The following is a 68,706-nucleotide window of genomic DNA, read 5'->3' as shown; positions in this document are numbered from 1 at the left end:
GGGGAGCACCCAGTACTTCTGGAAGTGAGGTCACACGCATCGTACCAGGGCAACACTTTCCAGGAGAAGTTCCCCAAACCGGTGGGAAGGGAAAGAGTCAAAAGAGGTGCAGAGTCTGCTATAAGAGGGGGATAAGGAAGGACACAATATACCAATGCGGCACGTGTCCCGAAAAACCAGGGCCCTGTATAAAAGATTGTTTTAAAATTTACCATACATCCCTTGATTTTTAATTTACCCTGATGCACTCCGCACAGCTTATCCCACTTATCTTTCCCTTCTGAGCCCTGCCATGTGCCCAAGCAGCAAATATCAGCCAAATGTACGGTATTGCCGTACCCAGGAGAACCCACATTACAATTTATGGCGTGTATGTCTCCGGTGGCACATGCTGGGCAAAATATATCTGACATTCTAGTTCTTAAAATGGGGTCACTTCTCGGGGGTTTCAACTGTACTGGTACCTCAGGGGTTCTGCATATATGACTTAGCACCAAAAAAGCTCCAGTAGGCTAAATGGGGGTCCTTCCCTTCTGAGCCCTGCCGTGTGTCCAGGCAGCAGAAAACAGCCACATGTAGGGTATTTCCGTACCCGGGAGAACCCACATTACAATTTATGGGGTGTATGTCTCCGGTGGCACATGCTGGGCACAACATATCGGACACTGAAATGGCATATATGTATAGGAAATTGCAAATCTCACTCTGCACCATCTGCTGCGCATTAACTTTTACACAATAACTGTGGTGTCAAAATGATCACTACACCTCTAGATGAATGCCTTAAGGGGTGTAGTTCTTAAAATGGGGTCACTTCTCGGGGGTTTCAACTGTACTGGTACCTCAGGGGTTCTGCATACATGACTTAGCACCAGAAAAGCTCCAGTAGGCTAAATGGTGGTCCTTCCCTTCTGAGCCCTGCCGTGTGTCCAGGCAGCAGAAAACAGCCACATATAGGGTATTGCCATACCTGGGAGAACCCACGTTACAATTTATGGGGGGTATATCTCCGGTGGCACATGCTGGGCACAATATATCGGACACTGAAATGGCATATATGTATAGGAAATTGCAAATCTCACTCTGCACCATCTGCTGCGCATTAACTTTTACACAATAACTGTGGGGTCAAAATGCTCACAACACCTCTAGATGAATGCCTTAAGGGGTGTAGTTCTTAAAATGGGGTCACTTCTCAGGAGTTTCAACTGTACTGGTACCTCAGGGGGTCTCCATACATGACTTAGCACCAGAAAAGCTCCATTGGACCAAATGGTGGTCCTTCCCTTTTGAGTCCTCCCATGGGCCCAAACGGCAGTTTATCACCACAAATGGGGTATTGCCGCATTCAGGAGAAATTGGGCAACAAAATGAGGCATTTTGTTACCTGTGAAACTAAGAAATTTTGGTCAAAAATGACATCTTATTGAAACAAATGTAAATTTTTTAATTTCACAGCCCAATTCAAATATGAGCTGTGAAAAAACTGTGGGATCAAAATGGTAACAACAACCATAAATTAATTCCTTGAGGGGTGTAGTTTCCAAAATGGGGTCACTTCTTGTGGGTTTCTATTGCTCCGATACCTCTGGGGCTCTGCAAATGCGACATGGCACCCGAAAACCAATCCAGCAAAATCTGCACTCCAAAGAACACAAAGCGCTCCTTCCCTTCTGAGGCCTCCCATAGGCCCAAACGGCAGTTTATCACCACAAATGGGGTATTGCCGCACTCAGGAGAAATTGGGCAACAAAATTTAGCATTTTGTTCCCTGTGAAAATAAGACATTTTGGTAAAAAATGACATCTTATTGAAACAAATGTCATTTTTTTAATTTCACAGCCCAATTCAAATATGTGCTGTGAAAAAACTGTGGGGTCAAAATGGTGTCGTTTCCAAAATGGGATGTAGTTTCCAAAATGAGTCAATTTTGGGGGATTCCTACTGTTTTGGCACCACAACACCTCTTCAAAAGAGGCCGCAAAATGCACTAGGTCCTTCTTTGCTTCTGAGGCTTGTATTTTAGTCCACGAGCACACTAGAGACACATGTGGGACATTTCTAAAAACAGCAGAATCTGGACAATACATATTTATTAGTGTTTATCTGGTAAAACCTTCTGTGTTACAGAAATAAATGGAATGAAATTTAATTTCTGCAAGAAAAATGAAATTTGCACATTTCACCTCCACATTGCTTTAATTCCTGTGAAATGTCTAAAGGGTTAATAAACTTTCTAAATGCTGTTTTGAATACTTTGAGGGGTCTAGTTTTTAAAATGGGGTGTTTTATGGGGGTTTCTAATACATAAGCCCCTCAAAGCCACTTCAGAACTGTACAGGTACCTAAAAAAATAGCTTTTGAAATTTTATAAAAAATATGAGAAATTGCTGTTTATGTTCTAAGCCTTGTAACGTCCAAGAAAAATAAAAGAATGTTCAAAAAACGATGTCAATCTAAAGTAGACATATAGGAAATGTTAATTAGTAACTATTTTGTGTGGTATAACGATCTGCCTTACAAGCAGATGCATTTAAATTCAGAAAAGTGCTATTTTTTTAAAATTTTCTCTAAATTTTGCTATTTTTCACAAATAAATACTGAATATATCGACCAAATTTTACTACTAACATAAAGCCCAATGTCTCACGAGAAAACAATCTCAGAATCGCTTGGATAGGTTTAAGCATTCCGAAGTTATTACCACATATAGTGAAATATGTCAGATTTGAAAAATAGGCTCTGAGCCTTAAGGCCCAAATTAGGCTGCGTCCTTAAGGGGTTAAGAAAGTAATAATGAATTTTCTTCAATTTGCTTAGTAAATCTCCCCAATAAGTCCCAAGGAATTGCTACAATTGCAATTTCCTGATATAATCAAAGTAAGTCTATGGGTCCTGATATACACAAGAATCCTTTAAATCTAAGGGTATGTTCACACGCCCTATTTACGGACGTAATTCGGGCATTTTACGCCTCGAATTACGTCCGAAAATACATCTCCAAACATCTGCCCATTGTAATAAATGGGGATACGATGTTCTGTGCACACATGCTTTTTTTTTACGCACCCCTGTCAAAAGACGGCGCGTAAAAAGACGCCCGCATCAAAGAAATGCATGTCACTTCTTGAGACGTAATTGGCGCCGTTTTTCATTGACTAAATTGAAAGACAGCTCCAATTACATCCGTAATTGACTCCGCGAAAAATGCGAGTACGAACAATTACGTCTGAAATTCAGGAGCTGTTTTCGCCTGAAAACAGCTCCGTAATTTCAGGCGTATTGGACACTGCCTTGTGAACATACCCTAAAAAATACCACACGCACCATTTTTAGAAAACAGCTGTGCCATTTTTGAGACTATTAGGCCAGGATCACACACACAGTTTTGATGCAGTTTTTGGTTCTGTTTTTTGAGCCAGACACCGAAGTGAACACAAAAGAAAGGAGATGCATCAGTCTTTTCTTTATACCTTTCGTTCTTTTTGGATCAACTCTGGCTTTGGTTTTAAAAAACTGAGCCAGAAACTGCCACAAAAATTCCATCAAAAGTACGCGCGTGTGATCCTGCCCTTAGGGCTCCTTCACACACACAGAAATTTTCTGACAATTTAAACTGCATCAAAAATGCTTAAAAAAACACTATCAGTTTTCAAACGTATCATGCTTTTTTTTTTTAAGGCTTTTTTTGTGGCTTATTTGGTAATATTTTGTACATGCTATTTTTTCTGGCGTTTTTGAAGTCCTATAGAGAAGCCTATGGGGAAAAACACCTGAAAAATGCCATACCCAGAGCATGCCGCGTTTGGAAAAAAATGCCTCTGACCACAAAATTGCCTCAAAAACTCCACAAACCAAAATGTGGTTGTTTGTAGTGCATTTAATATTTTGCTATAGACTTTAATCTGGCTACATTCTGAACTGCATGAAAAAATGCCGCAAAAAACGCCATTAAATATGCCATTAAAATCAGTGTTAATCCAGCCTTAGGGTATGTTCACACAGAGTTTTTTTGCAGGCAGAAAAATCTGCCCTTAAAATTCCTTCAGGAATTTTGAGGCAGATATTGCCCTGCCTGCACTTTCTGTGCTACATTGTTTGCGGCGTTTTTTTGGCCGCAGCCATTGAGCGCCACGGCCAAAAAACACCATGAAAAACGATTTCTCTGCCTCCCATTGATTTCAATGGGAGGTCAGAGACGGAACTGCAGGAAGAAAGAGCAGGTCTCCTTTTTTTCCCACAAGCGTTTTTTTTCCCGCTCGCGGTAAAAAAAACACTTCCGTCTCCCATTGAAATCAATGGGAGGTGATTTCAGCAGTTTTTTTTAGTGCAGTTTCCTATGTGGTTTCCGCATCAAAAACCTCATCAAAAACTGTGATATTCTCCCCTTGATTAGGCAACGTAGCAATTCCATAATATAGTGTCAATATCAGACTTCATGCTTTAGTTTCTGATGAAAAGGCCTTCCGAAAAGTTTAGATTAATTTCACCTGTGAATTTGTTAGCAGACTCAGCATACTGCTGGTTATGTCAAACGACTACGGTATTGATTCTGTCAAAATGACGGAACACCTGCACAACTGACACAAACAGAAACCATTGGCACCGCAACCGTCACCTTTGAAATCAAAGTATATTTTATAAATAATTCCTGCCAATACTTGTGCGGTTGCAAATATAAGTAGAGCCTACAAGTATATAAATATTCTCCAGTGCTTAGTGTCGTTTCCTGAGGTTAGAGGATCGGGTTAATGTTTTCCGTTCTCGTACAGAAATAAATTCCAGACAGTGGGTGCAGTTGTAAGAATTCCTGCAGCATGATGAAGCTTAGCGGGTGAGGAGTAAAATGTGGAAAGGCATCTGTAATGAGTAGAACCTTGGAAGAGTAAAATGTTATGTTAAGGTGACAGGATTTTTTTTTAGACCAAACTAAAATGTTCCTTGGAGAATTAAGATGTCAGGCTAGGGCTACTCTGAAACTTTTCATAATAAGGGTATGTTCACACGGAGTGTTTTCAGACGTTTTTCGTGCCGTGAACGTCCTGAAAAACGGCTGAAAAATCGGAAGCAGAACGCCTCCAAACATCTGCCCATTGATTTCAATGGGAAAAACAGGGTTCTGTTCCTACAAGCTGTTTTTTTCGCGGCCGAAAAAGAAGTGCTTGTCACTTCTTCAGCCGTTTTTGGAGCCGTTTTTCATAGACTCTATAGAAAACCAGTTCCAAAAAAACGGCCGTAAAAAACGCAGCAAAAATCGCGCGTGGCTTAAAAAAAGTCTGAAAATCAGGAGCTGTTTTCCCTTGAAAACAGCTCCATATTTTCTGAAGTTTTTGAGTTTGTGTGTGCACATACCCTTAGCCTTTTATTCCCACACAATTCAAAGGTTGTCAAACCTGTTCTTGATGACTTCTTCTTGGGTTGTATAAAGTCAGCAAAATAAACAGTGTCCCCTGCAACCGAAATTTCTCATAACTTTACTATATTAGAATAAGATTTTTTTTTATTTTACATGCTCTTGACCGATTACTTTACATTTTTTTTATTAAACTGGTTTCAAATTTGTACTAGTTTATGGAAGTATTTATTCAGTCATTCCTTTGTAGGTAAACATATGCATGGCAAACTGGATATGTCTAGAGGCTTAGGCTGGATTCACTCGAGCATGTTCGGTCCGTAAAGGACGGTACGTATTTCGGCCGCATGTCCCGGACCGAACACACTGCAGGGATCCGGGCTCCTAGCATCATAGTTATGTATGACGCTAGGAGTCCCTGCCTCTCCGTGGAACTACTGTCCCGTACTGAAAACATGATTACAGTACGGGACAGTTGTCCCGCAGCGAGGCAGGGACTCCTAGCATCGTACATAACGAGGCGGCGCTTTAGAATGAGATTGCGCTGCAAGCAGCACGGATATCTCCAAACCTCAGCTGTTGGCTTGGAGACAACGTCAGGGGACCCTCTGATAGGAGGAGGTGATTGCTGTGAACACTCTATCACAGCGATCACCACCCGCTGAATGTAAACAGCGGGCTCTCTCCTCTGCTCTCCACCTCTCTTCTCAGTTGTGGTTTTGTGAGAGGAGAGACCTGTGAAATAGATAGAAACAAATCGTTACAGTGAAAAATACATTACATTATATTGTAACAACCCACCCCTGTTTTTTTTAGTTAGTGTTTATTTAAATGTTTATTGTAAAGCTCATAAAAATAAAAAATAAATAATAATTATAATTATAAAAAAATAAATACAATTTAGTTACAAAACAACTGTTATTAGGAGAGGAAACATATCAGAATGGCGCGCAAACTTTACAGCGCAGAGACACAGGAACCGCTTCAGAAGCGGAGATATGCTATGATGAAACTACAAGTACTGCTTTGAACGCTTCCGCAACAACTCCCCCTATAGAAGATGGCGCTGTTGCCGAAGCCACTGGCGCAACTGCGGGAACTAGTAATCCCATAGTACTGCAAATTTTTGGGGATCCTGCAGCAAACTTTATCCCTCAGGTGCCCCAATTTATGTAAACTCCGGGCATAAACATTGACACCACAAATTTTGCCCCACACAATTTTTTTTATGGATGAGCTTTTGCAATTAATTGTGGACCAGACGAACCTTTTTGCGAGGCAATTTTTGACGGGAAAGCCTGCATGTGGTTATGCAAAGGTCTGGTTTCCTACCGATGTCCGTGAGATAAAAAAAAAAATTTAGGGCTCATTCTGAATATGGGCATTGTAAAAAAAACGTCCACCCGTTCTTACTGGGCAGCAAGTCCTATTCATGTAACCCCAGTTTTTTCATCAATAATGTCCCGGAGCAGGTATGAGGCATTAATGCGTTTCCTGCATTTTAGTAATAATTTAGAAAGCCTGCCAAGAAGTGATCCTGGGCACGATCGCCTTCACAAGCCGAGGCCCCTTATTACTGCGCTAAAAGAGTCATTTCTAAAATCCTACACTCCTGACGTGGACTTGAGTGTGGATGAATCCCTTGTAAATTTTAAGGGGCGATTGTGTTTCAGGCAGTACATACCATCCCGCACGTACTGAAAACATGATTACAGTACGGGACAGTTGTCCGGCAGCGAGGCAGGGACTCCTAGCGTCGTACATAACTATGATGCTAGGAGCCCGGCTCCCTGCACTGAGTTCGGTCCGGAACTTGCGGCCGAAATACGTCCGTCAATTACGGACGTAAATAGTGTGTGTGCACATACCCTTAGTTTGAGGCCTTGCCAAGTGCCCGTGAGATAACATACACCAACATATTTGGTATCCTAGCAATCAGAACAAATTCAGAAATAAATGGCATGGAAAAGTAAAAACATTATTTATTTAAAAACTTTTACACAACAAATTGAAGAAAACTGATTTATTTGTCCAAATTTTTTTGCATTTTTGTAAAATCTGGAAAAAAAACAAAAAAGAAAACCTATAGTATATACCACCAAAAGAAAGCCCTGTTTCTGCTGAAAAAAAAATATACCAAATTTGTAGGGATACATTAGATTCCTACAACGTTATAATCAATTAAATAAAGACCTAGTGAAACTGCTAATTTTGCTTTGGTCATTAAGGCCCAGACTGCATGCAGGGGGAAGGGGTTAATGACCAGCTACATTTTTCCGTTTTTACCTCTCTGCATTTCAGCAGCCATAACTTTTTTATTTTTGCTTTGACGTGGCCGTATGAGGCCTTGTTTTATGCGGGAGAAATTGTATTATTTATTTTCACAACTTGGAGGTAGAAAAAAAATTTACGCCATGAATAAAGGAAAAAGAGATTCTCTACATAGTTTTCTTGTTTATTTTTCATCCCGTTCACGTTTCACGCTAAATAACCCGTTAGATTAATTCTTAAGGTTATTACGGTCGTTTAGATACTGAATATGTGGAGGTTTTTTTCTTTTAGTGTAGGGGCAATAAAATATATTTTATTCAAAAGAATGACTTTTTTTTTATTTATTTATTTTTTTTAGTACTTTTTTTAATCCCATTAGGGGATAACTTTATTTATAACTTTATTTTTTACTTGTAATGTATTAGCATACTCCTGTATGCTAATACATTACACTGTGTCACCATGACACAGGCTGTTGTTAGGGCAGCATAGTGTAACCCTAACAGCAGGCAAACTGAGCAGACAGCCCTGGGGTCCTTTATTGGTCCCCAGAGCTGACTGCAGAGAGATTCCCTGCTCTTTTATCACATCACCAGGTTTCCAGTGACGCGAGCAAAGAGGGAAGTTCCCTTTTATCTTGCCGCGATCACGGACCGCAGCAATCAAAGGGTTAAACAGCTGGGGTCCGAATATTTTCCTACCCCAGCTGTATTCAGCAGGCTTCCCTCAGATCAGGAGCCGTTAGTTACAGCTCCTGCTTAGAGGATGAGCGCTCATCAGCCTCTTCTACAGCGACGCCAAAAGACGTCACTGTAGACTAAGCACCTGCACCACCTGCCGTCAAAAGACGGTGGGCGGTCGTTAAGGGGTTAATATATATAGATGCACATAAATATAGATATATATGTGCATTTATTGTATTAAACATGCACTATATATTTATATGTTTAATCTGCTGCAATTTTACTTTGTTTCACATTGCTATGATAACACTGAACACAGTTATATGATATGCATGTATGGCATTTTGATATTTATATGTATTTTGTATTTATTATGAGTAATTGATTGTTACCCAACATTCCCTATAAGGGTATGATCACACGGCTTATTTTCAGCCCTTTTTCAAGCCGTAAACAGCCGAAAAACGGGCAAAAAATCGGAAGCAGAACGCCTCAAAAAATATGTCCATTGATTTCAATGGGAAAAAATCTGTTCCGACGGGGCGTTTTTTACACGGCCGCTTTGAAAAATTATTATTAGAGCAGTTTTATATTAAAGTTAGTAATAACATTTACTAATATGTAGATATTTTCAAGAATGACATTTCGGCAGTGAAAAAGGAGGGTTCCAAAGCAAAATCAAAATAGGCCCAACTTTTTGGTGCAGGCCCAGATTCAGCAGCACCTGTTAGCTCCCAAGGAAATGCTTTCCAGTATTCATCTTCATCTGTTTGAGCATTATACATGGTTAGCTGTGACAGAAGGAGGTGGTGACTTGAGAATTAAACATAACACAATTTCCAAATTCAAATAAAAAATCCATACCTGGATGAGGAATGGATCATAGCTGCCCCCACCCTTTCTCACCTACTGGGACCCCATGAGACCAAGTTGTAGAGAAAAAAAGATATATTAGAACACATAGAAAGCTTTGGTGCCAGAAATGCCTTCAAAGAACAATGAAGATAGCTGCTCCCCAGACTAAAATGGCTAATAATTGAGAATACTTGTACAAAAATGTATGATGTTTTTGTTTTGCGGGACTTGATTTTATGACACATTGTTAGGCCATGTGCGGAGAAGCTATTGAGTTCTTCTGACAACCCGAAAAATCCATACCAACAAAGCTTGGCCAATTTTTTCATTTCCTGCCATTAAATGAAGATGTAGCACCAAGCATAAAGAAAAATACAGGATCCACCGGGCGCCACCAAATTGAAAAGGACTGGAGTAAAAGCTCAAAAGAACGATTTAATGAACGTACAACGCGTTTCAAGGTTGGTCTGACAAAAGCTCAAAAGAATGATTTAATGAACGTACCGACCTTGAAGCGCGTTGTACGTTCATTAAATCATTATTTTACTCCAGTCCTTCTCATTTTGGTGGGGCCCGGTGGATCCTGCATTTTTCTTTTTGCTTGGTGTTATATCGTTTAAGATCTTGGGTTTGAGGTCTGCAGGCGGAGCAGCAACCATGCTGATCGGAGGGCAGAGAATATTCCATACACGCATCCCATAGTTGTGCCTCCGGTTTTGCACAACTCTGTCTGATGAGTGCCGGTCCGCCCAGTTGATTTTCTTACCCTTCTCTGTTTACTGCACCATGGAGCACTTTGTGTGTTAATTTTTTAAATGAAGATGAGTTCAAAATCTCAATGTTAACCATAATGTCTTAAATTTGTGCATTCATGTCAATATTTATCCAGTTTGTTCTCTTTCCAATGTCATTTCTTCCTCTGTTTAATATTCACGAGTTAAGCGGAAGAACTGGGGCAATATCATTGACTTCTTCTTCTTGCAAAAAAGGATCTTCCATGATCATATCTGGAAAGATGAGAAAAATTATTTTAGCACATTGACAGTGGCAGACTTTGACTAAAAGTACATATATTCACAAAGGTGTATTTATAGATCTCTCCAGTTTATGACTTCCTGTATTGGTGACCACACTGTCTATATACGTAAGGGTCAGTTCACATGGAGTTTTGTGATGCGGAAACCGCATCGGAAAAAGCGCAAAAAACGTCCAAAAATGCCTTCCATTGATTTCAATGGGAGGCGGAGGCGTTTTTTTCCCGCGAGCGTAAAAACCGTCTCGCGGGAAAAAGAAGCGACATGCTCTATCTTTGGGCGTTTACGTCTCTGACCTCCCATTGACATCAGTGGGAGGAAGAGAAAGCGTATTTCGCTGCATTTTTGCCCGTGGTGCTCAATGGGCGCAAGCGAAAAACGCTGTGAAAACGCCTCGAAAAATGCGGCAAACGGCGTGCAGGCAGAATTTTCTGCCTGCAAAAACTCAATGTGAACATATCCTAAGAGGCACAATATCGGTGGTCACCAATAACGGCCGTTGTAATATTTACTATATAAACTCCTGGGTGTTATCATATTGTCGTGGTGCGATGCAGTTGACAGTTGTAGTATTCTGTATAGTGACACCCATGTGGCTCTGTACAGCACAGCTCCCGTCTTCAACTGAGGCCTAGTAGAGAATAGCAGTGGATCTACAGAATGCTGACATTCAGGAAAATGAAATATTGGGGACAAGTAGAGGTCGAGAAGTTTATCATTTTAAAAATGTTTGCCTGGAGTTACAACATATTTACTCAAAAATTAAAGCCTTCTTCTGCCAGAATCATTTCTTGTTTTATCACTCTGTACCACATGTTCTCCTTATGCTCCTGACTTCTTGTTCTTCCTTCAGTCCTGGGTTAAAGCACCCATTTTTAGCAGCTACCGAGCTATCATTTTGTCACAGAGTCACCCGGGCTTCAAAGAATTTCAAAGTCTCAACTCTGTTCCCTCACACTACCTCCCTTGTCTTAGTAGCTCCTCGTTAGGTATTTATACTGAATTCAATGTGGTACTACTTGACAGCAGGACAATTGTTTTGAATAAAGTACATTCTGGGTATGAAGTTTATATTTACATCTGGAATTCCTAATGTTCCTAGTCTTGAAAGTTTTCTTACAAGCCTATGACACTTTCTTGGTTCCTAAACACTACTCAAAAAAACACATACTAAGGCCCCATGCACTAGACAGTAGAATTAGTCCGTAATTGCGGTACGCAATTATGGACCCATTCATTTCTATTGACCACGGACACCTTCCCGTATATTTACGGGAAGGTGTCCGGGCTGTAGAAAGCTGCCGCAAAAGACAGGACATGTCCTATCTTATGTCTTTTTACTGACCGTGTTCCCATACTTTGTATGGGAGCACGGGACGAAATTGCGGGTGAATTTCAGCGGCCAGCCGGGCCCACAATCACAAGCATTGAGGCCTAAAGGTATGGGCTGAAATACTGTGTTAGGGCTATTATGCAATGACTTTCATGACTACATGTGCATGGCCTTGAAAGTAAAGTATATGGACCCTCTTAAAATTTATCTTTTCTCCTATGGTGGAGATTAATAGAAATTTAAACACAAGCACAGTGTGAGAGGTAAAGTCCATTTCATATTGCTATGTTGTGTCCCATTATCTTTAAAGGGGAATTCACAACTTAAACATTTATGGCATATTAACAGGGCCAAAAGTATATTAACGCCCCTGGACATTTGCTAGATGTGCCCCAGTCAACTTGTAGGTGCTATTATTGTGTAGTGGAAGAGCCTAGGAGTAACAACAGCTCAGTGACGAAGCAGTAGACCACGCAAGCTAAGAGAGAGATTTGATTTTCCAGCAGGACTTGGCACCTGCCCACACTGCCAAAAGTACCAATACCTGGTTTAATAACCACAGTATCACTGCGCTTGATTGGCCAGCAAACTCCCCTGACCTAAACCCCATAGAGAATCTATGGGGTATTGTCAAGAGGAAGATGAGAGACACCAGACCCAACAATGCAGACGAGCTGAAGGCCGCTATCAAAGCAATCTGGGCTTCCATAACACCTCAGCAGTGCCACAGGCTGATCGCCACCTTGCCACGCCACATTGATGCAGTAATTCATGCAAAAGGAGCCCTGTCCAACTATTGAGGGCATATACTGGACATACTTTTCAGTAGGCCAACATTTCGGTATTAAAATTCTTTTTGAATTTGGGATTATATAAAATTCTAATTTTCTGAGACACAAAATTTTGGATTTTCATTTACTGTTGCCATAATCATCGACATTAAAATAAAAAAAATGCTGGAAATAGATCACTCTGTTTGTAATGAATCTATATAATATATGAGTTTCACTTTTTGAATTGGATTACTGAAATAAATAAACTTTTTGATGATATTCTAATTCATTGAGAAGGACTAGTAGTTCTATAAGGGAGTTAACATAACAATAAATAAAGAGGTCAGTGCCCGACTAAAACATATTGTATAACTGAGGCTAATGAGACTATATGATGACATAATGAACAGCCTTCTCTTGTAGCTAGTGCCACACACAGCCCCTTGTAGATTGTGCCACGCACCTCCCCTTGCAGATAGTGCCACACAGCCCCCTTTAGATATCACACAGCTCCCCTGTAGATAGTGCCACACAGCCCCCCTGTAGATAGTGCCACACAGCCCCCTGTAGATAGTGCCACACAGCCCCCTGTAGATAGTGCCACACAGCCCCCTGTAGATAGTGCCACACAGCCCCCCTGTAGATAGTGCCACACAGCCCCCCTGTAGATAGTGCCACACAGCCCCCCTGTAGATAGTGCCACACAGCCCCCCTGTAGATAGTGCCACACAGCCCCCCTGTAGATAGTGCCACAGTGCCCCATATAGATAGTCACCCCCCCCTTGTAGATAGTGCCACACATCACCCCTTGGAGATTGTGCCATACTGCCCCCTGTAGATAGTGCCACACACACCCCCCCTTGGAGATCGTGCCACAAACATCCCCCCTTGGAGATCGTGCCACAAAGCCCCCTTGTAGATAGTGCCACACAGCTGCCTGGGAATAGTGCCACACACCCCCCCTGTAAATTGTGCCACACACACCCTCCTGTAGATGGCACTACACCCCACCTCCCTGTACATAGCGCCATTGGGTCTCCCTAGAGGAGCTTCTGATGTCACTGTCCATATACGGTTAATGACGTCAGGGGCTTCTCCAGGAGCGGAATCCTCAGGAAGATTGTCTGCAACGATTTGGCCGGGGATTCCTCCATATCTCCTAACTTTAAAGTATCACAAAGATGGACAACCGATGCGGCACACATAGCAACACAGTATAATGCCCTCTAGCTGCCACCATACAGTATAATGACCCCATACCTGTTACCATACAGTATAATGCCCCCATAGATTCACCCATACAGTATAAAGCCCACACAGATGCCCCCATACAGTATAATGCCCACACAGATGCCCAATCAAATTCCCCCATACAGCATAATGCCCCTATAGCTGCTCCCATACAGCATAATGCCCCTATAGCTGCCCATACAGCATAGTGCCCCTATAGTTTCCCCCATACAGTATAATGCCCCCCTATCTGCCCCATACAGTATAATGCCCCATAGTTGCCCTCATACAGTATAGTGCCCTATAGTTGCCCCCATACTGTAGAATGCCTCCACAGCTGCCCCATACAGTATAACGCCCTATAGCTACCCCCATACAGAATATTTCCCCATAGCTGCCCCCATACAGTATAATGCCTCTTCAGATGCCCCTAGTATCAGTGCCCACGTAGATAGTGCCACAGTGCTCATGTAGAGTGTCAGTCTCCCCTGTAGATAGTGCCCCTATATAGTGCCATATTTCCCATGTATAGTGCCACACCCCCATGAAGATAGCACCACCGTCCCTGTAGATAGCCGTACCCCCTCCCCCTGTAGATAGTGCCATTGAGACTCCCTCTAGGAGCGGAATCCCCAGCCACAGCATAAGCTGAGAATTCCACTCCTAGATACTACTGATCATTTATGGACATTGACGTCACTGTCCATACAGTAAAAAAAAGTGTGCCGCACAGCAGAACAAGACCTCCAGGGTCAAAACGGGTGCCAGCTTCCAGGCATCTGACTGATGGATGCCCACAATGTAGATGCAAAAAGGAAAAGGAAGCAGCACTTCAGCAAAGATTTCAAGAATCCAGATTTATTCTCCAATATGTGAAACAGAGATGATGCAACGTTTCAGCTGCTCAATGCAGCCTTTGTCAAGCAGCTGCTTTGCTGGAGTGCTGCTTCATTTCCCTGGTTACTGTCCATACAGTGACGTCAGTGGCTCCTCTGAAGCGGAATCTCCGTTGCCGACGCTATGGCAGGGGATTCCTCCTCAGGAGTAGTGACGTCAGTGGCTCCTCTGAAGCGGATTCCTCATTGCCGACGCTATGGCAGGGGATTCCGCTCCACGAATAGACCCGGACGTTGCTGTCCTGGAGTGGAATGCTCATGCCATAGCGTCGGCAACGGGGATTCCGCTTCAGAGGAGCCACTGACGTCACTGTGACTGTCCATATATGGAGTAACGTCAGGAGCTACTCCTGGATCGGAATCCCCTAGTATAGCATCATCAACGGGGATTCCGCTTCAGAGGAGCCACTGACGTCACTGTCCATATATCTTACCTGTTCCTTGCTTCCGCATTAAGTTCAACTGTATAGTTGACTGCGGGACAGGCCGCCCGGGAAGGATGGGAGGCATGATTCCTCTTCTGGAGGAGGAGCCCCTGACGTCATTGTCCATATATGGATAGTGACGTCAGGGGGATTCCGCTCCAGGAGGAGTAGTCAATTGTACCTGCGCCCAGCCCCGCCTGCCCTCCCCCCGCCCCTAGCTATGCCCCTGCACCCCGCGCATCCCCCTTGCTAAGCCCCCGCCACCCCCTAGCTACGCTTCTGCCTCCCCCTAGCTACGCCCCTGCTTATACCACCTCTTTTTTTGGCCTATGATAGGCGATCAATTTAATATGACTAGACAATCCCTATAAGTACATATTCTTCTTTCATTATCAGACTCTAACCATTAATTTCCTTCTAGTATTTCACTCATCTTACCTAGGGAGAATACACTCGGTCTCCGATCAAAGTCCAAGCTGCTGCCCATTCGGATTAATGGATTGGTCATTTTTGACAGGAACAATTTAACTCTTTCTTTCCTGCTATTGTTTGTACAGTACAAGTTCAGAATCTTCCCGTTCATATCACAATTTTTCTTGCTCAGACCAAACAAGTAGAAGAAATCCACAAAGACGTCGAGTTTGAAAGTGTATGAAAAATTCAGGTTGTCTTCTGTCAGTTCAAAGTTTTGTTTCTGAAGATATTCTCTTACATTATTGTGAAAAGTAAACTAGTGGGAAAAAGAAAAAACAATCATGGCAGTCTTCCAAAATTCTATGACCAGTCAATCAGTAGTGTATAAGGTACCATCGGATGTGTAAATCTGTCAAAACATAATATATACTGTAGTCCCACTTTGCCTTAGTGTAAAGAAAATTACTTATACAGCAATTCCCTATGCAATAATTACAGAAAAAGTGTCATTCTGAAAACCAATTCGTATATCAATGTTAAAGGGGTTGCGGCATGCGAGCTGCTGCTCTATTCAAAGTTTATGGGTATAACGGTAACGGCCAAGTACAGTGCTCGGCTATTTCCATTTAATCTCCTCATCACTGCGAAAGCACAGTGAGAAGAAACTGGGGGCTTCGGGACTCCTGTTATTGCGATCGGTGGTGTTCCCAGCAGTGGTGTCTCCAGCAGTCAGACATTTATCACCTATCCTGTGGATGGGTTATAAATGTAGATTCTGGTACAACCGCTTTAATTCAGGTGAATTTCAAAATTCCCATTATCCATCACCATAATTTTTGGGCATCTTAAAAAAAAACGGCAGTAAGCAAATCAGCAAAAGATGTACTGAACATACACGGACATAGGAGCTGCTGGGAGATGCGAGATTAGTTACTTGTAATGTGCACTATCATGGTTTTTAGTGACATTATCTGCACCATGTAAATCTGAATCATTGGAAACTTATTTTGCTTTGCTTAGTTATTTGGCTTAAAAATAAAATGACATAACACTTTCTCTGGGACCCGCACCTATATCTAGAACGGGGCCCCCTAAACTCTGTTGTGCCACTCAGTGTTACGGCAGAAGCGGGTGAATTTCCGACCATGAATTAGGAAACAGCATAGCTCGCTGAGCTACGCTGTTTCCGTAACTCCCATAGAACTGGATAGTAGTTACGGAAACAACAAAGCTTGCATGCTACGCAGCTTCCGTAACTGCCATTTACTACTATGGGAGTTACGGAAACAGCGTAACTCCCGACCATATAGTCAGGAAGTGGCCGGGGAGGCAGAGGGAGCAGAAAAGGGTTTAGGGGGCCCCGTTCTAGAGATAGGTGCGGGTCCTAGAGGTGGGACCCGCATCTATCTAACATTTATGACATATCCTGTGTATATGCATAAATGTCTCTAATGGGAAAGCCCCTTTAAAGTAATACCTAGCAAGGTTAATGTCACATGTGTGCAGGTAATCTGCAGAATGTGAAGCCAATGGAGCAAAGAAAGACCACATATAACATGTTTATAAGAAATTAGAAACTGTGTTAGGGAAAGGAGTCAATAAACCATGGAAGTAGAATACAATATCTCCAGTAGAATGTATTTCACATGCGTATTCTGGATTATTTATTTTGGCTGCTTCATCACAGTAAGGGTAAGTTTACACGGGGCGGATACACTGCATAAAAGGTACACAGTCTATCCGCCCCGGTGGCCGCAGGAAATTCTGGGCGAAAAACCGCACCTAATTGTGGTGCAGTTTTTCGGCAGGAATGTCTGATGCATAAAACTGCAGCATTAGCCGACTTGCAGGCAGGCCGGCCTCTTGGGATGATGATTCATCCCTGAAGACCACTGCCTGTGATTGACTGCAGCGGTGGTCACATGGGATGAAACGTCATCCCAGGAGGCCAACCCTCTGACGTCATCCAGTTCGGCCTCCTAGGATGATGTTTCATCCCATATGCCCGCCACTACAGCCTGTGATTGGCTACAGCGGTCACATGGGATGAAACGTCAGAGGTAAGTATAAGGTGATTCCGCCGCTAAAGTCGCAGCACTTGACTATTTGTTGCAGGTTTTAAATCGCCATTGAATTCAATGGGGAAAACGCACAACAAAATACTGGGGATTCCGCAACCACAATGACATGCTGCAGCTTAAAAAAACTGCACCGCAGGTCAATTTGTGTGCGGAATATCTGCATATCACGTACATGTACGCAAATCTCATCCACTCTTTCTTCTGTATTATGCTAAGGATTTTCCGCAACAAAATACATTGTGGAAAATCCGCAGTATTTACGCCACATGTGGACTAGTCCTTACAGTGCTTAGTGTACAGTGTTAGGCTGGGTTCACACGAGCATATTACATCCGTAAAGGACGGAACGTATTTCGGCCGCAAGTCCCGGACCGAACACACTGCAGGGAGCCGGGCTCCTAGCATCATAGTTATGTACGATGCTAGGAGTCCCTGCCTCGCTGCCGGACAACTGTCCCATACTGTAATCATGTTTTCAGTACGGAACAGTAGTTCCTTGGAGAGGCAGGGACTCCTAGCGTCGTACATAACTATGATGCTAGGAGCCCTTCTCGCTGCAGTGTGTTCGGTCCGGGACTTGCGGCCCAAATACGTTCTGTCCTTTACGGACGTAACATGCTCGTGTGAACCCAGCCGAAGAATCAAAATCCACTTCCTTTCTAATTATTTTAGCATTTAATCTTTTTGCTCTTCTGCTGCCTTTGTCACTCCCCTATGCTTTGCACTGCAGCTTCGCTTATTTGCATTTGTTGCTATGTATAAGCACAGACTCAACACCTACCACAACCTCACTAACAAGTCAGTGCATGGAACTATCACCGGTACAAAAAAAAATGGAGGCAATTGAGTTTCAATAAGAAAGAGTCCTGGAGGGCCTCTCTAATAGCATAATATGGGCTGCAGTGTCATTAAAACGGGGAATAATGCAATAATAAAAGATATTTAAAGGGACACTCCGGCCAAAACTAAACTTTCCGACGTGCACTATTATGGTCTTCCATGTGTCAGTCTCTCACTTGTTATTTTTCTTGCTGCTTCTATCTCTATATCTCAAACTGGGATGCTTGCTTAGCAGCAGTGTGAATATGGCTCGGTGACTCGCTTTCTCTACTGGAGTCTATGGAGATCCATGTGTCAACCATCACAGGCTTCAGCAGTTCCTGTACCACACTAGTTTTGCACAGGGGGGGCAGGACAGAAACTTCTATCATCAGCTACCACTGATACTTAGACAGATTCCGGTCACACCGGTATAATGTAGAAGAATATAGTACAGCCTCCCTGTCTTATACTTATGGGTTCTCAGCTTATTTAGGAGAATATAGAGAGAATGATAATCACAGTGTCCCCCAGCATGCAGAAATGGTGTGGTCTTTAGCTGGTCATGTGATGTTGTGCTGAAGCATCACAGGATTGATCACCAAGCAGAGAGGAAGAGAAAGCTGGAGAAATCTAAGAATCAAGATGTAGACTTTTTTAAAGCCCACAAGGCAGAAGTTCAAAAAGTAAGTACAGTATACATAAAAGAAGTGTAGAGTGTGGTATACAATTAGATGGGGAATGCAGACATGGAAAGTTGTGTTACCACTGGAGGTCTTTTTTAAGTTATAATAAAGACAAATCTGAAGTTTCTCACCTGTAATTGATAGTTTTCTCCCATAACAGAGGATATTGCACTGTTCATACCACCCTCCAACTTGTCTCTGATCTGTGGATGTCGTGTATTTACAATGATGGCAAATGTTTTAGCTGGGGAAAAAAAGGTATTTTAAAACACAGCATCCGATACTTGCTGCAAAATAAAAATAAAATGTAATTTATGCCTTATTTTATAGTTACATCAAAATAGAAAACACTAAATAAATAAAGGCATTGTGGATATCAAGTATAAATGTCCCTTAGTCTGGCACCTTTGGTTTGGAAAAATTAGTCCCACACAATTACCTAAGGGTCTAAAATTCCAGGGTCCAAATATGTCAAAGACCGGCAGTCTTGAGTTAGAGGCATTAGGCATCAGAAATTATTTAAAAAGGTAGTCTCATGATGACAACCCCTTCCCTATTAGGCCATAAGGATGTCATAGAAAGGGCTCCACTATTCAGGAACCCCATCCATGAACCAGACAAAAGAGCTGCTCCGGTGGAACGAACGTTACAAAGTTAGGCCCCATGCACACAACTATTTTTATTCCATAATTACGGACCGTAATTATGGACCCATTCATTTCTATGGGCTACGGAACCTTTCCGTATTTTTACAGATGGGTGTCCATTTAGTAGAAATGATCAGTAAAATATAGAACATTTTCTATTCTTGTCCCTAATTACTACACGGACTCCCCATAGAAGTCTATGGGCGCTTCCGTAATTACGGACGGCTACGGATGGGGACGCCAGGTTTGCAGATGTTGCACATCATTTGTGGTTGTTTTCTTCTTTTTGTGGATCCGTATATACGGATGCACTACGGACCGTATTTGCGGATACCATCCCGTATATGCGGATAAGTTGCGGAAGACTCCGGATCCGTATTTACGAACAGTATTAACGGATGGATGAAAATAAGGTTGTGTGCATGGGGCCTTAGTCGACTATGCTATTAATTCCGTCAAAACGACGGAACCCTTGATTAACTGAGACAGATGGGAACCATTGGCACCGGATCCGTCACCATTGAAATCTGTGGTGATGGAAACGGAAACCTATGGAACGTCAGAATAGACCCCTGATGGATATGTAAACAAAGCCTTAGGCCTCATGCACACAAATGTAGCCATGTGCACGGCCGTGATTTTCGGTTCGGTCGGCCGCGGAGTGTCACCCGCGATCCGCCCGCAAATCGCGGGTCGTGCACCTGGCCGCGTCCATTATTTTCTATGAGCCTGAATTGCAGAACACAGCCGTAATAAGACATGTCCGTTCTTTCTGCGGGCCAGGCTCCTGGGCCATGCACGGACCATGGAAACCACGGTCGTGTGCATGGGCCCATAGAAATGAATGGAGCCGCAATTCTCCCTTGGATTTTCTGGGGAATTGCGGCCGCAAAAGCACGTTTGTGTGCATGGGGCCTTAGACACAGGTCATTTTCAAAAGCTTAGGTTCTAGTCTTGTTTTCAAGCCCTGAATCAACTGAGATTTTGTTAACAGGGAACTTCACCCAAGACATGCGACATTGAGATTAGATCTGCATGGCAGGAGAGCAAGCTTGTTAATTTATCATCATACCTGAAGTAGAGTCGCTGTTGAGTTTTTTTGCGTTTGCTATGAATAACATGGGCTTTGCTAACAATGTGTCTCTGTAATCCTTATAATCCGAATGACTGCGTAGGGTGACTTTCCTGAAAAGATAAAGGAAAAACCATCAGCCATTGTTAAAATATCCTATCTGAACATATTACGGACATCCATCTAGAAGTGTAAGGGCCTGTTCACACCTGCGTTGGAGGCTCTGTTAGGGTCCTTTGTCACAGATCCGGTCCAAGATTATGGAAACATGCTGCGCTATTGTTTCTGGAAACCCGATGGAACCCATTAGTCAATGTGTTCCGTCGGGCGCCGATGGTGTCCATCATGCAATCAAAACAAATCTCATCCACACACTGCGGAAAAAATCAGCGGATAAAATGTTCATAGATTGACTTGCAGTGCGATTTTTGTAATCCGCAGAAATTTATGCTGTGGAATCGTTGCACTTTAGTTGCGGTTTTTCCCCATTGAATTCAACAGGGACGTAAAAGCCACAACAAATAGCAATTGCTGCATTTTTTGCGGCGGAAAAGCTGCGATTCCTCTGCAAAAAAAAAGGGAATCTGAAAAAAAAAATTATTTAAAAAAAAAGTCTATATTTCGCCCCCTGGCATTGTCATAGCAACAGCTCTTTTTCTCTCTGGCTGTTCCCTGTGCAGCCTGGCCTCCTGGGATGACATTCATGTAGCGGTCACATGGGCAGCAGTGTCATCACAGGAGGCCCAGCTGCATGGGGAACAGAGGGACGCATCACTCTGGCAACGTCAAAGAGGTAAGTATTGGCTTTTTTTCCCAGCTGTTTCATGCAGTGGCGATTCCAAAGGAAAATCTGCACCACAATTTGGTGCGTTTTTTTGGCTGCAATTTCCTGCGTGTTCTAGGTCATATCCAACCCGTGGGAACATACTCTAACTGTTGAGATAATGGATGTACGCCCTGTTAAAAAATAATTTTGTTCATTCTATAATTTATCTTCTTTTCTGCTGCGTTATCTCATTAACCCCTTAGTGACCAACAATACGCCTTTTCACGTTCGTCACTAAGGGGCATTAGGCTAGGCTGACGCCTTTTCACGTTAGCCTAGTCTAAGTCCTGCACGGGTCTCCCGTGCAGGCTGGAGCCAGGGCTCAGCTGTCTGATGAAAGCTGAGCTCCTGCTCCAATGCCCGCGATCGAAGTTTACTTCGATCGTGGCCGTTTAACCCGTTAAATGCCGCCATCAATAGTGACCGCGGCATTTAACTTGTTTACAGAGGGAGTGCGGTCCCTCTGTCACCCATCGGCGGCCCGCAAATGCAATCGCGGGTCTCCGATGGGGTGTCATGGCAGCCGGGGGTTGATAAAAGCCCCCAGGTCTGCCCTGGACATATGCCTGTTAGGACGCGCCGGAGGCACGTCCTAACAGATTGCCTGTCAGATTTACACTGACAGACAATAATGCTCTGGTATACGAAGTATACCAAAGCATTACAGCAGCGATCTGAAGATCGCACAGTAAAGTCCCCTAGTGGGACTAATAAAATAAATAATAAATGTGAAATAAAGATTAATAAAAATGACAGTAAAAAAATAAATAAAACCATTTTTTTTCCATAAAAAGTGGTTTTATTTAGTAAAAGTGTAAAAAATAAATAAAAGTACACATATATGGTATCGCCGCGACCATAATGACTCCATTAATAAAGTTAATATGTAATTTAAACCGCAAGGTGAACACCGTAAAAAAAACCTCAAAAAAACAATGGCGAAATTGCAATTTTTTTCCATTGCCCCCAAAAAAGTCATAATAAAAATGAATCAATAAGTCCCATGCACCCCAAATCAGTACCAATCAAAACTACGTCTCATCCCACAGAAAACAAGCCCAAAAAATCACTACATTGATGGAAAAATAAAAAAAGTTACGGCTCTTGGAAAGCGACGATGCAAAAACAAATAATTTTCGTTCAAAAGAGTTTTTATTGTGCAAAAGTCGTAAAACATAAAAAACCTCTACATATGTGGTATCGCCGTAATCGTACCGACCCATAGAATAAAAGGTAACATGTTATTTACGCTGCACAGTGAACGGCGTCAATTTAAAAACGCACAGAACAATGGTGGAATTTCCGTTTTTTTTTATAATCCCCCCCAAAAAAGTTAATAAAAAAATTATATGTACCCTAAAATGGTGCTATTAAAAAGTACAACTAATCCCGCTAAAAACAAGTCCTCATACAGCTATGTAGACGAAAAAATAAAAAAGTTATAGCTCTTTGAATGCTTGGTCATTAGGGCCTAAAATGGGCTGGTCACTAAGGGGTTAAAGAGGCTCTGTCACCAGATTTTGCAACCCCTATCTGCTATTGCAGCAGATCGGCGCTGCAATGTAGATTACAGTAACGTTTTTATTTGTAAAAAACGAGCATTTTTGGCCAAGTTATGACCATTTTTGTATTTATGCAAATGAGGCTTGCAAAAGTACAACTGGGCGTGTTTAAAAGTAAAAGTACAACTGGGCGTGTATTATGTGCGTACATCGGGGCGTTTTTACTACTTTTACTAGCTGGGCGTTCTGATGAGAAGTATCATCCACTTCTCTTCAGAACGCCCAGCTTCTGGCAGTGCAGACAGCGTGTTCGAGAGATCACGCTGTGACGTCACTCACATGTCCTGCATCGTGTCGGACGAGCGAGGACACATTGGCAGCAGAGGCTACAGATGATTCTGCAGCAGCATCGGCGTTTGCAGGTAAGTCGATGTAGCTACTTACCTGCAAACGCTGATGCTGCTGCAGAATCAACTGTAGCCTCTGGTGCCGATGTATCCTCGCTCGTCCGACACAATGCAGGACCTGGGGAAGTGACGTCACAGCGTGATCTGCCAGAAGCTGGGCGTTCTGAAGAGAAGTGGATGATACTTCTCGTCAGAACGCCCAGCTAGTAAAAGTAGTAAACACGCCCCGATGTACGCACATAATACACGCCCAGTTGGACTTTTACTTTAAACACGCCCAGTTGGACTTTAGCAAGCCTCATTTGCATAAATACAAAAATGGTCATAACTTGGCCAAAAATGCTCGTTTTTAAAAAAAATAAAAACGTTACTGTAATCTACATTGCAGCGCCGATCTGCTGCAATAGCAGATAGGGGTTGCAAAATCTGGTGACAGAGCCTCTTTAAATGCTACCATGTAAACTAGGACATGGAGACATCCTACAAAGGGTCCTATGCTTGGACCCCCCTCTATCAGCTGCTGTAAAGAGTGTCTCTCACTCGGTCTCTGACAAATTAAATGCAACTATGTATATTGCCCCCCAGCTGTGTAATGCAGCTATGAGCCAGTGCTATTAAAGCATTTGTGGCATGAAGACAACCCATGTCCATATGCCTTATTAGGGTATATGGATATCACAGAGGGGGGGGGGTCCCCAATCCCGGACTTCATCGATAAGCCAGAACAGACAGCCGCTCTGTAAGCATAACATGGACATACATTCAGCCATTCATCTGAAAGGTCACCATGTAATGCTACATTTTCCCTGCAGCAGCCACTGCAAGGACATTGCCTTGCCAGAAGCCACTTCACCCCAGCAATGACATCTGATTGCCAGGGTGAAGAGAAGCCGGACCCTTGACGATCAGCTTATGCCCTTTTAGAAACATTTAAAAACAATAAACATTTCTACTAACTACGAATTCCTGGTAGAGAGTGCTGAAGCTTTGTGAAGAGCTGCACAGATTGCAGGCAGGGAACAGGAGGATGTGTCACAGATTAGTAAAGGCTATGTTCACATCTGCGTCAGGGCTCCGTTCCGACTTTCCGTCTGAGCTTTCCATCGGAACGGAGCCCTGACTGACACAAACTGAAACCAAAGGTTTCCGTTTCCATCACCATTGATTTCAATGATGACGGATCCGGTGCCAATGGTTTCAGTTTGTCTCCCTTGTGCAAGGGTTCCGTCATTTTCACCGGATGAATAGCGTAGTAGACTACGGTATTCATCCCGTCGAAACTACGGAACCCTTGCACAAGGGATGCAAACTGAAACCATTGGCACCGGATCTGTCACCATTGAAATCAATGGTGAAGGAAACGGAAACCTATGGTTTCAGTTTGTGTCAGTCAGGGCTCCGTCTCGATGGAACGTCGGAACGGAGCCCTCACGCAGATGTGAACGAAGCCTAAAGAATCACAATATAAAGTATATGGTAAACATTAGTAACATTGTGTATGATTTGTTTGGTTAAAACAAAGAAACAAAACAAGAAAAAAACAAATGAAAACAAAAAGGTACAGACTTTGGGACTTCTCAAAATCTCTGCTGGAACCTTTCTATATGTAATTAGTCATTCCTACTGAGGTCACATCCTTTCTTCCTCTATAAACACTCTTCAGTTTCCTAGATGTGACTGGCTTTGGAGAATTTGGTCCACTCTGTCTTAAAGTGACTTCATTTGTCAAATTATAGTCAAATATGATGTCTGTAGTGACTGACTGCCATTAAATAATGCACGTGACATTAGAAGGAAACGTTCCTAAAAAGGCACATTCCAAAACTCGCCAACTGAGACGCCACTTTTTTTATTACAAACACCGGCTTAAATGTCATTTAAAAATGTTAATTTAATATACTTTTTTTTTTTTTTCTGTATAAACTACCAGAATAACATGAAGATCTATAGCGTAGCCATTAAATAGTTCTCTTGGACGGCTCACAAAAGGCACACTGTAATATGGGCTGTGCCCTGACTGCAGGAGAACGAATGACATCAGCCCTGGTTTTGTCAGTGATTCCTGATACATTCAGCTTCCCACAGTATCACATAACTAAAAGGAACATTCAAGTCAATTCATGATTCGGTTTCTTATTAATATCAGTCTATGTAAGATTCATCACACCACGTTCCCCAAGGAAATGGATTTCCCATATCTCCAGTTATGATAAATCCATTGTCACATGGGTTTGAAAACTTGGAAATCCACTACAATCTATCTTCTAACATGGGTAATAGGTACACTAGATGACCGCAAGTATGTGACCCCCAATCACAGACATTCATATGAGCTTGATTATCTCTTTCTGAAACCATGGTCATCAATATGGAGCTGGTTCTCTATTAGCTGCTGTAGCCTCAACTCTTCTGGGAATATTTTCCACTTCATTTCAGAACAGGGCTTCCCCAAGTGCAGTAGTGAGGGCAGCCACTGATTTTAGGATAATATTATATATATAATATTATATATTTTTTTTAAAACCTGACATAACGTGACACGGCTGCAGCAGAGACACACTATTTGTGCAGTGTCCGGGTGTCCTCTATGGACCTGAGCACTCTAAATGCAGTGACACTCAAGTAAGCGGTCCCTGGAGGGAGGTTTTTTTACGCTACATTTTACGTCTAGGGGGTTGACGGAAACAGTAGTGCTGTCTGTCAGTCCCATAGACACCGCCACTCCATTCAAAGTTTTCCTCACTGCAGTAAAGAGGATCCGGGGGTCAGAACCCCTGTACCAGTAATCGGTGGGAACCCCAGCGATCAGATATCTATCACCTATCCTGTGGAAAACCCCTTTAGATAATAACAGTTCAGCTTTAGCAGGGCAGAAATATGGTGAACTGACTTGTTGGAAGTCTGGTAGTCTCATTCTATGACCGTAAAATCTTGAAAGTCACTGAGACCTATTCTATTGCTTATGTTTATCAATGGAAATTTAATTTTAATGAAATTCCTATATAGCACCTTAACAGTAGTTGTGCTGAAGCTGGGAAGAAGCTAAGGGAGCCATAGTACTTTGCAGAGAGCCATAGCCAATTTAATCTTGAGACTGCTGGGGGTCTTAGTGGTTGGAACCTAATCAGACATTGATAATATATTTGATTAATGTGACTAACGTTATTTGAGGGAAAACCACTTTTTTATGCGATGCAAACCTTTGGGGTCTTTTTTTTTTTTTTTACTGAAATCAATTTGATTAGCGATTAAAATCACTTTTGTAATTTGACTTTTATTAAAAATAATTCTTAGTTTCATTTCTGCAGCTTCTATGTATCACAGTGTGTAGAAGCTGCAAAAAGCCATTCTGACCTCGGATTTTGCTCAAAAAGGCTTTGTGCAGCTTCTATATACTGTGATACATAGAAGCTGCAGAAGTGATACAAAGATTTTCAATTACAAAAGTGATTTTAATCACTAATTAAGTTGATTTCAATAATAAAAAATTACCCCAAAGATTTACATTGCCTTTAAATTCTAATTTTAAAGAGCATTTCCCTAAAAACAATATAAACAAAAAGTGAATATGATAATGAAAAGGTGATGTACCACTACAGAATCGCCATACAGAAGTCTGGAAAAGATGTTGTGACAAACCCTGTGTAAGCTAAAAAAAAACAACATAATTTTATGACTTAGGCTGTGTTTTTTACGAGTTTTTTTACCACGAGTTTTTACCGCGCCAAAAAACTCCTCAAAAACTGCCCGAAAATGCCTCCCATTGATTTCAATGGGAGTTGGACGAGTTTTTTTACCGCGAGTAAAAAAATTGCGTCGCGGTAAAAAGAAGCGTCATGACCCATCTTGAGGCGGTTTCCGCCTCCAAAACCCCATTTCAATCAGTCAGAAAGAGGAAAAAAAAACCTCGACGAGTGTTTTGACGAGTTTTTGTCAAACCACTGTGCAAAAACCTACTGGAGCAGTTTTTGCAGGAGGAATTTTCCTCCTGCAAAAAAACTCAGTGTGAACACAGCCTTATATTTACTGTGGGTTTTTTTTGTTTGTTTTTCTTTTCTTTTAGGTGTAAGTAAAATAAACATAAATCACTGCGAAGTATCAATGGAAGACTATTGCTAGGTTCACAACACGTTTGGCTATCCTGGTAAAACGTCTGTTTTATTTTTTCTACGTTTTCTAAAAAACTGATTTATTAACTAATTCATTGGTTTCAATGTGGCTTCCGTCATGCCAAAAAGTGTCAGTTTTGACTTGTTTCCTTCAGGATCCGTTTCACAGGGCAAACAAACAGAGTCTTATTTTCTGTCCTGTTGAACAACTAAATCCTGACTGATGTTTTTCTGTACAATGTAAGTCTATGGCAACGAGATGCTAGAGAATAGGCATCCTGTTGCACCATCCCATTTGATATGCATCTGCGTTGGAGGCTCCGTTAGGGGCCTACGTCGCAAATCCGGCAGAGATTACCGGAAACAATAGCACAGGGTATTATATAATATGGTATATCGTGTGCAACATATGAAACAAAACCTATATAGATCACATGAACAAAGATTTAATACAGAAAGTCACATATCAAAATGTATTGAGTTATACATATAAATAGTAAGTGACAAAGCACTTCAATGGACATAAAAGTAAAAACCATGGATTCACAAACAAGGGAAGAAAAACCAGACATGGTGGGTAACCTGGATATACAGACAGTGTCAAGGCCTCAGGGTACTATAAATAAGCAGATCATAGGAAGGGGTATATACCTATTAAGCCATATAAACTCATGGTGGGTCGTAAACAAACCGCTAAACCATGAATAGATTCGTACAAAAATTTCCGCAAGCATAGATATAAGAGGACCAAATCCAGAATACACCACCGCGAACCCGATACACGTTTCTCCACAGCTTCAACAGGGGGCCCTACGAATCCGTAGTGAAACGCGTATCGGGTTTTCAGTGGTGTATTTGGTGCTTGGTCCTCTTATATCTACGCTTGTGGTAACTTTTGGACGTATCTATTCATGATTTGGGATGTTATGACCAACTACGCGTTTATATGGTTATATACCCCCTCCTATGATATGCTTATATATAGTATCCTGAAGCCTTGATGCTGTCTGTATATCCAGGTTACCCACCATGTCTATTTTTATTCCCTTGTTTGTGACGTCCATGGTTTTTACTGTATGTCCATTGAAGTGCTTTGTCACTTACTATATATATGTATGACTTAATAAATTTTGATATGTGATTTTCTGTATTAAGTCTTTGTTCATGTGATCTATATAGATTTTGCTATTGTTGCTGGTAAAACCATGGACACTCTGATGGAAAGCCAACAGAACCCATTGAAGTCAATGGGTTTCATTGGCTGCCAGCGGTATCCGTGGTGCAACGGAACTGTGAGCAAACGCTCGTTTGTTGGCTGACCGCAACCTTTATACGGTCCTAAAAACCATGTTGTCACCAGCACATCTCCCCGTGTAAACAGGTAATGTGCAGCCGACAATGATGCAATCTGTATGTGGACGAATGAGATACAGTTCAATGATTGCTCCATGTAAATGAAGCTAAACGAGTGCTGATTGATGCTCTACATCAGAGCGAGCTCTTTTCCCAAGATATATCTGCCAGTGTAAAAGGGATCTTAGCCTGGAATCGCACATACTGATTTTCCGGCAAACACTGGACCCGATGCAAATCAAAAGCTGCATGAGTTAATCTAGTTTTCGATTCACACGTGGCACATTTTCTACTTTTTCTTTTTTTGCAAATAATGAACAAAATGTTTGAGCATTAATCTATCCATTTCTTTGGTGATGAAAAGATTGTTTGTGATCTATAGGAATCGCTTCTATTTATGGAATCATTTCAGTGAAATGCTAAAACTGCTTCTACCATTGCCTAAAGGTTTCAAAAAATTCTGTTTTTACTAATGTTGAAAAATGTCCAAATCATAACAAAATGTCAGTTGAGCATTCCAGTAATTGGGAAATATTGTAACGTTCATCTGATCAGGTCACCACCAAATTTTCGACTATTTTTATATCTTAAAAAGGTTTATGCCAAAAACTATGCAACATATAGTTTTATACACAAAAAGTATACTATTTGATAAATAACATTCTATTTGATATTCTTTGTTGCTTTTACGTTGTAATGTATTTAAATATATATAAATATATAATACTAAAACAAAATGTTCACTCAAATCTAAGACGGACACAGTATTTGCAATAAGCAGATGCGTCACCAACAATGTGTTTAGTCTCAGTGACAGCAAACTCACCTCTGAATATAATTGATAATTCTGCACTTACGACCATCAATAAGGGCGGTGTCGTCGCTAAACAAGTTAAAGCCTCCTGAGTAGTTGTTAGAGGTCAATACCCCGTCCTCCAGGGTCAGGTAGTTGGGCTGCAGCTCGGTTAGTAGTTTCAGGGGTAGCAGGGCTATCTCGCAGTTGGCAGTGGTGACTGTGGACAGGATGTCTGAGCCCACTGAAGAGAAAGTCATTACCGAGCGGGTGCTGTTTAGCCGCCCCAAATTGGCCTTGTTTATTGAATCCCCTGTAGCCATTGTGAAGCCTCGACAAATATATAAAGTTTCACCACAAACACTAAACTTCCCTAGTGTAGATGATGCACAACAGACTGCTGCATTCTTCTGACTGCAGCCTAAGAGCTCAGAGTCAGGGTGGGACAGTAAGCCCTTCCTTATGGGAGGTCTATCCACTGCGCCCTCTGCTCCTGTCTCATGTGCTGTGCTCTCCACCTCACAACAGGTGTTCTGCAAGGAGGAAGTGCAAAAAAGACACTAGGGAGGGATCATGTACAGAGAAACAGGTCTTAAACTTGAAGAAGATCAGGAAAGACAAGTAGTATTAACCCTGTCACTGCCGGATGTCTGGGTCTTAAATGCACTATAGGAAATATAGCATTTTCTTTTTATTGTTGTCTTTTTTATCTTTAAATTTTTTTCCAGGACGACAAAAATACCTTTAATCTGATTCGGAGCTTTGCTGTGTACAGAACTAATTTATGTAATACAGTATATCCTGAATGATTTAAGTATATGGGCTGCAACAGTTCTGAAAGACAGTGTCAGGGGTCAGTGTCTGCATTTACATCCAGAGATACACGGTATGGACAAAAATATTGGGACACATCTCTTACTCATTGAATTCATGTGTTTCATTGAGTCCCATTGTCAAAGGTGTATAAAACGAAACACCTAGCCATGCAGTCTGCTTTTACAAACATTTGTAAAAGAATGGGGCGTTCTAAAGAGCTCACTGAATTCCAGCGTGGTACTGTAAGGCTGGATTCACACGACCATGTTACGTCCGTAATGGATGGAACGTATTTCGGCCGGAAGACTCGGACCGAACGCACTGCAGAGAGCCGGGCTCCTAGCATCATAGTTATGCACGACCCTAGGAGTCCCTGCCTCTCCATGGAACTACTGTCCGTACTGAAAACATAATTACAGTACGGGACAGTTGCCCCGCAGCGAGGCAGGGACTCCTAGCGTCGTACATAACTATGATGCTAGGAGCCCGGCTCCCAGCAGTGTGTCCGGTTCGGGAATTGCGGCCGAAATATCTTCCGTCCATTACGGATGTAACATGGTCGTGTGAATCCAGCCTTATAGGATGTCACCATTGCAACAAGTCAATTCGTGAAATTTCTTCCCTCCTGGATAGTCCACGATCAACTGTGAATGGTATTATTGTAAAGTGGAAGCATTTAAGTACCACAGCAACTCAGCCACAAAGTGCAGACCACATAATGTTACAGAGCGGGGTCACCGAGCGTCGAGGCGCATAGTGCATAAAAGTTGCCAACAGAGCGTTATTGCTGACTCAGTAACTGCAAAGATCCAAACCTCCTCTGGCATTAACATCTGCACAAAACTGTGCCCCAGGAGCTACATGGCATGCGCAACTATGGCCGAGTAGCTGCATGCAAGTCTTACATCACCTAGTGCAATGCTAAGCGTCAGATGGAGTGCTTCTCTGTCTGGCGGTCTGATGGATGAGTCTGGGTTTGGCGAATGCCAGGAGAACGTTACCTGCATGACTGCATTGTGCCAATTGTAAAGTTTGGTGGAGGAGGGATAATACTATGGGGTTGTTTTTCAGGGGTTGACCTAGGCCCCTTAGTTCCAGTGAAGGGAAATCTTAATTCTTCAGCACACCAAAACATTTTATACAATTGTAGGCTTTTAACTTTGGGGGACCAGTTTGGGGAAGGCCATTTTCTGTTCCAGCCTGACTGTTCCCCAGTGCACAAAGCAAGGTCCATAAAGACATGGACGAGTCTGTTTGTGAAAGAACATGACTGGCCAAACTGAGCCCTGACCTCAACCGTATCAAACATTTTTGGGATGAACTAGAATGGATATTACGTTCCAGGCCCTCTCGTCCAACATCAGTATCTGACCTCACAAATGCACTTTTGGATAAATGGGCAAAAAAATCTGCGGACACTCCAAAATCTTGTAGAAAGCCTTTCCAGAAGAGTGGAAGCTGTTTTAGCTGCAAAAGGGGAAGTAATGCCTATGGATTTAGAGAGGGATGTCATAAAAGTTTCTGTAGGTGTAATGTATAGGTGGTCCAATACTTTTGTCCATACAGTGTATGTGCCAGAGTCATATCTAGGCTTTCTGTCACTCAGGGAATAGATTCAGTTTGCTCCCTTTGCTCTGTATCTAAATACCCTAGCAAAGCATATTGTAGGTGCCTCTCTGGCCAACCAGCCTTTCTCTAACTACGCGCTTTATATGTGTATATAGAACTCTATTTATGGCTGGTTCCCGGCCACTGTCTGACGAAGTGACCGCGTTTTAATACGCTGTTTTCCAAAACTCCCATAGAAGTGAATTGGCGTTACTGAAACAGCGTAGCACAGAAAACTCGGGAGCTACGGAAACAGCGTAGCTTGCTGTGCTAGGCTGTTTCCGGAACTCCCAATCACTTCTATGAGAATTTCGGAAATAGCAAGAACGGGCTCAGCTGTTTAAAACGGGCCACCTCATCAGACAGTGGTCAGGAACCACCTATCTCTATCATTCCAGAGACAGCTGCAGGTCCCAGAGGTCCGATCCACATCGATCGGATGTTTTTGACATATCCTGGGAATATGCCATACATGTCCAAGATGGGAAAACAAATGAAAGACTGACTCGGGCTTGAATTATTTTGCAATTACTGCCCCATCCTCCATATAGCCATCCCCATTCATGTTCTGAATGTATCTCTCTATTCAGGGCTGTATTTGGAATTGGTGCCCTAGGCATTTTTAGTGCTGACGCCCCCGATACTGCAACTTTTCCGTGGCAAAAATTGCAACATATGCTAATTGTTTCGGGTTTTACCCCGTCAGTGAATTCAATGGGGAAAACCTGCAACATAAAACCAACGATCCTGCAGCATAAATTGACATGCTGCGAATTTTAAAAAAAATGCACCGTAGGTAAATTTATGAATGTTTTTTAGTCCGTTTTTTATGCAGCGTGTGGATGAGATTTATTCAAAACTCATCCACTTATCAAAGGGGTCTATCCCTACACGGTCCGAGACTATCCTATCAGTGCTGACAGTCTCAGACTATGTTGGGACATAACCCATTGACAAGGAGAATGGTAACATCCAGTTTTCGATTTATTCATACATTTCCAAGAGGAATAACAGAGGAATGGCACAACAAAGAGTTTTAAGAAAATAGGCTCTATAATTGTTATTTCATGGGTTAAACAAGTATTTACTAAAACAGACATTTCAGGACAGCTGCCATAGAGTATTAAAGAAAATAAAGCATTTTCTGCCCAAAAAATTAATATATATATTTGTATGTATACATATGTGGAAAATTTACCTGAAATTTTAATTTCCTGGAGTAAGTAGGTAGCACACTTAAGGGTTAAGATACTTCATCTGATAGAAGAGACATATTACTCAGCAGTAATCAATTAAACAATTAGGCGGTCCCAGGTAACCTTAAATAGAGCCCAGATCCCTTCAGAAAGCGTAACGTATGCAGCAGTATATATATTGGGTGGGAAACTTGTGCTGCCTACGGACTCCAGGAAATGAAAATTTCAGGTACATTTTCCACTTCCTGATCGTCCTAAGGCAGCACACTTAAGGGATTTAACAAGCAATGAGAATATGGGGGGGGGGGGGGGATTAGGCTTTGGATGCTCCCACTAGTATTTTCCTGCCAAAGGCAGAACCTTCAGAAGAAAACAGGTCGAGCCTATAGTATTTCATGAAGGTCGAGGAAGAAGACCTGGTTTAAGGGGACATGGCATCTTTCTGCCCACGATGTGGATGTGGACCTGGTTGAGTGGGCCCGAATATCTAGAGGGATTTCTTTGAGCCATCTAGAGGGATTTCTTTGAGCCATCTAGCTAGTCAGGCTTTGCTGGCTTTTTCCCCCTTATTTGGCCCCTGAAATTGGAGAAACAGCCCTTCGGATTGTCTAAAGGGGGCCGTTATTTCTAGATAAGCATGTAGGGACCTCCTTACGTCTAAGCATTGAGAATCAATAGGGGTATCAGAGGCTGAGTCTACTGATAGGACCGGCAAAACTATCTCTTGATTTAAGTTGGAGCTACACTGTACTTTTGGTAAGAACCCTGGCATTGTTCTAAGGATAACACACTCTGGCAAAATCCTAAGATAAGGTTCTTTACAGGACAGAGGTTGCAACTCGCCAACCCGCCTTGCGGAGCGAGGACTCCTCTGAAGGAAAGACAGATTTCTTTGACAATCTGGCGACAGCAAGATCAACTTTGGGCGGAACATCCCAGTTAGAACTGAACTTGGGATCTGTTTTGTAGGTGTGTTTAAACCTCGCCCCTTGATCGATGCGTCTCTCCGGCTTATCCTAATCTTTCTGGACCCAGTCTGTAATAACAGGATGGGGAGACTCTGTCCTTATTGACAGGAAAATAATAAAGTTGTTCTTTTCTAGGTTTATGAGACACATCTTTATCAGTCTCCACAGTCAGTTTGACTGATTTCAGCAAGTGCGGGGCCTTGTCTTTATCTAACAGATAAATATTCTCTAAGGGTTCCCCACCAGAGTCCTCTGAATCCAGATCATCCTCCGACATATCATACTCTTCCTTTAGATTTTTTCGGCTTAATCTCCTGAAAGGTATCTGTAAACTGATCTTTAAATCAGGAAAGAAACCCCACGGCTTCAGTATGGAAGGATTGTTTAGGAGGTCTGCAAGATGAGCAGAAACTCTGTCCCAATCCCCTGGCAACGGTTGCTGACAACCTTTACACATATTGTGCTTGGATTTCCTTTTACGTTTCCCTTGAGATGCAGGACTTATCTTATCTGTAAGAGGCCTTAAGGAAGCAAAAAACCCTTCTCACATTACACAATTGAAGTTTTGGGTACCTTAATCTCCAGGGTCAGCAGCAGCACCAGCGCCGTAACCCCGGATTCGCGGTCTTTTATTGAACCGCCGGGATCCCGCGAGACTTCAGTTCTCGCGCATGCGCAGTCTGCGCCGGAGTCCAGCGTACACCTTACCTCGACGGTGGCCATCTTGGGACACCCGTTCCGGAGGTGTATGGGATACATGTCTAGGAGCCGAGGGACAGGTAAGACCTGTATGCCACTCCAGACTGGAAGCGTGACTTCTCATTACCACCAGGTAAGATTTTTAGAAGCCAGGCCGAGGGACCGAGGAAACCCCCAGTATACAGCCCCCATGTACTCATGGGTTGCAGCTTAGGGAAAGAGGAACCCACTCTGTATAAAGCATTTAGGTATAGGTGTCTTCTGTCTTCAACTATCCATATCCATAGAAGAGAAAAAATACGCTTTCTGAAGGGATTTGGGCTCTATTTAAGGTTACCTGTTTGGGCTGCCCTCATTTGGCTGCTGATTCACAGTAAGTCATACACAGGCCAAAAACGAAACTTAACATTCCAAGATGTCCAGATTATTGATATCTGAAAGTATGTGAACTAAGAATCTGTAGTCAGTTTTTTTTTTATTATATATTAGAATTCCTTTCCATTTTTTTTATTTTTATTTTTTAACTTTTTTAAAGCGTGTCCCCCGAATGGCTTGAAAAAAACGTTGGGAGACAGCCACCCCAGTTAGGCTCTGTGCATATAAAAGACATTTCAGATATGTCACTCCTAACAAAAATCCTATTATTTATATATTACGCACAGTGGGCTTGGTCAGAAGATCTGAAGATAAGGACATACTCGCGAATCTCACAAGTATAAATTACTTATGTGAGGTAAGCTGTTTTGTTCAGTTGTAGCGATGATAGAGTCTCTAAAAACACCATAAATATAAAAGCCTTGCATCACTTTCTCCGACACCTGCCTCCTATATGCCATATAGTGGCATACATAGGCACACATGTTCTAAAAAAAAATACGTATATCACACAGTATACTTTTTTTTTTTTTTTTTACAGTGAACCACTGTATAGGAAAGTGCAGAAGACTAAAGTTAAAAAAAAAAGTTATACATGGCCAGCAGATGCCAAAACGAAACTCATTTTGCACTTATCGGGTCCATAGGGCTCAATAGATACATTCAGCACATGCTATAAAATGTATCTATAACTTTACCATATTTCTTCTTTTAAAATTATTTAATTTTAGTTAATTTCTTGCATTTGTTTTAAACTCTCTTATTCGCACCTCATGTAACTCCTTTTTTTCTTTGCACTTTGCTTTCAGCCACTAGAAATACCATAGAATATGACCTTTTCATTTGGGAATTTATACATATCATACTATTCACTATGTACCTTTGTTAAAGAGGCTCTGTCACCAGATTTTGCAGCCCCTATCTGCTATTGCAGCAGATCGGCGCTGCAATGTAGATTACAGTAACGTTTTTATTTTTAAAAAACGAGCATTTTTGGCCAAGTTATGACCATTTTCGTATTTATGCAAATGAGGCTTGCAAAAGTACAACTGGGCGTGTTGAAAAGTAAAAGTACAACTGGGCGTGTATTATGTGCGTACATCGGGGCGTGTTTACTACTTTTACTAGCTGGGCGTTGTGTATAGAAGTGTCATCCACTTCTCTTCAGAACGCCCAGCTTCTGGCAGTGCAGACACAGCCGTGTTCTCCAGAGATCACGCTGTGTCGTCACTCCCAGGTCCTGCATCGTGTCGGCACCAGAGGCTACAGATGATTCTGCAGCAGCATCATCGGCGTTTGCAGGTAAGTCGATGTAGCTACTTACCTGCAAATGCTGATGCTGCTGCAGAATCAACTGTAGCCTCTGGTGCCGACACGATGCAGGACCTGTGAGTGACGTCACAGATCTGCACTGCCAGAAGCTGGGCGTTCTGAAGAGAAGTGGATGATACTTCTCAACAGAACGCCCAGCTAGTAAAAGTAGTAAACACGCCACGATGTACGCACATAATACACGCCCAGTTGTACTTTTACTTTTCAACACGCCCAGTTGTACTTTTGCAAGCCTCATTTGCATAAATACGAAAATGGTCATAACTTGGCCAAAAATGCTCGTTTTTTAAAAATAAAAACGTTACTGTAATCTATATTGCAGCGCCTATCTGCTGCAATAGCAGATAGGGGCTGCAAAATCTGGTGACAGAGCCTCTTTAAGTGTCTCTTGAGTTTTTCAAATAGTTTAGTCTGACTGTTATAATAGCACTGTAAGAAGAATACAAAATTGGCACAAGGTGAATCTTTCAACTAATGTACAAAATTTCATAATATATCTGAATATACGCCGCAGTCTGATATTATCAGGATGGAAAGGTCCATGGCTATTGGTCCTTTCCCATCCTAGAAATACCAGCCTGCGGCCGCCCCAGGTGCGTCCCATCACGTCGGATGGGCCACTCCTGATATTTCCCGGCTCTTCCCGTTACCCCTGGTGCATTGGGTATCAGGGAGATAGTATGGTAAGGTTAGTGTCAGCCAAAGGTGAGAATATCACACCTCTGGCTGACACCAAGCCCTAGCAATAGTGATAGAGGTGTCAGTCAGACACCTCCATTATTAATGCTGGTATACAGTAAAAAAAAACAAAAAAACTTTATTAAAATAAAGACTCCCCCACTACAGCCCTCTTTGACCATTTTATTTGAAATAAATTAATCCCATGGCAATTCGATGTAGTCCAATACAAGAAACCCTGTAATAAAAACACAGAGACAATAAAATACATAAGACAGTTTACAAAGATACAGTGATATACTTACCTCCAGAAGATGAGTCTTCACTCCTCTCTCTTCACTGATGCTGCTCTAGTCAGAACCCCTGCAAGGTAACCAGCTTTGTGTCATGGACACAGGGTATGTGGACCCACTAGGCCGCTCCGCCGTAGCGGGGAGGCAGCTGACCAGGTCACAGTCTATGCGAAAGTCAATGGCAGACAGTAATGCTTGGGTACCTGAAATAGTCCAGACGGTGGCTGTGGCTTCAGCACGGATGGAGGCTGGTGCGGCAGGTGGCAACAGACGTAGCGGGCAGCATCCGATGTAGCAGAAGACACTGACGTGGCAGAAGACACTGGACGTGGCAAACGACACTGGACGTGGCAGAAGACACTGGACATGGCAGAAGATACTGGACGTGGCAGAAGACACTGGACGTGGCAGAAGACACTGGACGTGGCAGAAGACACTGGACGTGGCAAACGACAGCAGGTGCAGTAGACACGACTCCAACGCTGGTAGGCACAGGAACTAGAACAATACGGAATACAGGAACGGGTAACAGGGCACGGGTAACAACTGGAACAGGGAAACACTAAGGGACCATTTGCGAGACAGACTGGGATAGACTAACAACTAGCAAGTCAAAGTAATTTCAATTGCGCTGCTCGATTACACAGACAGCGTATATGTTCATCTCTGTCTGTTTAACTGCATATTGCTCTTTGTTACCCACAGAGCAATTCTTACTGTCAGTTTTAACTTACAATCGACCGACTTTACTGATATGATCAATTTAATTTGACTGACAGCATAGCTTGCTATCCTGGCAGCATAGAAGCTTATGCGTTCTCTACTTGAACACAACTGATAGTATAACAATCCATAATTTACAACATCATTATACCATAAAATATATGGCCAATAGGTATGTGAGTTTGGGGGTCACTCACACATACCAGATTGCACCATTGGACTTTTAGTGAAATTGTCTATTTTAATGCATATTAATAAAAGTTAATTATTACTAGATCACATACTTTTTTCTTCTTTCCCTTCCCTCATACATATAGACTAACAACGCTCAGGCAAGGATCAGAAGGCCAGGGGCCTTCTTATAGACCAGGAAATCATGGCAGTTGATGATGACAATCCTTTTGCACAGCAGGACGGAGCGGAAGTGAGCGCTGGCGTCTCCTAGGAAGGAGACAGGGGCCAGCGCTCACGGATCCATGGCTGCGGGCGTCGGGAGGTGAGTAAACCTGACGGCCCGCGGCCATGGACGCTACACAGGGGAAGTGCCACTAGCAACATCATCAGCGCTGGTCCATCAGAAGGTAGTAAAGGAGGAGGAGGGGGCATGTCTCAGACTTTAATAGTACGCTGCCTACACAAGTCTGAGACAGCGGCAGTCATCTTGGATAGAAGATAACGGGGACCGAGAACGAGGCAAAGGAGCAAGAAGAAAGAAAGAAAGATATAGACAACAGGTAAGACTTCGTTCACATCTACGTTCATGGGTTCCTTCGGATCTTTCCGTTAGGGGTACCCATGAACGGAAACCATAGGTTTCCGTTTACATCACCATTGATTTCAATGGTGACGGATCCGGTGCAAATGGTTCCCGTTTGTCCCCGTTGTGTAAGCAGGGGTGGGATTCAAATTTTTAATAACAGGTTCCCTGTTTTTCGGACGAAGGCATGCGCGCCACGGGGGGAGGGAGGTTGGTCACAGTGTTTTGCGCCATTGAAATGATTCTAATAATAAAATAACACAATTACGATTTTCCAAATACCCCCTACATTAAAATGGACTTTAAATAAAGAAATTCACTGTCCAGAATGCTTTAGTATGGATTGCCAGACAATGTATATAATTACATAAGCATACAGACCTACCCACACATTATATTAAACTCACCCATTACGTGTAGGCCTATATGCGCACATTCAATATCCTAAGTGTGCTTAGTCCATTTAGTTAGGCTCTGCACATAAGAAGGGTAGAGGGGAGTGCGCAGTAAGCCGCGACAACTCTCCCGGCTAATGCACAGATACGGTGCCAGGTGCAAGCTCAGTACATATATACAGCACCAGAACCAAGCTCAGTACAAATATACAGCACCAGAACAGAGCTCAGTACATATATACAGCACCAGAACCAAGCTCAGAACATAAATACAACAACAGAACCAAGCTCAGTACATATATACAACACCAGAACCAAGCTCAGTACATACATACAGCACCAGAACAAATCTCAGTACATAAATACAACACAAGAACCAAGCTCAATACATACATACAACACCAGTACCAAGCTCAGTACATATATACAACACCAGAACCAAGCTTAGCACATATATACAACACCAGAACCAAGCTCAGTACACAAATACAGTAACAGAACAAAGCTCAGTACGTGTATATACAGCACCAAAACCAAGCTCAGTAAATATATACAACACCAAAACCAAGCTTAGTGCCTATATACAACACAAGAGCCAAGTTCAGCACATATTTACAGCACCAGAACTAAGTAAAGAACTTACATACAGCACCAGAACAAAGCTCAGTACATATATACAGCACCAGAACAAAGCGCAGTACATATATACAGCACCAGAACAAGCTCAGTACATATATACAATGCCAGAACCAAGCTCAGTACATAAATACAACACCACAACCACGCTCAATACATATATACAGCACCAGAACAAAGCTCAGTACTTATATACAACACCAGAACAAAGCTCAGTATATATATGAATTAGAATATTATCAAAAGTTAATTGATTTCAGTAATTCAATTCAAAAAGTGTCTCTCATATATTATATAGATTCATTACACACAGAGGGATCTATTTCCAGCATTTTCTTCTTGTAATGTTGATGATTATGGTAACAGTTAATGAAAACCCAAAATGTAAGTCACTCAGAAAATAAGAAAATTATATAAGCCCAATTTCACAAAAATTATTTTTAATACCGAAATGTTGTCCTACTAAAAAGTCTGTACCGTATCTGCCCTCAATACTTGGTCGGTGCTCCTTTGGCATGAATTACTCCATCAATGCGGCGTAGCATGGAGGCGATCAGCCTGTGGCACGGCTGAGGTGTTATGGAAGCCCAGGTTGTATGATAGCGGCCTTCAGCTCATCTGCATTGTGGGGTCTGGTGTCTCATCTTCCTCTTGACAATACCCTATAGATTATCTATGGGGTTTAGGTCTGGCGAGTTTTCTGGCCAATCAAGCACAGTTATACTGTGGTTATTACACCAGGTATTGGTACTTTTGGCAGGGTGGGTAGGTGCAGAGTCCTGCTGGAAAATAAATCAGCATCTCCATAAAGTTTGTCAGCAGAGGGAAGCATGAAGTGCTGGGAAATGTCCTGCTAGACGCTGCGCTGACCCTGGACTTGATATAACACAGTGGACCAACACCAGCAGATAACATGGGCTCCAAACCATCACTGACTGTGGAAACTTCACACTGGACCACAAGACACTTGTATTGATGCCTCTCCACTCTTCCTTCAGACTCTGGGACCGAGATTTCCAAATGAAATGCAAAATTTGTGAAGTTTCCACAGTCAGTGATGAAGCAACCTGGGCTTCCATAACCGCTCAGCAGTGCCACAGGCTGTTCGCCTCCATGCCACACCACATTGATAACACCTCAGCAGTGCCACAGGCTGATCGCCTCCATGCCGCCTTGATAACACCTCAGCAGTGCCACAGGCTGATCACCTCCATGCCATGCCATTGATGCAGTAATTCATGCAGAGTCGGAGCCCCGACCAAGTATTGATGCACAAAAACAAGAAAGGACCCAGATAGTTGGTGGCCATTAGAATATTATATATACAAAATTGCCACCGGCAAAATAACCCTATTTCCCAACTATCCCTAATTATTAGATAAATAACTTTATTATGCTATTGAAGCAAAATGACGAACCACATGTATGCTTAAAAATTTAACATGCCTACTGCTGTAAAGTTACTATCATCGGACAATGCCTGTATAGTAAGCGGTACACAGTGCCAAAGATGACTGGCGACTGCAGAACACAAAGCCTAATCAACAGTGTAATAGTGGAAACCAGCAGGAATGCACGTTATTTTAAAAGTAATTCAAAGCCCCCCCGACATGTTTCGCTACACCAGGCAGCGTCCTCAGGGGTACTGGGGCTAATGACAGCGCACCGCAAATTTTCTAAGATGATATGGCGGCCCGGAAGAGTACGACAGACACAAGATCAACCAATCAGGTCCAAACAACCAGGACAAGCCCCTTGTTTGTCTGACAGGCATCTAAATGAGCCAATCAGGATGCTGTGTCATCTGCCACATCATCTGTATATTGGCCAATCCAGTCTGAATAAAGAGGTCAAGCCTCTCCCCGTTTTGACGGACATAAAGATCGACCAATAGGAGAGAGTTTTCATTAACCTATTAAATTCTACTCATGGTGCATGCACACAACGGGCACATAACCGTAGCTAACTACATGGATACACAGAGACATGGCATTTTTCCTGCGCATGCGCGAAGATCATGACTCCGCTATCAAGATTATTATTAAAAGCCATGAAGATGGTTTTTGACGTAATATCAAAGGGGATTATGGGATCCCTAGAACACTGAGTTATTCAGCATTAATGCAAATTCATTTATTAGATTATGTCACATCCATAGTGATACGTAAATACAAGGCGGTAGATATATAGGTCAAGAAATATACGAATAGAAAAAACGGTGTAGCTGTCAAATTGTAAATAAAAACAAAGTGGTTCAAGTAATAAGGTAAACCGTAAATAGTATTTATTGTATTCCATCCAAAATACTTCTCATTAGGGGAGAACCCCTCTTAGTTGTTAATGCAACTGAAGAGAGAATGTCCTAATATCGTAGATTTATTTGTGAACCCAAAAAAACAGATTTGAAATAATGTTTAATTGTTTAATCGTCAAAGACAGGCTGCAAAAGTAAAGCCTTCATTCAGTCCTGTCGGGCTAAGAGTGCCCAGACGGTAGATCCACCTTGCTTCCTCTGGCAGAAGTTTACGATCAAGATTCCCAGCTCGAGGACCCATCTTAACCTGGGAAATGCCCCACAATTTCAATGATCGAATATCACCAAAGGATCTAATATGTACCGATAGAGGCGTATCCTCTTTTTTATTAATGGTACTAAACTGTCGGGAGATCCTCCTACTAAGTTCTTGTATAGTTTTTCCCACATACAATTTCGGGCAGGGGCATTTAGCCACATAGACCACTCCACTACTTTGGCAATTTATGAACAGTTTAATCTGATAAATTTTACTGTCTGAAGGGTTGCAGAAGCTTTTTGTGGTAGGCATATATGGGCAAAAGGAACATCTGCCACAGGGATGAGATCCCATGACTGACAATTTGAGCTAGCATTTAGATGTTAATGAGGACTTAGAGTAATGACTATGTACAAGATAGTCACGTAGATTCTTACCTCTTCTATAAGTGATACTGGGAGTAATAGAGATTTGGTCACTCAGGTCAGAATCCGCACGCAGAATGGGCCAGTATTTTTGTAAGATCTTTGTCACCTGATAAGAACTAGCATCAAAGGTACCGATACATCTGACAATTGAAGAGGATTGTGCAGGCTTAAAGTCTGCTTTGGTATTAGAAGAATTTCTGTGATTTGATTCACATAGGAGATCTCTCCTATCTGTCACCCTGGCCCTGGCATACGCTCTATGTAGACATTTCTTTGGGTAGCCACGGGCAAGGAATTTAGAAAACAGGCCGTCACATTCAGTTTTAAAAGATTGCTTATCAGAGCAATTTTTTTTTGCTCTCAGGTATTGTCCTATTGGGATACCCCTCTTCAAAGAGGTGGGTATGGTGGTTGTCCCAATGTAGAAAGCTATTTGTAGATGTAGGCTAACGAGATATATTAGTTTGGACACCTCCACTAGGATCCAAGGAAATTCGGAGATCAAGGAATATAATCTCTGTGTGATGTATCTCATATGTAAATTTCATACGAATTGGATTGCTATTAAGCACTTACATGAAGTCAGTGAATGTGGGGGAATCCCCATCCCAAAAAATCAAAATGTCATCTATATATCTACCCCAAAATAAAATGTGACAAGTGAAGCAAAGTAAATCCTCAGAAAAAACAATAGTGTCTTCCCACCACCCCAAAAATAAATTAGCGTAAGTGGGGGCACAGACTGTGCTCATTGCAGTGTATTTCAACTGATGATAGATCTTTTGGTCAAAAATAAAATAATTATGGGTTAACAAAAACCAGAGAAGTGACAGCACAAATTTATTGTGCATGTGGAAATGAGTGCCTTTGGTGCTCAAAAAATGAGTGACAGCAGTGAGACCGATTTCATGTTGTATATTCGTGTATAGAGACTCAATGTCAATGCTAGCAATCATGGTAGTTGGGGTGACATGAATATCCTGGATCCTAGTGATGGTGTCCTTTGTGTCCCTAAGATGTGAGGGTAAAGATGTAACAAAGGGCGAAAGTATTTCGTCCACATATAAACTAATACCCTGTGTGAGGCTATCGTTCCCAGACACAATCGGTTTGCCAGGTACAGGGCGAGAGGCCTTGTGAATTTTAGGCAGTGCGTAGAAGGTAGCGATTGTAGAGCTTGGATTGAATAAAGACCTAAATTCATCTTGTGTGATGATATTGCGAGTTTTTGCATCAATAAGGAGAAAACGTAAAGGGACAGTGTCATGATTTTTTTAAAATTAATTTATGTGGTTTTATTTAATAAAATATTATATTGAATTTATTTAATTTTTCACACACAATGTTTTTTTTATTATCTCTTTCTTACTGTACTGGGGGCTGCCATGTTTTATTTCATGTGTGTATGTGTCTCTTAACGACTCATACACAGATGGAATTCGGCAGCACAATGCATAGGACACAATGAATGGGAGCCGTTCATTGTTTCTGCTATCTGGCTCTGTACTGCGCAGACGTAGTTCAGAGTCTCACAGCAGAGAAGCTGGTTTGTAGGGAGATAGCAGGCGCCATTATGAAGACAGGTAAGGTAAGGTAAGGTGAGTGTCTCTGTCTGTCCCTCTCTCACAGACCCCCCGCTCTCGTGACCCCCAACGGGCCCCCACTCCGATGGGCCCCCCCCCCCGGCGGCCCCCCCCACACCTGCTGTAAGTGTGTGTGTGTCTGTATGTAGCAGTGCTGAGTGTGTGTATGTATGTAGCAGTGATGAGTGTGTGTATGTGTGTAGCAGTGCTATGTGTATGTATGTAGCAGTGCTGAGTGTGTATGTGTGTTGCAGTGCTGTGTGTGTATGTATGTAGCAGTGCTCAGTGTGTGTGTATGTATGTAGCAGTGCTGAATGTGTGTGTATGTATGTAGCAGTGCTGAGTGTGTATATGTGTGTAGCAGTGCTCTGTGTGTGTGTGTATGTAGCAGTGCTGAGTGTGTATGTATGTATGTAGCAGTGCTGAGTGTGTGTGTGTGTGTGTGTGTGTGTGTGTGTGTATATATGTAGCAGTGCTGAGTGTGTGTGTATGTGTGTAGCAGTGCTGTGTGTGTATATATGTAGCAGTACTGAGTGTGTGTGTATGTATGTAGCAGTGCTGAGTGTGTGTGTGTGTGTGTGTGTGTGTGTAGAGCAGTGCTGTGTGTGTGTGTGTGTGTGTGTGTGTGTGTGTGTGTGTGTGTGTGTGTGTGTAGCAGTGCTGAGTATGTGTGTATATATGTAGCAGTGCTGAGAGTGTGTGTGTATGTGTGTAGCAGTGCTGTGTGTGTGTGTGTATGTATGTAGCAGGGCTGAGTGTGTGTGTATGTGTGTAGCAGTGCTGTGTGTGTGTATGTATGTAGCAGTGCTGTGTGTGAGTATGTATGTAGCAGTGCTGAGTGTGTGTATGTGTGTAGCAGTGCTGTGTGTGTGTGTGTGCAGCAGAGCTGAGTGTGTGTAGTAGTGCTGAGTGTGTGTCTGTGTGTAGCAGAGCTGTGTGTGTGCACTCGCGTAGCAGAGCTGTGTCCTATTTTGTGCAGCGGAGTATGCACGGGCGCCGCTGATCCTTCTTAGCCGCTTATCAGCTGTTTTGAAGAATCAGCGGCAAGCATCCCTCACACACACACACACACACACACAAATCCCCCCAAACACGTGTAATAAAGCGTTTTTTTAATGCGCTTTTTGGCATGTAATATGCGCAAAAAAAACATGTCAATTACACGCCGTGTGAACCTGTCAACTGAAAAGTCATTCACTTCACTTTCATCATTCTAAGAGTATGTACACACGCAGTGTTTTCAGCCGTTTTTTGGGGCGTAAACGTCCCGAAAAACGGCTGAAAAATCAGAAGCAGAACGCCTCCAAACATCTACCCATTGTTTTCAATGGGAAATACGACGTTCTGTTAAGATGGGGCGTTTTTTTACGCGGCCATTTTCCAAAAACGGCACGTAAAAAGATGCCCGCCAAAAAGAAGTGCATATCACTTCTTGGGATGTTTTTGGAGCCGTTTTTCATTGACTCTATAGAAAAACAACTCCAAAAACAGCCGTAAAAAATGCCACCAAAAACGGTAGTTAGATTAAAAAATGGCTGAAAATCAGGAGCTGTTTTCCCTTTGTTTAGTAAGCGTGTGAAAATACCCTTAGCCTTTTGGTGTGTCCTATAGCTTCTGCCAGCTGCTATTTGTAGAATTCCCCCCAAAATGGCAGCCGGACACTGCTTAGCAATTTGAAGACACCTTTTCCTGGCTTGTAGGAGGGGGGGGGGGTGAGATTCCCTCCCATATTTACGGCAGCTGTGAGTCAGTTTGCTTTGCCTTATTCACCTTGCTGTAATTCTGGGAAGTGCTCCCTCTGGTGGCCAACATAGGAAAACATGTCAAATTATTATTTAATTTTGAATACTTTCCACCATGTTGAAAAAAAAAAAAATACAGTAAAAAAAATAAAAGGTTTAATTTGCGAGACATTCCCTTTAACTCTACCAAAAAGGAGTCTGTGGGATTTCTGTCAAGAATAGCATTTGTAGTAGTATCATCGAGCAACCTCTGGACCATATGGACAGAGTCTTTCTCGTCCATTACCACAATGTTGCCTCCCTTGTCTGATGGTTTCAAGACAAGCTGTTCATTTTGGCATAGTACCTCTAAGGGCAGATTCAGACGAACGTTGTGTTTTTGCGCGCGCAAACAACGCGGCGTTTTGCGCGCGCAAAAACCATTTTACAGCTGCGTGTGTCATCCGTGTATGATGCGCGGCTGCGTGATTTTCGCGCAGCCGCCATCATAGAGATGAGGCTAGTCGACGCCCGTCACTGTCCAAGGTGCTGAAAGAGCTAACTGATCGGCAGTAACTCTTTCAGCACCCTGGACAGTGACTATCTCCTGACGTCGCGTACCGGAATTTTTTTTGCCGGGTACGGCCAAAACGAGTTCGGCCGAACCCGGTGAAGTTCGGTTCGATTGTCCGGGTTCGCTCATCTCAAAGACACTCCATTTGGATGTTTGGAAACAGAAAAGCACGTGGTGCTTTTCTGGTTACATTCATCCTTTTGACAGCTGGTGCGCTGTTTCAGTCGGTTCGCACGGAAGTGCTTCCGTGCGACCTGCGTGGTTTTCACGCACCCATTGACTTCAATGGGTGCGTGATGCGCGAAATACGCGTAGATATTGAACCTGTCGCGTTTTGTACGCAGCGAACAAACGGTGTGCACAAATCACGCACTGTTTAAACTGCCCTATTGACTTCTATAGGGCTGTGCGTGGCACGCGAAAAATACGCGGCCTGCACGCATGAAAATCACGCTCGTGTGAATCCCCCCTAAGATTGCTTAAAGCCCTCGCTTTATCTGATTTGTTTCTTCAGTTATGCACTGACTATCTTAAAAAAGATATCGATATGAGCGTATTGGGAAAAGGGAGGTGTGAGTTTAGATTTGGGTCGTAAAAAAGAAAAAGGACCTTGTGCACTAGTACCACCCACCTCGTTTTCGAGCAACAGATTTTCAAGATCTCTCAGAGTATTATTTTCAATCCTATCAATATCACTTCTGCCCTGTGTGTTATTTTTAAAAAATTTACATAAGGCCAGCTTCCTGGAGAATAAGTTAATATCCTTAAGCCAGTTGAACTCGTCAAATGCAGGAGTTGGAGTATAGGATAATCCTTTGCGTAAAAGAGTCTCATGGCACGGGCTTAGATAGATGGAAGAGATGTTGCAAATTTGCATCTCATCCCGAGTGGTATTACCGTGCGAGATGGCCGCTGATGTTACTGGTTCAGACCCCAACGTGGCTTCATGGCTTTTAATAATATTCTTGATAGCGGAGTCATGATCTCCGCGCATGCGCAGGAAAAATTCCATGTCTCTGTGTTTCCATGTAGTTAGCTATGGTAATGTGCACATTGTGCGCATGCACCGTGAGTAGAATTTAATAGGTTAATGAAAACACACTCCTATTGGTCGATCTTTACGTCCGTCAAAACGGGGGGAGGCTCAACCTCTTTATTCAGACTTTATTGGCCAGTATACAGATGATGTTATAGGCCATTGACACAGCATCCTGATTGGCTCATTTAGACGCCTTTCAGACAAACGGGGCTTGTCCTGGTTGTTTGGACTTGATTGGTTGATCTTGTGTCTGTCGTACTCTTCCGGCCGCCATATCATCTTAGAAAATTTGCGGCGCGCTGTCATTAGCCCCAGTACCCCTGAGGACGCTGCCTCGTGTAGCGAAACATGTCGGGGGGCTTTGAATTACTTTTAAAATAACGTGCATTCCTGCTGGTTTCCACTATTACACTGTTGATTAGGCTTGGCATTCTGCAGTTTCCGGCCATCTTTGGCACTGTGTACCGTTTACTATATAGGCATTGTCCGAGTTTCACTTTTTGAATTGAATTATACATGTTTTGAGCTTGATTGTTCTGATATATATGCACTGAGCTTGGTTCTGGTGCTGTATTTATGTACCGAGCTTGGTTCTGGTGGGTATACACCGTGTTCCAAATTATTATGCACATTGGATTTAAGTGTCATAAATATTTAATTATTAGTTTTTCAATTAAACTCATGGATGGTATTGTGTCTTAGGGTTCTTTGGATCATTGTAATCAATCTCAGACACCTGTGATAATTAGTTTGCCAGGTGTGCCCAATTAAAGGAAAACTACTTAAGAAGGACGTTCCACATTATTAAGCAGGCCACAGGTTTCAAGCAATATGGGAAAGAAAAAGGATCTCTCTGCTGCCGAAAAGCATGAAATAGTGCAATACCTTGGACAAGGTATGAAAACATTGGATATTTCAGGAAAACGTAAGCGTGATCATCGTACTGTGAAAAGATTTGTGGCTGATTCAGAGCCCAGACGGGTTCGTTCAGATAATGGCATAATGAGGAATGTTTCTGCCAGACAAATTAATAGGATTAGGAGAGCAGCTGCTAAAATGCCATTGCAAAGCAGCAAACAGGTATTTGAAGCCGCTTGTGCCTCTGGTGTCCCGCAAACCTCAATGTTTAGGATCCTCCAGAGGTTTGCAAGTGTGAATAAAGCTATCATTCGGCCACCTCTAAACAATGCTCACAAGCAGAAACGGTTGCAGTGGGCTCAGAAATACATGAAGACTAATTTTCAAACCATGTTGTTTACTGATGAGTGCTGTGCAACCCTGGATGGTCCAATTGGATGGAGTAGTGGATGGTTTGTGAATGGCCACCTTGTCCCAACAAGGCTGCGACGTAAGCAAGGAGGTGGCGAAGTCATGTTTTGGGCTGGAATCATGGGGAGAGAGCTGGTAGGCCCCTTTAGGGTCCCTGACGGTGTGAAAATGACCTCTGCAAAGTACCTAGCATTTATGACTGACCACTTTCTTCCATGGTACAAAAAGAAGAACCGTGCCTTCCGTATCAAAATTATCTTCATGCATGACAATGCACCATCTCATGCTGCAAAGAATACCTCTGTGTCATTGGCTGCTTTGGGCATAAAAGGAGAGAAACTCATGGTGTGGCCCCCATGTTCCCCTGACCTCAACCCTATTGAGAACCTTTGGAGCATCCTCAAGCAAAATATCTATGAGGTTGGGAGGCATTTCACATCAAAACAGAAGCTCTGGGAGGCTATTCTGACATCCTGCAAAGATATTCAAGCAGAAACTGTCCAAATACTCACAAATTCAATGGATGCAAGAATTGTGAAGGTGAAATCAAAGAAGGGGTCCTATGTTAACATGTAACTTGGCCTGTTACGTTTTTTTTTATTGAAAGATCTTTTGATTTCTGTAAATATGACCTCCTGATGCTGCAAATTCAACAAATTACCATTTTAGTTCTCTTTACAACCTTTAAAATGTTTTGATCTCTATTGTGCATAATAATTTGAAACAGTTTATTTTGAGTTTTTTACTTATACTGACTGTCATTTGCATCGACTATTTAGGAAAATCAGTGAAAAATAACATTTGCATAATAATTTGGAACGCGGTGTATATGTACTGAGCTTGGTCCTGATGCTGTATTTAAAGGGATCCTGTCATCAACATCTTACCTGTTAAAATCGCCTGACCCCTCAATGGCCGCAGCTGTCCAAAGTTCGTTTCTGTGCTCTTCTCTCCTGAAGTCCTCCTCTTGCCCTAAATATTGTTGTTTAAACCTTTCGCGCCTTCTATGGTAATTTCTTTTTACTCCATGACGCAGGATTTTAACCGCCACACCACCGCTGCCTGTCCAGCCCTAAATGCCAAAAACTCGTTCCAAATATCGCGCATGCGTGCTTCACTACCCTTCCCTGCTTCTACTGCTTTAGTGTCTCAATGCGCAAGCGCGGGATTTCATATGCGTTGTAGTGAGAGAAGCTGTCAATCGAAAAGAAGGAGGCGGAGTCAACTCTGATACGCCGGAGGAATGAAAATCTGACTCTTTCCGAGCAAAGATTTTACTCTTTTCTGCTCATTTGCATACGGCTCGGGACCGCTGAAAAATGGAATACTAAAGGTACAGAGCTTACTTATATTTATAGGTTAGATAACAATGATTTTTCACCCACTTTCACAAGGTATTGCTGGCTTGATAGCTAAAATTCTGGTGACAGGTTCCCTTCTGTTGCTGTATTTATGTACGGAGTTTGGTTCTGGTGTTGTATATGTGAATGAGCTTTGTTCTGATGCTGTATATATGTACTGAGCTTGGTTCTGGTGCTGTATTTATGTACTAAGCTTTGTTGTGGTGCTGTATTTATGTACTGAGCTTGGTTCTGGTGAAGTATATATGTTCTGAGCTTCTCTTTGTTGCTATATATATGTATTGAGCTTGGTTCTGGAGTTGTATATATGTTCTGAGCTTCTCTTTGGTGCTGTATATATGTATTGAGCTTGGTTGTTATGATGAATATAACCCAAGAACCAAGCTCAGTACATATATATACAGCACCAGAACCAAGCTCAGTACATATATACAGCAGCAGTACAAATACATCTCAGTACAGAGATAATTTTCAAATTTAGTTTAACCCCTGCCATATAAGTTTGTACGGAATAAAACTACAGCTCCCAGTATAGCCAGAACGATGGTAAGGATATGCTGGGAGTTGCGATTTCACAAAAAAGAATGATACACACATCATGTCGCTGTAGATCATACAGTGACTACAGTACTGAGAAGTCACAGGGCGAATAAACATTTACATTTAGTGACTCACCGGTGACGACTTCTCAGATTCGTTCTTTTTCTCTTTACTTTTCCATCTGGTCCAGAACTCTATGATGCCTCCTGGCCATGACGGATTTCTGCTCAATCAGATGTCTTCGGAAGCTCACTTTTTCAACATATCTGCACCTATAAACGACGAGCAAATTCTTATGGTGCCGTACTCTATGCCACTAAATATAATAGTATCATACACTGTGTCCCTGAATATAATAGTGCTACACACTGTGCCCCTGAATATAATAGTAACATACACTGTGCCCCTGAATAAAATTTTGTCAAACACTGTAAAGTAATGCACCACACACAGTGCCCCCTGTAGATAGTGCCCCTCATAGAGACCCTTGTATATAGTGCCCCTCATAGAGCCCCCTGTAGATAGTGCCCCTCATAGAGCCCTCTGTAGATAGTGCTCCCAGTAGAGCCCTCTATAGATAGTTCTCCCCATAGAGCCCTCTGTAGATAGTGCTCCCCATAGAGCCTTCTGTAGATAGTAGCGTTCCCTGTAGACAGTGCCCCATGTACCATTCCCTGCAGACAGCTCCCACTGTAGCATTCCCTGTAGATAGTGCCCCCTGTGGCACTCACTGTTGCGTTCCCTGTATAGTGCCCCCTGTAGATAGGGCCCCCTGAGGTGTTCCCTGTAGATAAGGGCCCCTATATAGTCCCCTGTAGCTACTGTTCCCTATATAGTCCCCTGTAGAAACTGTTCCCCATATAGTCCCCTGTAGCTACTGTTCCCTATATAGTCCCCCTGTAGCTACTGTTCCCTATATAGTCCCCTGTAGCTACTGCTACCTATGTTTTGTCCCCTGTAGCTACTGTTCCCTATATTGTCCCCTGTAGCTACTGTTCCCTATACAGTCCCCTGTAGCTACTGCTATCTATTTATGGTCCCCTGTAGTTTATGTTCCCTATATGTCCTCTGTAGCTACTGGGGACTATATATAACGCTGCCCACGGTAGAAGGAAAAAAAACACATTTCTTACCTGTCCCATTCCCCCTCCGTCCTCCAGCCCGCCAGTCCTTCTCCAGCGGAACGATGCAGCCATGTACCTCGCCAGGGCAGTGCTAGTGAAGTCAACTGTATCCGTGTCCTGAGGACGCGAATACTATTGAGTGCAGGGCACCGGCTCCGGCTTCTCCCGGTTCTGCGTAAAGGCTGTAATTTTAACAAACGGTTCGGGGCAACCGGTGCGAACCGGCCGGATCCCACCCCTGTGTGTAAGGGTTCTGTTGTTTTCACGGAATGAATAGCGCAGTCGATTATGGTATTGATTCCATCAAAACGACGGAACCCTTGCACAATGGTGACAAACAGAAACCATTTGCACCGGATCCATCACCATTGAAATCAATGGTGAAGCAAATGGAAACCTATGGTTTTCGTTTGTTTCAGTTTGGATTCCATTCATGGGTTCCTCTGACGGAAAGCTCCGACAGAATCCATGAACGGAGTCCCAACGCAGATGCAAACGAAGCCTAAGCTAAATATCCTTTTACAATTGTTAGTTTATTTTTTGGGGGGGACTAGAGTGTCACTTTAAGTTGTGAAATGTAAAACCAACATAAATCATAAACAAAAGGTTCACACTAGTTTTACAGTCGTAGCTTTTATTTATACAAAACTGGTTAAAAAGCAGAGTCAATACAAATGAGAGTTAAAACATGAAGGATGTGCAATCCTTAAATCTCTCATAAGGTATACTTTATATTTGACTCCTTATGTATTATTTATTGACTTTTCACTATTTAGTCTTTTTATATATTTTTACCAAAAAATATCTTTCTCTCTTGTATATACAGATCATATGCAGACCTACGTATGTGTTTTCATGACTAAAGATTACAGGCAAACCATGAGATGTCTGATACTGAAGTCATGTGTTACCCCCTTCCATCGACCCCTGTTCTACCATCTGTAAATTAGCAAGAAGGGAGGGCAAAGGGAATAGAACCGGGGTCTCAAACTCGGCTGAGTAAATGGGCCGTACGTAGAAAAAATGTGAAGTTGACGGGCCGCATTACTTTCAAATTTGATACAATACAAAATTATTGTTAATCAATTAGTTATTTGAACTACTATAACAATACTACATTACTATAATACTACATTACTATAATAATACTACATTACATTACTATAATAATACTACATTACTATAACAATACTACATTTATATAATACTACATTACTATAATTCTACATTACTATAATTGTCACGCTGTGGGGTGACTGTCACGATGCGGGGTGTGGACCCACTGAGCCATACCGCGTAGCGGGGATGGCAGCTGGCCAAACCGGAAAGTACACAGTTCAATGGTTCAGCGAGAGTACCTGAGGCAATCGTAGGCAGTGGCGAGGCGGACACGTCCAGAACCAGGCGGTGGGAAGTCGTTCGGTGAGGCGTAGCAGGGCAGCGTAGACTGTAGCACAGCACGGTAGGTAGCACAGAAACAGGATACGGGATACAGGAGCAAGGTACACTGGGAGACTGGGAGACCACAAGCAAGACGAACAACGGGAAAACTAACAACGCTCTGGCAAAGGGCAAGAGGGCAGAACCCTTTTTATAGCCCAGGGCATCCTGGGCCAGATTGCTGTTTTTTGCAAAAACGTGCGCACTGGCCCTTTAAGGCCGTGCACGCGCGGGCGCGCGTACCCGCCGGAGACACTCGGAATCTGGAAAAGAGTGCCGGCGCCTGACTGGGGGACGACGCTGCAGGCAGGTAAGCTGTCCATGGCCACGGCCGTCGGGGTTAACGACCGATCGACGGGCCGTGGCCATAGACGTTACAGTATCCCCCCTCTTACGCCCCCTCTTCTTGGGACCAGAGCGAGAGAGAAACTTCCTCACGAGGTCAGGGGCATCGATGTTCTCCTCTGGCTCCCAAGACCTCTCTTCTGGGCCGAACCCCCTCCAGTCCACCAAATAAAATGTCCTTCCTCCCACCTTCTTGGTGGGCCAGAATCTCCTTTACCTCAAAAGTCCCAGATGGGCCACCAGGAACCACTGTGGGACTAGGAGTCCTGGAGTAGCGGTTCAGGACCACCGGTTTTAGCAGGGAGATGTGAAAGGAGTTAGGAATCCTGAGAGTGGGGGGGAGCCACAGCTTGTAGGATACCGGGTTAATTTGTAGCAGGACTTCAAAGGGACCAAGGAACCTCTGGGCAAATTTGCATGACGGCACCTTCAGCCGGATATTCCTAGAAGACAGCCAGACTTTAGTCCCTAGAAGGAACTGCGGAGGCACCCGTCTTCTTGTATCTGCCTTTCTCTTTATGCGGTCCACCGCCAAGAGGATAGAAGATCGGGTCTGTTGCCATATCTGTAGAAAGTCCCTGAAGGTGGAGTCGGCTGCAGGCACCTGGGACATTGTAGAAACAGGAAGAGGTATACGAGGATGTTGGCCGTAGACGATGAAAAATGGACTGGATGTGGTCGACTCACTGGTGTGGTTGTATTAGGAGAACTCTGCCCACGGGATCAACTGCACCCAATCATCATGGCGCCTGGACACAAAGTGACGTAGGTAGTTCTCCATAATCTGGTTAACTCTCTCGACTTGCCCGTTGGACTGGGGATGATAGGCCGAAGAGAAGTCCAATTTCACACCAAGGAGCCCGCAGAGTGCTCTCCAAAACTTTGAGGTGAACTGGACACCTCTGTCCGAGACAATATGCAGGGGCAATCCGTGCAGACGGAAAATGTGCTGTATGAAGAGGTCAGCAAATCGCGTAGCAGACGGCAGAGCGGACAACGGGATGAAGTTAGCCATCTTGGAAAATCGATCCACCACCACCCAGATCACACTGCAACTCGCAGAAGGAGGAAGATCCGTGACGAAGTCCATAGCGACATGTTGCCACGGGGCAACGGGCACAGGCAGTGGTTGGAGAAGGCCCGCAGGTCTGGAGTGAGCAACTTTATTTGCTGCACAGACTGTGCAAGAGGAGACAAAGTCCATGACATCTTTGGGCAGCGTGGGCCATCAGAACTGACGGGTGATTAGATCTTGGGTCTTACGAGCACCCACGTGACCTGCCAGCTTAGAACTGAGACCCCAGCGAAGAATTCTTCCTCGGTCAACCAGACGCACAAAAGTCCTACCCGGAGGAATGTTTCTGACTTGCAGGGGATTCACAGAGAAGATACAGGATGGGTCAATGATATTATGTGGAGATTCCATGGCGTCCTCGGTTTCTAAAGATCTAGACAAGGCATCGGCCCCCTCATTCTTGTCGGCGGGAGGGTAGTGGAGTTCGAACCGGAACCGAGCAAACAACAACGACCACCTGGCTTGACGAGGATTCAACCGCTGGGCCGTCTGTAGGTAGGTCAAATTCTTGTGATCCGTGAAGATCAGGATAGGATGAACCGTGCCTTCCAGTAGGTGTCTCCACTCCTGCAGAGCCAGTTTGATGGCCAGTAACTCCCGGTCCCCAATCGAGCAGTTACGCTCTGTGGGGGAAAACAGCTTGGAATAGTAGCCACATACCACGGCCTTGCCTTTCGGTCTTTTCTGGAACAACAGTGCACCAGCACCCAACGAGGAGGCGTCCACCTCTAACGAAAACTGTAAGGATACGTCCGGATGGTGCAGAAAGGAGGCAGATGTGAAGGCTTTCTTTAAGGATTCAAATGCGGCTTCAGCCTCCGGGGTCCACATCTTGGCATTCATACCTTTCTTAGTGAGGGTGGAGATAGGTTCTGTCAAAGATGAGAAGTTGGGGATGAAGAGTCAGTAGAAGTTGGTGAATCCTAGAAAGCATTGGATGGCCCTTAAGCCTTGGGGGCGTGGCCACTCCAGGACGGCCTTTACCTTCTGGGGATCCATTTTGAGACCCTGATCTGAGATAATATAGCCCAGGAAGGATAGAGACTTCTTCTCGAACACACACTTCTCCAACTTGGCGTAAAGTCGATTCTCTCTTAGACGGAGCAACACCTGGCGGACATGACTTTGATGAGTTACTGGGTCTGGGGAAAAAATCAGAATGTCATCGAGATACACCACAACACAAACATACAGGAGATCACGAAAAATGTCATTGACAAATTCTTGAAATACTGCGGGAGCGTTACACAGGCCGAAGGGCATGACTAAGTATTCGTAATGCCCATCACGAGTATTAAAGGCAGTCTTCCACTCGTCACCTCGACGAATCCGGATCAGATTATAGGCCCCCCGCAGGTCCAGTTTAGAAAAAAATTTTGCCCCCCGTATGCGATCAAACAGTTCAGAAATTAAAGGCAGAGGATACCTGTTCTTCACCGTGATCTGGTTTAGACCTCGGTAGTCGATGCAAGGTCATAATGATCCATCTTTCTTTTTAACAAAGAAGAACCCTGCTCCGGCCGGGGATGAAGATTTACGAATGAAACCCCTCTCCAGGTTCTCCTTGATGAAAGCCTACATGGACTGGGTCTCTGGCAAGGAGAGAGGGTACACTCTACCACGAGGAGGAGACGATTCCGGAACCAGGTCGATCGGGCAGTCATATGCCCGGTGTGGCGGCAAGGTCTCGGCCTCCTTTTTATTGAAGACATCGCCGAACATGGAGAAACAGAGGGGCAAACCTGCCAACGACTGAAGAGGAGCGGGCTGTGGTGACTGGATGTGACTCAGACAGCGGTCAAGACACTTCGGGCCCCACTGGAGAACCTCTCCAGAGTTCCAATCCAGGACGGGGGCGTGCAGACGAAGCCAAGGCAACCCCAGCAGCACGGGGTTGACGGCCTTGGACAGGATGAACAGAGAGATGATCTCAGCATGAAGGGCTCCCACTTGGAGTTTCAACGGCTTGGTTATGGACACAACTGGGTCTGGTAATGGCAGTCCATCCACCGAGGCAACGATCAGCGGCCTTTCAAGCGGGATAGTGGGCAACTGTAGGAGATCCACAAGATCCTGACAGATGAAGTTGGCTGTAGAGCCGGAGTCCAGATATGCGGAGACCTGACGGGACCTCTCGCCAGCAATGATGGTTACAGGGATAAATAGTTTGGAGGAGAGTTCTTGCTTCAATGTGTTGACGCCCAGGGTTGTCTCTCCAACAAAGCCTAGGCGCTGGGGTTTTTTGGCTTGTGAGGACACAGACGCACGACGTGGCCAGCGAGGCCGCAATATAAGCACAGTCCAGAGGTGCGCCTGCGCTGTTTCTCCTGGACCGATAATTTTAGTCAGTCAACTTGCATCGGAACCTCGGGCAAAGCGATAGAAGCAGGCAAGAGGGGTTGCTGAAAGTTGGGCGCCAGTCTAGGACGCCGGCGCTCCTGACGAACCTCATGGGATCTCTCCCTCAGCCTTATGTCAACCCGAGTGGCAAGCAGAATCAAGTCGTCCAACGCGGGAGGCAGGTCTCGAGCAGCCAGTTCATCCTTAATCTCGGGCGACAGGCCATGCCAATAGGATGCCACGAATGCCTCATTGTTCCAGGATAGCTCTCCTGCCAGAGTCCGGAACTGAATAGTATACTCGCCCACGGAGTTGTCCTCTTGGCGAAAGTTGAAGATGGCGGTGGCGGCTGATGAGACTCGCCCTGGCTCCTCAAAAACGGTTCGGAATATTCGTGCGAACTCCTGGAAGTCTCGGGTCTCGGGTCCCTGACGTTCCCAGATAGGGTTAGCCCATGCCAGGGCCTTGCCGGTCAGGAGGGAGATGATAAATGCGATCTTGGCTCCATCTGACGGAAATGCCTGAGAGTGCAGGGTAAAATGAATGTGGCATTGGTTCAGGAACCCCCGACAAGCACTGGCGTCTCCATCGAACCGAGAGGGCAATGGCAGCGAGAACCGAGGGTCCGTACAGGAACTGCCAGGAGGAGCAACAGGAGGGTCGGCTTGAGGAACTTGCATAGAAGCAGGAATGGAGGCAACTAGCGTCCCTAGCTGCTGCGCCATAGAGTCCACGGCCACGAGGAGCTGGTCCTGCCTAGCTCGGAGATCCAGCAGATCCGCCTGCATGGCTTGGGAGGGTGTCAAGCCCTTGAATTGGCCAGCGGGGTCCATGGCCAGAGCGTACTGTCACGCTGCGGGGTGACTGTCATGATGCGGGGTGTGGACCCACTGGGCCGTACCGCGTAGCGGGGATGGCAGCTGGCCAAACCGGAAAGTACACAGTTCAATGGTTCAGCGAGAGTACCTGAGGCAATCGTAGGCAGTGGCGAGGCGGACACGTCCAGAACCAGGCGGTGGGAAGTCGTTCGGTGAGGCATAGCAGGGCAGCGTAGACTGTAGCACAGCACGGTAGGTAGCACAGAAACAGGATACGGGATACAGGAGCAAGGTACACTGAGAGGCTGGAAGACACTGGGAGACCATAAGCAAGACGAACAACGGGAAAACTAACAACGCTCTGGCAAAGGGCAAGAGGGCAGAGCCCTTTTTATAGCCCAGGGCATCCTGGGCCAGATTGCAGTTTTTGCAAAAACGCGCGCACTTGCCCTTTAAGGCCGTGCACGCGCGGGCGCGTGTACCCGCCGGAGACACTCGGAATCCGGAAGAGAGTGCCGGCGCCTAATTGGGGGACGACGCTGCAGGCAGGTAAGCTGTCCATGGCCACGGCCGTCGGGGTTAACGACCGATCGACGGGCCGTGGCCATAGACGTTACAATAATAAAACTACATTACTATAACAATACTACATTACTATAATAATACTACATTACATTACTATAATAATACTACATTGACATAACAATACTACATTACTATAATACTACATTACTATAACAATACTACCTTACTATAATTCTACAATACTATAATAATACTACATTACATTACTATACTAATACTACATTACTATAATACTACATTACTATTTTAATACCACATTACCATAATACTACATTACTATAATAATACCACATTTGTAAAGGATCTGCCAGACACAGCTTCTGTGTCGACACCCGTGGGTAATCACTCTGCACCTGCTCCTATGTCTGTGAGACTGACTCCATCTTCCACCACTCAGGGTGGCAGGCTTAGGAGTGGGAGAGCCTATCACAGCCTGGCCAGACGAAGCTAGCTCCCGCCCACTGTCTATTTATACCTGCCTTTCCTGTTCCTCCTTTGCCTGTGATTCTGCTCTGCTTGTTTCCTGGCTATGCTGCTGCTGCTTGAACTACTGATCCTCTGCTTGTTATTGACCTTGGCTTACTGACCACTCTCCTGCTCAGCGTTTTGTACCTCGTGCACTCCTGGTTTGACTCGGCTCGTTCACTACTCTCGTTGCTCACGGTGTCTCCGTGGGCAGCTGCCCCGTTTCCCTAGCTTCTGTGTACCCTTGTCTGTTTGTCTGTCGTGCACTTACTGAGCGTAGGGACCGTCGCCCAGTTGTACCCCGTCGCCTAGGACGGGTCGTTGCAAGTAGGCAGGGACTGAGTGGCGGGTAGTTTAGGGCTCACCTGTCTGTCTCCCTACCCCGCCATTACAAAATTACTATAATAATATCGCTAGTACGCAGATACAGTTAAACCCAATTCTGAAGCAGGGAACCATCAGCTCCCTGCTTCGGAATAAGTTCAGAGTGGAGGAGCAAGGGGAGCTCCTTCTCTCCCCGTGGACTCCCCGGGCACAGCGCTACTTTAAGCGCTTTGTTCGGGGAAGCCCTTGATGTCACTGTCCATAAACGAACAGTGACGCTAGTGGCTATTTCTTGAGCATAATCCCCGTTTTCGATGATCTGGCCGGGGATTCCGCTCCTAAAGAAAACAGAAGAGGGGGAGGAAACCTCCAGCTCACCAGCCCAACGCCTGTCAGTCCTGCTTCGCTCGGATCTCCGCAACGGTCCACGGTGGGTAATAGTAGAATAGAAGAAATTAGATCCAGCGCTGCAGTAATGTGATTAAAAAGGAACGTGTTCCCAATTTTATTCGTATCAAAAAAGGATTTGTTTAAAATTCGGTAACAGGCAGACTTGGCATCAAGGCAGTAACCGGTAGGTGTACTAAGCCTACGCGTTTCAAGCACGTCAAGTGCTCTTAGTCATGGCGTTCATTCACTCACTGGGACTCAAGAGTGTGGGCCTATATGCTTTGTTTTAATGGGTGGAGCCAGAAGGCCTTCTCAGGTGATTAATCAAAAGCACCCTGTGTGTGTTTCAAAAACAAATGAAGCAATTAACCCTTCGTAGTATATGGGTTTTTTATTTTATGTTTTCATTTGATTTTATATAATACATCTGCATGTGGTTCCATATTTTAATATAATTTGCTGATGCAACGCTTATTGCAGTGTTATATGTGAAGGTCCACGAATGGAAGGTGGACCGACTTCACGAATAGCCGCAATCTACCATTAATGTGAGTAAATTTAAACCCTTGTTGAACTTGTGTACCCGTGTGTGAATGACTCCTTATTACATACCAATATTGCGACCTGTTTCAAAATAAGAAAAGCATGAAGGGACGTTTGGAAAGAGAAGAGAAGAGAAAGTTTAAAATCAAAATCTTATAAACAATGGCTCCACCCATTAAAACAAAGAATATAAGCCCACACTCTTGAGTCCCAGTGAGTGAATGAACGCCATGACTAAGAGCACTTGACGTGCTTGAAACGCGTAGGCTTACTACACCTACCGGTTACTGCCTTGATGCCAAGTCTGCCTGTTACCGAATTTTAAACAAATCCTTTTTTGATACGAATAAAATTGGGAACACGTTCCTTTTTAATCACATTACTGCAGCGCTGGATGTAATTTCTTCTATTCTACTATTACCCACCGTGGACCGTTGCGGAGATCCGAGCGAAGCAGGACTGACAGGCGTTGGGCTGGTGAGCTGGAGGTTTCCTTCCCCTCTTTTACTTTCTATCAACACGGTCGTATCTCCCGTGCTTACCAGTATATATACAAAAGTGCAACTATATATACAATTTATATTGTTCAGAAGAACAGCTTGCAATATCAGCTTCTACAAAGAAGGCAGTATTCCTTTTGCTTCACTGTTTTAATAAGAAACATGGAAATACAAGTCATTCGGCTATAATTCAGGACATCTAAGTGGAAACAACATTATTGGCTAGCATGTCACATAATCAACAATGCTCGAGAGCAGAGCTGGCGGCCTCGGTTTTTTCAGACAACGGCCCTAACAACAGTTCGGATATCTCATTACAAAACCAATTCCGAGAATTGGAAAAAGTGTCCACACATGAAACAAAAATCTGGTGGGATCTCACTACCCTACGGAATTATGTCAGCAAGGAAATGATCCCACGAGGACTACGGCTGAGGAAAATACCGACGTTTGCATATTCCCCAAACTTTATGATGGAATGGAACAAACTATTATCGATGTGTTCGTTGAGCTTGATGAACCTCATAGTGGAACAGGAGGAACAGAAACTAGCTGAATTGCAGGTAGATATTAAAATACTCAAAGAGGAAATACAAAAATCCTCCAACTAACCGGACTTCAAGACCTTGGAAATGAGAACATCTAAATATCTGGAACAGCTGGACAAATCAATAGCTGAAACCAAACAAATTCAAAAGAGATATGAATGATTATGCTAAAAACGAAGTTTACAACTGGAGCCAACGAGATAATACCCGACAAGGAACTAAATCCATCCTCAAAAAGCAAAGGAATTTCAAAAGACGAAATTTCAGTCCACACAGAGTGAGCTTCAGCTCAACGGAATTGGAAACCTCGGACGAGGCCACAGGAGAATCAGACATAGATTTCCCAGGAAGTTCCCACGTACACAGATATAACTATAAAGAAGCACGCAATACGCCAAAAAACGGGGAAAAGGGGGGGGGCAGGAGACATACATCCAGTGGAAAATATTCTACCTAGAAAATCGAGGAATCAAAGGTATTAAACCATACGAATATGGATGTTATCCATTATACTAACACAAGCCCAAGTGGATGTATTAGCACTAGGTCTAAATTTTGTGCCAACTAAAGATTTTGATATCTTTACCACCTTATTGGACATAAATAAATTCATCAGGAATCTTACAATAAAGAGACATTTCTTACCCCAAAGTGATAAGGATACACTTCCTGCAACAAAAGATATTTCCCAGACTCAGAAGAATCATAACGAATATCGGGAGTTCATGTTTCAGGAACAGATGACGATCATCAATTTGGAGGAATTAACAGAAAAGAATGAAAAGGAGCCAATTTCAAAGCTAGAAGATTTTACAACATCTAATCCAACCTACTATCCCATTCAATCGAGAACAGAGTCCATGGACAAATTCCAGGCCATTATAGAAAGAGAACTACAAAATCTGCAAGAGTCCAACAGGAGGAGTCAACATAATCACAACTTGTCTATTGCACAGAAAAAAGCCATGAAATCATTACAGGACAATAGGGACATAGTTATACGCATGTCTGACAAAGGGGGTAGTGTCACAGTTTTAGACACAGACACATATGTCAAAAAAATCATGGAGTTACTTTTGGATGCAGAAACATATTTAAAACTAGACCACAATCCTACACAAATTTATCACTCAATGTTAAAAGATTTATTGAATACGGGTCTAGAAAGCGGTGTCCTTTCTAAAAAAGAATTTGATTATATGTCAGTGGTACACCCTATTATTCCAATTTTCCATGCATTGCCCAAAACTCATAAGGGCCTAATTCCACCTCCTATGCGCCCTATAGTCTCGGGTATTGGGTCTATTACCGAGAGACTCTCTGAATGGCTAGATCTCCTATTACAACCTCTGGTGCAGAGGGTTCCAGGCCATCTCAGGGACACAAAAGACGTCCTTCGAATTTTTCTCAACAAAACGTGGGCACATAATTTTACTTGGCTTAGCTGTGATGTGATTGCATTGTATACGAGTATACCACACACAATTGCAGTCAAAGCCCTAAATTTTCATCTATCAAAATACGGCATATATGATCAGAATTTACAAAATTTCGCAACCAATGCCCTCATTTTTCTTATGACTCACAATTATTTTAAATTCAATGGCCAATATTACCTTCAAAAACGAGGAGTCTCCATGGGGGCTAAATTTTCCCCATCATTAGCCAATCTCGTTATGGCATGGTGGGAGGAGATCACTCTTTTCTCCAACTCCAATCCATTTAACAAGCACATACACTGGTATGGCAGATACATCGATGACCTCCTACTCATATGGGAGGGAGATGTATCTGCCATACCGGATTTTCTCATTTATCTCAATAACAACGACTTTAACCTCAGATTTACACACAATATTGAAAAAACTAGTATTAACTTTCTACACTTAAGACGTGTAGCTACAACAGATAAAGTAATACACTCCGAAATATATCAGAAACCAATCTCGGGCAACACCATATTACATGCCAGTTCCAATCATCCTAAACACACCATCACATCAATACCCATAGGAGAATTCACACGAGCAAAAAGGAACTGTAGCACAAGCCAGAGTTTTGAAAGAGAACAACACAATATTAGTCATAAATTTACCAAAAGGGGGTACAAGAGCTGGATGCTTAATAGGGCCAAAGAAATTGTTAAGACCAAAGATAGACATAATTTACTGATGGACAAACCAAATGTAACTAACAACAAAATCATAACTACCAAGGCAGATAAAGAGATTCCCACACTAAGTCTACAATTTAGCAATCAATTTTCTATCATTAAAAACATGGTCCATAGATACATTCCACTATTGTATGAGGATGCAAAGCTGGAACATATATTAAAACAGGGGTGTAGGATAGTGGCACGTAGAGGATCGACAATCGTGAATATTCTATCTCCCTCACTATTACCATCTAACACAAACAACACGACATGGCTTGAACAGCTGGGTTTTTATAAATGTGGATCTCATCCATGCAAAATATGCAACTATACTAAAGTGGTTAGAAAATTTGAAGATTCCAGTGGCCAGTACACTTATCCCATAAAGTCATATATCAATTGTAATAGTGACTACGTAGTGTATATAATAGAGTGCACCAGTTGCAACTTGAGATATGTAGGGAGCACTACTAGAAAATTCAAAATAAGAATTTTAGAGCATCTCAGTTACATCAGGAACCCGGCAATTATCAATATATCTAATGCCGCGCGACATTTCATCACCTGTCACAACAGGAATATAACTTATTTGAAAACCTATGCTATTGAAAAAATTAAAAACACTACTCGTGGAGGAGATCTCAAAAAAATGCTCCTGACACGAGAAGCGTTTTGGATATTCAACTTGAAAACAAGATTTCCGCAGGGACTCAATTTGAGAAAGGAATTAATGTTTCTATATTAAAACATCTGAGATAATTAAATTCCTCCGGGATAAAATGAATTTCCCCTTTGTACACATCTGCTTCAGACTCCAACTACATGGAGTATGTTCCACTGGAGAGAATCGATATTGTATATCCCTATTCCTCTAGACACACAGAATATACCTTGATTAATTATATTCCAGGTATGAAGTCATCAAATTCGGGCTCTAATGTATAATTCAGCAAAGGAATGAAGTTATTCGCCAACTCTCTCATATCAAATAAGTAACAGCCAACAACAATTATATACAATACATTTTTGAGTCATACGCATACATGAACATTTAGGTAAGCAATAGCATAATATCAAACGTATAAATGCATTATACTAGTAAAAAGGAGCTAAAACAAGGTAACACATATATGTACTTATTTATATACTTTTATATACGTTTATTTTTTCCTACATGTATGCTATATTTGACATAACAATACTTTCAACAAACTAACATATATATAAAGGTTTCCACCAATTTTTTTGGAAGAATGCAGAAGATTCAACACAATACAAAGCTAATTAAATATGTTTATATATATGGCTATGTTATTTGCGATGTATTCTTTTTTACATGTGTTTTTGTTTATAAGATTTTGATTTTAAACTTTCTCTTCTCTTCTCTTTCCAAATGTCCCTTCATGCTTTTCTTATTTTGAAACAGGTCGCAATATTGGTATGTAATAAGGAGTCATTCACACACGGGTAAACAAGTTCAACAAGGGTTTAAATTTACTCACATTAATGGTAGATTGCCGGAGCCCCGCTTTTGATGCGGCTATTCGTGAAGTCGGTCCACCTTCCATTCGTGGACCTTCACATATAACATTGCAATAAGCCTTGCATCAGCAAATTATATTAAAATATGGAACCACATGCAGATGTATTATATAAAATCAAATGAAAACATAAAATAAAAAACCCATATACTACGGAGGGTTAATTGCTTCATTTGTTTTTGAAACACACACAGGGTGCTTTTGATTAATCACCTGAGAAGGCCTTCTGGCTCCACCCATTAAAACAAAGCATATAAGCCCACACTCTTGAGTCCCAGTGAGTGAATGAACGCCATGACTAAGAGCACTTGACGTGCTTGAAACGCGTAGGCTTACTACACCTACCGGTTACTGCCTTGATGCCAAGTCTGCCTGTTACCGAATTTTAAACAAATCCTTTTTTGATACGAATAAAATTGGGAACACGTTCCTTTTGAATCACATTACTGCAGCGCTGGATCTAATTTCTTCTATTCTCCTAAAGAAAACACCTGAGGTCACTGACCATAAATGGACATTGACGTCAGGGGCTCCTCCTGGAGCGACATCCACGGCCAGAGTAGGCAACGGGGATTTCCGAGTAGCCACTGACGTCACTGCTCATATATGGACAGTGACATCAGGGCTTCTCTCTAGGAGCGAAATCCCCAGACTATGCTTTGGCTGGTGATTCTGCTCCTAGAGGGGGTCCCAATGGCACTATCTATAGGGGGGTGGCGCTGTCATCAAGGGGGATGTGGCACTATCTACATAGACACTCTGGCACTATGAAGGGGCCCTATCTACAGGAGACACTGTGTTGTTATTTACATGGGCACTATCTACATTGGCACTGTCACTATCTACAAAGGCACTGGCACTAGGGTCAGCTAAGAGGGCATTATAATGTATAAGGGCAGCTAGGGGGCATTAAACTGTATGGGGGCAGCTTTGGGGCATTAAGCTATATGGGGCAGCTATGGGGCATTATACTGTATGGGGGCATCTGTGTGGGCATTATACTGTATGGGGGGCATGATACTGTATGGGACAGCTATGGAAGCATTATGCTGCATTGGGGCAACTATGTGGCATTATGCTGTATGGGGGAATTTGTTTGGACATTATACTGCATGGGGCATCTGTATGGGCATTATACTGCATGGGAGAATCTGTGTGGGCATTATACTGTATGGGGGCAACTGTGTTGGATTTATACTGTATGAATGCATCTATGGGGCTGGATACTGTATGGTGGCAGCTATGGTGGCATTATACTGTATGCTAGCAGCCAGGGCCGTAACTAGGAAAGACTGGGCCCCATAGCAAACTCTTGACTGGGCCCCCCCAGGTGCCACTTGCAGCCCCCCTTATAGATAGTGCCGCCTGTAGATTGTGCCATACAGTCCCCCTGTAGACAGTACTATACAGCCCCGCCTGTAGACAGTGTCACACCCCACTTGTAGATAGCAGCCCCACCTTCCCCTTCTAGATAGTGCCACACAGCCCCGTTGTAGATATAGCCATAAAGCCGCCCTATATATGGCACCATACAGCTCCCCCTGTATATAGTGTCACACAGCCCCCCTCCCTTGTATATAGTGCCACACAGCCCCCCTTAGTAGATTGCACCACACACAACCCCCTGTAAATAGAGCCACAGCCCTCCCCCTTGTAAATAGTGCCATACAGCCCCCTAGTATATAGGGCCACATAGCCCCCCATTAATAGTGACACACAGCCCCTTATATATAGTGCCATACAGCTCCCCCATGTGTATAGTGCCCCACAGCTCCCCCTTGTGTATAGTGCCACAGAGCCCCCCTTATATATAGTGCCACACAGCCCCCCAAGTAGTACAAGGCAATGGTGCATCCAAGAAAGTTGTATCAGCCAGGGGAATGTCAATCAAACATGGAACGGTGGGTTTGGAGGCAGGACTAAGTTACTTTTCAGGATAGCGGCACCGTCCCATGACCCTTTAATGAGTAATTTGCATATAGTGTACTAGAACCAAGCTCTGACATATATACAGTACCACAACCAAGCTCAGTACATAAATACAGCACTAGAACCAAGCTCATACATACATATATACGGCACAAGAGCCAAGCTCAATACATATATACAGCACCAGAACAAACCAGTACATAAATACAGCACTAGAACCAAGCTCAGTACATATATACAATACCAGAACCAAGGTCAGTACATATATACAATACCAGAACCAAGATCAGTACATAAATACAGCCCCAGAGCCAAGCTCAGCACATAAATACAGCACCAGAACCAAGCTCAGTACATATATACATCCCCAGAATCTAGCTCAGTACATATATACAGCACTAGAACCAAGCTCAGTACATACATATATAGTCCCAGAACAAAGCTCAGTACATATACTTTATACAGCCACAGAACCAAGCTCAGTACATATATACAACACCAGAACAAACACAGTTCAATTTAGTGCAGCCACTGCCGTATAGGTTTGTACGGCGTAAAACTACAGCTCCCAGCATGGCCCGAACAATGGTAAGGATATGCTGGGAGATGCTGTTGATAGCCCTTTGTAGATATTGCCCACATATGTACTCCAGTGCTTCAAGGAAATAGTGCTAACCACTGAGCCACCGTGCTGCCCTACATTTAGCTTTCCCTATAGATAGTGCTCCACATATAGCCCACCTCTGTAGATAGTGCCTCACATATAGCCCACCCCTGTAGACAGTGCCCTACGTATAGCCCCCTGTAGATAGTGACCCACAGGTAACCCACCCCTGTATATAGTGTCCCACATATAGCCCAACTCTATGGATAGTGCCCTACAAATAGCTCCCCCTATAGATAGTGCTCCACATATAGCCCACCCCTGTATATAGTGTCCCACATATAGCCCACCCCTGTAGATAGTGTCCTACATATTACTCCCTCTGTATATAGAACCCCCCTGTAGAGAGAGCCCCCACTGTAGATAATGCCACTCACAGTTTTAGTAGAAAAAAAACTTTACACACTCACATGATCCCGTTCCCGCGCCGTCCAGTGACAATGTAGATCTGCTCTCTTCTGTGCAGGTCTGTTGGAACTGGATGATGCAAGCGGCGCGTCGTTGAAAGGTTCTGATTGGTAGGGTAGAATGACTTGCCCCGTCAATCAGTGCCTTTCAACCACGGAAGCGGCTCGATAACGTCATCGCGCCGCTAGCCTTGTTAAAAGGCGCTGATTGGTGGGGCAAGTCATTTTGCCCTGCCAATCAGTGTCATTGTATGGCACTGAATGATCGGGCACGTGATAGTGTGTCGGCTGAACAGGGTATGTAAGGGCAGAGATTTGGTGGGATTAGAGGCGTGACTTAAAAGAAAAATGTTTTGGTCGTCCCTCTTTGTGATACTTGAAAGTTTGGAGTTAACAATCTTCTCATTTTAGTATTAAGATGGAATTTTACTTTAAATTGTATTC

At 43.3% G+C, this 68,706-nt stretch overlaps 1 protein-coding gene across 1 annotated transcript; it reads right to left on the bottom strand.

The window, feature by feature from the left end:
• Positions 1-9,776: 9,776 nt before the first annotated feature.
• MEDAG (mesenteric estrogen dependent adipogenesis) lies at positions 9,777-29,940 on the bottom strand. The gene is made up of 5 exons (XM_075850027.1): positions 29,596-29,940; positions 20,573-20,685; positions 18,985-19,097; positions 15,292-15,583; positions 9,777-10,169 (listed from the first exon to the last, which is right to left on the bottom strand). Exons 1-5 carry the CDS (start codon positions 29,883-29,885, stop codon positions 10,093-10,095), a joined length of 885 nt encoding a protein of 294 aa, XP_075706142.1. The 5' UTR covers positions 29,886-29,940; the 3' UTR covers positions 9,777-10,092.
• Positions 29,941-68,706: the final 38,766 nt, after the last annotated feature.

This window comes from Rhinoderma darwinii, chromosome 2, assembly GCF_050947455.1.
Source record: "Rhinoderma darwinii isolate aRhiDar2 chromosome 2, aRhiDar2.hap1, whole genome shotgun sequence".
Classification (NCBI taxonomy): domain Eukaryota; kingdom Metazoa; phylum Chordata; class Amphibia; order Anura; family Rhinodermatidae; genus Rhinoderma; species Rhinoderma darwinii.
This window is presented reverse-complemented; position numbering and strand designations above follow the sequence as displayed.

Coding starts and splice junctions, on each gene's coding strand:
- MEDAG (XM_075850027.1), bottom strand. CDS start 29,885: ATGGCTACAGGGGATTCAATAAACAAGGCCAATTTGGGGCGGCTAAAC. Junction 20,686..29,595: donor ATTATCAATTATATTCAGAG/GTGAGTTTGCTG, acceptor TTATCTTTTCAG/GAAAGTCACCCTACGCAGTC. Junction 19,098..20,572: donor CAACAGCGACTCTACTTCAG/GTATGATGATAA, acceptor TTTTTTCCCCAG/CTAAAACATTTGCCATCATT.